General features: G+C 42.5%; 1 protein-coding gene across 1 annotated transcript; it reads left to right on the forward strand.

Moving 5' to 3' along the window:
* Nucleotides 1-4147: 4147 nt before the first annotated feature.
* GRHL2 (grainyhead like transcription factor 2) lies at nucleotides 4148-57219 on the forward strand. The gene is given in 16 exon segments (XM_074145072.1): nucleotides 4148-4215; nucleotides 4217-4412; nucleotides 7417-7484; nucleotides 9062-9446; nucleotides 12617-12669; nucleotides 16194-16350; nucleotides 18857-18968; nucleotides 24468-24562; nucleotides 33400-33558; nucleotides 39337-39424; nucleotides 39515-39651; nucleotides 41738-41769; nucleotides 43233-43327; nucleotides 49657-49742; nucleotides 55827-55891; nucleotides 57105-57219. Coding segments are annotated over 16 exon segments (1911 nt in total).
* Nucleotides 57220-72089: the final 14870 nt, after the last annotated feature.

The raw sequence follows: 72089 nt of genomic DNA on the forward strand, positions 1-72089 counted from the left end.
ATGAATGTGTTAATGGGCACTTCTGGTTCTGTGTAAGCTAATTCACAAATTGCATCGAGTTGGGTGAGAATTTGCCTGTGGTAGGATTTTATAGCCCCAAGTCCTAGCTGTTGAAAGTTCATTATCTCTAATCTGAAGAAGAGCTTGAAAGGCCATCCCTTTCCATTCAGCTAGTTTATTGACATTAAGCACAATGTACTTCTCCAACTTATGTTGTTATACTGCAGTAACTGAAATAAAATGAACATGGTTTTTGACATCTCCATTTATATACTAATACAGGGTTTTATATAATTCCATAATCTTAATTTTAAATAAGTTCAAAAATATCAGTTTACCAGATACAGAAATTACCATAACTGGTATAAATGTGGAAAATGTTTGTATTTTCTTACAAGGAAAGCACACAAATCATGTAAGATGGTACAAACAAGAAAATCTCTACTAAACAGTTGGGGAGGGGAATATTTTGCAAAGTGAAGGCAAAAAAAAAAAAATCTGAAGTTTAGTCTTGACATAAACACTCAAGTATCAGGGCAATCTAGTTCCTGAGCTAGACCATTCCTCAGAAAGTACCTTTCATCCTCGCACACCTATGAATTAAGATACATAACCACCTACTCCTGTTTAACATAAAGCCATGGAAACATTTTGAATTTGTTAGGAGCTTGAAAGGAAACATGTACTTCTTAAGCGCAAAGTATCCTCAATTGTTAAGCTGTATCTGTGGTGAAATTATGGTGTGCATTCAGCTTGTGCAGGCATGTCCTTCCAAGCCCTGTTCTGGTTAGCACTCATCCTGACTACCAGGTAGGGGAGCGGTGGGCTAGCCCGAGTGAAGAATGGGCACAGTCAGGGCTGGGCTTGTTCTCTGCTCCTTGGCAGGCTATTTTAGAAGATGGTGCCTGGGGCTACAGCGGATATTTGCTGATATTGCTGGGCAGGTTGTATGGGAGTCTTCCGCTTGCAATCTTGGTCTATCTTCCTTAAGTTCTCCGTGAATGTGGTCACTGAGGGATTTGCAGCTTTTGATAGTAGTAGCTAATCACAGGCTGCAACTGAGGTCTTTCTCATAGGTGGGGTGTTCAGAGCCGCTCTCTCCAGTAGGAACACTCTTAAGTTTCTTGCAGGTGTCACCCTTTGTCTTCCCCATGGTCCAGGTGCCACCAGAGTCACTCTCTTCCAACCAAATGCCTGCTGTCATCAATTACGCAGCTGAGGGTGCCCCAGCATGGAAGGGTACCTGATGGCACCAGGGGAGCTTACCTGTGCAGAGCCTTGCTCAGGAGGTTGGGTTTTCTTGACATATATTATTAAATAGAAAGTATTTATCTCCTCTGGTTAGGGGGGACTTTGCTACCCCTCTGTCACATTTGGCTGAAATTGGAAGGTTTAGCAGTCGTGGAAAAGGAAAGGGAATGCGTGTGCCCACCCAAGCCTCATTTCTTAAGAGAAACCCTCCCTCCCGTCAAAATGACCTTAATTAATAGAGAAGATTTCTTAAAGCGAGCGCAGTTGTTTTGGCTGGCTGCTTTGGATATAATCTTTGAAATGACTGACTATGTTAAACCATGATAATTAGGTCTGACCATTAACCTCCCACAGAGCTGATTACAGGGATAGGGGTGATGAGGAAGTTTTTTATTTTTCTTAGTGCCATTGTTTCAGTCTGTTTGCAGAGTAAACACAATGAGCGTGTCGGCTGATTTGCTGCAGACCATCTCTCAAGCCAGAGGAGATGGGTATTTAGTTTTTAAACCTGAAAACCTGGGTTTTAGAGAAAAAGTGCTCTGGGGAGGTGTTAGGGAGGCTCTAGGTCTATGCACCTGTGCCTTTCCAGTCATTCCAACTTTCTACTTACTGAGTGGCTGTTCAGAGACCATTTATCCCCTTTACTTTAGCTTCTCCCCAACACAATCGTATACAACACCCCCAAGGGACAGTAATCTCTTCGTTGCGTTAGGATTGTCGTGACTAAGTTAGAGCAGCAGAGAGTGACTCCTCCCCTCCAGCATTTCTGCAGACAAGCACAGCCCAGCTCTTAAAAGGTGTGTTTTGAAAGGGCATCTCACAGTCTGCCCGTAGTGCTCGTAAATCAGTTATGACTATCGCATGGCTGCGAGCGCTCCGAGTAACAAAAGGCAGTTATTGATTGTAAAGGGAGATTGCTACAGGAAGGAGAGCGAGCGGTGATTTGTGCGTTGCAATGGGCAGCCGCCCATGCGGTGGAACAGCCCGGGTTTAGCTGAAGGGGAGCTTTGTTGAGGAAAGGAGAATCCTTGCCTGGAATAATTGCCTCTGAGCCAGGGAGAATTGGCTACTCCAGAGTGGGAACAGGCCCTCAGCTGCCTCTGGCACAAACAGCGGGGCTGTTGCAAATCTGATTTGAGTCGCTAACAATAAGGTATTGAAAAGGCAAGCGGAGCTACCAGTTCTCTTTGTCCCTCCTTGGGCTCCTAATTTATGCTTCAGCTTCACTTGCCGAGGGAAACCTGTAACAACACAAACGTATGTGTGGAAACAAGAAGGACAAAAATCTTTAGAATCTGCAGAAAAAGGCCAGGCAGAAAGGCCCTCGGAAAAGAAAGGAAGCTTCTAAAAACCCAGATATTTTAGATGAAAGGAAAATATAATCTGAACTGTAATTGTTGGCTGTATTTTGTGATACGAAGCTATGAAATGCTCTCTTCCCCCGCAGAGCTCGTAAAACTGTGCTCTGTGTACCAGGTGGATTATTTTGTTTTTTGTTAAATAAAGAAACTTGTAAACAGTGCTTTGTACCATAGAGATGATAATCTCCACCGCCGCCCTCCTCTTCCTTAAACACAGGAGCAGGCACTTTGCAGGTTGGGCTCGGGCAGCCCTCACTGCGGCGTGGGGGCCAGGCAGGACACACACCCGGCGCCCGAGAGCATTTACCACGTGGCTTCGGTTGTGCTTTTATCAAATCCTATTTCTAAAATCAAATAAAAGTCTCAGTTGCACAGTGTTTGAATGCCAGTCTCTGTGCGGCAGCAGGAGGTGGTTGGGTTGGGTCTGCGGAGCTGGCACCGTTGCAGGGAGGGGAGAGCAAAAAGAGGAGGCTGAATAACGAGCAGTTTTTATGTAGAAGACAGCAGGATATATTTTATGAAGGTCACCGGCAATAACTGCTAGTTTCACCAGATAAGTCAGTATATTTAGTTATTTCACCCTGTCTTTGCAGCTTTCAAATTCGTAGGTGTAATGTGTTAAAAGTTCCATCGTGATCCTTGCAACCTAAGCCGCGATTCTTGTCTGTGCTCCTCCAACAGGCACTGAGCAGCAGTAGTGGATCCCTTGCTCCACTATTTCCCTGCCTCATCTCTTTGCCTACTATCTTGTCTGATAGGAATGCAACTTTTTATGTTTATTTTATTTTTATTTGAGTAGTTCTTTTATTCATAACTTTATTGGACATTTTACAAAAGCAGGTACTGTTATCTTCATTTATATTTCCATTATACTGGAAATTTCGGCCTGATGGGGCAGCTTCTCTCGTGATACACGCAGGCACTGGTCAGTTTGTACCACTTTCAGGCTGGAGGAAACTGCTCTGCTGCAATGGTCTTGTGTGTATTGCCATGGGTCTGTAACTAGATGTGGTGAGTGATAAAGTGTGAATTGAGGCCAGATATGTTGACTTCTACTCCATCCACTGGACCCATTGCTCACATCCTGTTACAGAAAACCTCTCTGAAATTACAGACAAATTGCATTCCAAAAGCAGAGAATAGCTCAATTATAAGGTGTACCCAGTTATTAAATACTCAACTGTACTCGGTTTAGGTGAACGCTAGATTAGTATTAGATACCTTTTCTTTTTTTCATTCATGCCTTCTTACTATAACCGTTTTCAATTAAATGTATTTTTCCCTAATCAAGTGTACATCTAGCAAAAATACTGGGGCAAGTTGTTACTTCCTTTTTTTCCAAATAGTTTTAAAATATTTTGATAGCTCTATCTGTATATTAGTAAAAATACATTTGAATTATTATCACAGGATTTGCACACATTTAATTTTTTTCTGGTTAAGCACTGAGGGTACCTGATACTGATAAATATTTATGTCACCGAGTTTAATACAGAGGTACTTGCTTGATGTAATCATATCACTTTCATTGAGCTATGTGATGTTCTTTAACATGCCTTGTGAATAAAGTAACCCCTGCTGGATCACCATTTTATTCTTCCTGTCTGCAGTAACAAGCGACTTGTGGCCTTAGTGCCAACTGACACTTCATTCAACACCAGACGAGCCTACACCAGCGAAGATGAAGCCTGGAAGTCGTATTTGGAGAATCCTCTAACAGCAGCTACCAAGGCTATGATGAGCATAAATGGTGATGAGGACAGTGCTGCTGCTCTTGGCCTATTGTATGACTATTATAAAGTAGGTAACTCCATTGTTATTCCTCCCTGCTGCACTAGCAGGGGACTGCTCTAAGAGGCATCAAAAGAGCCCGTTTCCAAAGACAAGTCACTGCATCTTTTTTTCTCTCTGATACTTGCATCAAGCACCCTTTCCATTTTCAGAAGCCTGTCGGCTGTTTTGATGTGTTTAGTTCTGGAAAGAAAAAACAAAATCATAACTCCCATATTAAATTGCAACCATGATTTCTTTATGAGCATAGCGTTCTTCCTCTTCCCTTGTAAGAGCATTGGATGAACTAACCCCGTTTTTATTTGAGCTCAGATATTTGCAGTATTCTTTAAAAAGTGGAAAAGGGGAGTCCTGTCCATCTGTAGGTTTGTCTGCTTTTCTTGTTCATTCCGCACATGGTTTAGTTTGGTCTTTAACTGGAGTATCTCTCATCTGACAGTTTCCCATGTTATTTTTATTTGTATAATGATTGCAGTAGGCTGTATACAAACACACAGTGAGGTCTAACCCTTGCACTGGAAGTTTGCAGAAGTAGAAAGGTGGAAGACAGAAGTGGAGCTGGATGCAGAGACAGAGATCTAAGTCAATTTACAGGGGAAGCACTGACACACAGTTTCAGTTTATGTCATGTTCTGAGCCCAGGGCTTCTATACCACCTTTTTTTTTTTTTTTTTTTTGTATATTTCATAGTGTTTAACTAGAGCTGTGTTTGAGATTTCTGCTGAAATCAGAGGAGAATCCTACAGGGTGCATCTCTGTGTAATGCAGAAACGTCACTCTGAAAGCCGGGCTGGCCCCTTTGTACTCTGCAAACAGAATCAGTGTTTCCTACCAGGCACTAACGTATGAAATCATTCATTTCACTCGAACTGTCTCAGTACTCCCGAAGCCTGCATTGGACAGATGATCTTCTGTGAAAGACAGCAGAACAATGACAGCTTCCCTTGTCATTCATGAAGAAGTAGCAAGAATGAAAATTTTAAATAAAAAGACGCTTTGGTTTTAGTGTTTGTTAGTATAAATGCTTTTAGAGAATGGGCTGCTCTTTTTAGTCTCTGCTACTATAGTTAAATTAAAGTTTAGGAGACGGGGTTTTAGGAAAGATGCCATATACCAACCTTATGGTTCAATATTGTTTTAATTTCTTTACTGATTGTATTTCAAGAGATGTTCCTTGCTTTTGCATGCTGTTGTCAGTAGAGAAAAGCCTTTCCCAATGAGAAAGAAGAAAGGTCCTTTTCTCTACTTGACAGAGTTACCACAGTGCCAGAGTCTGTGAAGTTAATGCAGATTCGTAAAATTCAGGATGTGTATGGGCATCTGGAGTGTTGGCTTCTGTCTTAGTAGTACCTTTGTATGTAGCAGTTCATTAATCTGCTGGATTTTTTTAAATAAAAACAGAGATCAGCCCTTTTCCTTTTCAAAACTCTGTTCTAAGAGACATGTCTGTTCCTTATTCCAGGCAGTTGCAAAAGACTTGGGGTTCAGATGGAATAAGATGTGTTAATCTCAAAGCCATTTCCAGCATTCAGTCATAACTATATCTTTCTTGAACTGGGAGAAAAGGATAACTTGTTGATGCTCTCAAACAGGAACTTAAAACCTGACTTAAACCTTGGTAATGTAAAGTAGAAGTGTAGAGGAGGACTTCCAGTGCACCAGACTCTCTTGAATTGCCCTTACTTATCATCTGGCTCATTTGTTCTGACATGCTGGGTAATTTTTTTGAAGTACTTTTTCCAGTCAATAGGAATCATTTGAACTTATGTTTTTTTTTTTTTTTTCCTTCTCCTTTTTCTTGTAGTGATATTTACCGAAACATAGATGCTCCTTCAGGGATAAACATGTGATCTTAACAGGGGGAATAAACATATGCAAACTGTGGCTTGGATCCCACTTCTAAAATATATGAATGAGGTTTTTTAACCAGCAGGATGCTTAATGGGGAGAGAGGATGTCCCTAAGAGAAGGAAGGGCTCTGGCTGGCACTTTCTGACTCTGCTGCTGTCTTGCAGATATAGCTGATGTTAACCTTGGCTACTGTAGCACACTGTAGTATTGTTTTTCCTCTAAATTCAGATATTTTCCTGATATTTCTTTAAAGTATTTAAAGATAAAAGACACAGCTTCAGCCCATTCTTAGGTTGGTCTATTCTTGCTCTTTAATCCTGAGTTAACTGCTGTGATGGAGTGGATATACTTTCTTTTGTAAAAGATAGATTAGAAGTTTTAGCTCCGAAATCGCTTGTTCAGCAAGAAAAGAAAAATACGGTCATGGCAGCAACTTTGCCCTTGGTGATTTCATATCTGTGCTGGTGTCAGGAAACCGGTATGTGGGAAGACAAATCTTTTAAGTAACTTGGTGTCAATTCTGAGTCTGTCAAGGGGCCAGATTTGACTGGATTTTTACTTCTTATGCCTGTTGATGCACTCAGCAAAGCAGAAGTCGGTGTTCTCTGATGACATGCCAGCATGCCCTAACCTGTCCCCATGCTAGGAAAGGGAAGGATCCACAAACTTCCCTTTGGTATGAATCTTCCACCCTCAAGACTGCTCCATAACAGGACTTAGCTGGTGCTTGTGGTTTTATTGAAAACCCTTTTTCCTCTGAGCTAAAAGGGTGTCCATGCAGATCTCATCAAAATGACGTGTCTTCTTTCTCATCTTTTATTATTCAGTGAAAAGTGTGTTTGTGTTTGGGAATATACACTTTGATTTTTTGACATAGCTTGACCTAGCTTGATATTCCAAAGATAAGGGCATATAAAAGAGTGCTTTGCTCCCGACTAGTGTGCTCAAGAAGTAAAAAAGAAAACAATCCCTACATTTTTTTGCCTTTGGAAATTATCTTTCTGTTCACAATCAGTCTCCCAAAGAAAAACAGCTCCTGGCATCTGTGAACTAGACAACACTGATACGGTTACATTTTTCTAGTTGTTGCAGTAGAGCAGTCTGAAACTGCAAATACCTGACAGTTGCATTTACCTGACCCCATGCCTGGTGTTGTTCTCAGGTTCCCAGAGATAAAAGGCTGTTGTCTGTTAACAAAGTGAGTGATAATCAAGAAGACCAAGATAAAAGGTACAGTATTATTCAAAATCATACACCCAGCTACTAACAGTGTTGATCAGTTGTGAACTGAAGGAACTATGCTAGCCTGAGGGTTTATGGTTTTCTTCCAGAAGATAAAAGAATGAGGACTATTTTGGGAAGCAAATTTTACTCCTTTTTACTTTTAATTTATTAGAAAAATTGAACAGTATTATTTAACATGCAATTTGCAAAGTAGCAGAAAGTTTCATGATTTGTTTGTATTTCATTTTGTTGTTTTATTGCTGCTGAGATTAGTAAAATCAGATTATATTGACAGTTGGCTATTGGCTGCTTTTCTTTCAATTTTCTTCTTCTAGAGCAAAAAATTAGTATTTGACTTTAGTAACCTGACTTATACAGTTTTATTTAACATAACTTAGGCTCTGTCCGGAAGCAAGTAAAATAGCTCTTTTAAAGTCATTCGCTCAAAATGTTTTTCTCACTCCTCTCACATTTCAGCCTTCCTCTGTAGGCTAAAAGTGAATTGAAGAGTCAGAGGAAGCTGACTTCTGCCTTTATGAAGAATTGTGGACAAGAGAAAGTTTATGTAGAAAGAACTAAGTTTTTAAGTATAGGAAGGTATCTTCATGTAAAATTGTAGTGGAGAGAAGCTACACAAGGTTTATTTCAATGTAGGTAATTCAGGACAGCCACAGATGGTCTCCCCTATCTGTGTGAGGTGGAAGTTTAAATAGGTAGTAGTATAAATTCACTGTTTCAAAACAGAATATGAAACTTTCTTTGAGGGACTGTTTTTCTTCTGTGAACACCAGAGAAATTCCTAAGTTGAGTGTGATTGACAAAACTGGCCTTTGGTGGAAGGCCAAGAGAGAGGAACTGTAATGTCAGAACACATCTCCTGGGTTGAAAACAATGCAGTGTGTTACACCTATTAAAAGTTTTATGAGTTAACAATTTTATGTCAGTGCAATTACTATCAGCAATCAGATTGCTTTCAGCAGCAGCCGCGGGTAGATGTGGGAATGCTGCTGGAGGTTACCTTGCAGCTGCTATAGTTACTGATCTACTCTGATACAATGGGATTCCTGGGCTTGCTCTTTCAGAAAAGCATTTGTACCAGAGCTACATAAACAGTAGTGACCTGTCAACAGCCTGAAAGAGCATGCATCAGCGTATGAATTTTGCTGGTGATATGCTGCCTATTTCACATGCAAATTATATACTGTGAGTAATCCATACCTCGCCTTACTCCTTATGCTAATTTTGTGCCTAAAGGCTGTTGCACTGGTGAATTGATTTTGCACCCAAATTATAAGTCAAGATAAAAGCAACCCCGGATACCTAGAATTTATTGTAACAAGTCATATTGATTATAGGTCAAATCAAAATGTTATTATCTTTCCCTAGTTGTTAAAGAGTTCTGGACCTCTCTGCTTGCCTCACAATGTCTTTTGCCTAGTATTTGTTAATGTACTACTTCTTATGGCAATGGCTTATCAGAGTTGAAAGATCTCCTTCCCTGGCATCCAAGAACATTAAGCTATTTAAGGAGGAGATTTACTCTATCAGGACAGTTCATAACATTTTTTGGTTTTGTCTCACAGAAATTGTCTTAATACCACGGAAGCTCAGAGTAATTTAAGTGGGGGAGAGAACCGTGTGCAAGTCCTGAAGACGGTGCCGGTTAACCTTTCCTTGAACCAAGATCCTTTGGAGTCGTCCAAAAGGGAATACAACACAAACGTGTCTGGGAGCTCAACGCCCATCACAGGGACTGGAGTGACTGTGGTTAAAGCAGAGGAGTTCACCCCTGTTTTTATGACCCCACAAGCACACTATGCAAGGGGAGAAAATGAGGAGCACCGAGGGGTTATCTTTGAACCATATGAAGTGTCCAACATCGCTCCCCATACCAATTATCTCAAAGATGACCAGCGCAGTACTCCTGACAGTACATACAGCGACACCTTCAAAGATGGAGGAACAGAAGTAAGTTTTTCACCTCAAATTAGCATCTAAGAACTCAATAAAAAGCTGTAAACAAGATAAGGAGATTTGAGCTTGTAAACAAGATAAGGTGATTTGAGCTGTCCGCAAGAGCCATTAGAGCAACAGCGATGCTTGTTTCAACAAATTCATCTCTGCCTCTTGCCGTGCTCCTGCCAGTCTGTGCTCAGATTATAGGGGAGCATCATGAGGCATTTCAGAAGACAGTTTTAATGTTGTTTATTGAAAACTCTGAGAATAATAGATACTGATCTTTTGTCTTCTGGGATATTGTGTCAAGTAGAGGATAGTTTCCATTCTGAAAGAAGATTTGTTTTCCGTTAACAAGATCTGCCTTCAGGCCCATTCATAACAGTAAGAAATAGCAGCCACTCTGTAAATGGGAAATTCCTGATGTTCTTCTGGAAGTGCAAATGGGCAGTGTGAGCCTCTGCTGCTAGATAAACCCAAGTAATTTATTCAGAAGCTGTCTGTTGTACTAAGCTCTACTCTACATCATGGGCAAGTGAGAAAAAGTAGTAGAATTAGGTGACTAGAGGGGAATGGAGAAATTAACAGGCAGGGAAGGACTTGGATGCATGTATATATAGGGAATGAGGAGGAAAAGAGGGACAAGGAGCTACCTTTTAAGTATGTTAGAGTTATGCTGAGGCAAAGTAATTATACAGTCAGCTTTAATATGGTGAGTACCCTCTGGCTTCTTTTGCCCGCTGCAGAATAATGCAGACAAGCCAGAAATGTAGAAAGGGAAAAATTATTTAAAGCTAACAGTACCTCTGCAAATAATTAGAGGGTTTAGGTGGTGAAACTCTCCTTGGATTTTTCTTCTCCAAGTCTATAAAATTGTAAATGTAACAAAAGTACAAGGCAAGCTACATTAAGGCTGAGTTACTCTGAATGTGTGAGAAATTTACTGTGTGTTTGTGTATTATAGAAAAGTAAATTGTCTCCACACAAGCATCATAGACCAGGACGTCTGAAGGTGAAATCCATTTTCAGATACAGAACACATTTAGGTCAACTAAATGAATAATTAATGAAGAAATCTAGCTTGCCATTGAAAAATCAGTAAGATCAAACCTGGGATTAGAAACACTGCCCTGCATTATCAAATCACATCATTTCAGCTATTTTTCATTGTTACTGGTAAATGGCTCTTTATGCGAGTCCAGTGGTACCGTACCCAGGGCTTTCCCTGGGGTGCTGTAGCTGAGTGATTCCATTACCATCCCACGGTTTGTTCCGAGACGCGCTGCTGGGAGTGACCCGAACGGCCAGTCTGCGCTGAGCAGACGGCCCTCGAGTCTGCAAAGTTGTTTAACTTGGAGGTAAAAAGGGAATTTACATCTATACCTTGGCCTTGCATCCCATACTCCATGTTATGGTCATTTTTGTTACAGTGGTAATATTTTGCATCCCAAACTCTGTGTTATGGTGATTTTGTTACTATGGGAGTAACTTGTTACACATTTTTTAAAATCATTGGTTAATAACAGGGTATGATACTTGTCACCTGGGATTTCTCTGCAGTCTGTGGAGAAAGAGACAGTTCAAATCCGATTGCCAAAAGTGCATGGAATGGTTTGCCAGGTGCACTCACTCCTCTCCGTCTTCACCTCCCCTGTTAACTGTACGGGGAGACCGAATAACTAACTTTAATTAGGTCCCCATCTGCAGCTGTTGGGTGAGGTGTGTGGCACTCTTAGTGTTCTTCCAGCCCCAAACGCTCACGTGCGTGTGGCACAGGAGCAGGAAGAGCTTTCCCACCCTGCTGCAGCCTCACTCAGCGCTTAGCCTGTCCCTTCGTTCTTGCTCAGCTACCCAAATCCCAGGATGGGCTCCATGGACACTTTGGTCAATCACTTGCTATGTTCTTTGGATACAATTTTAGCAATTATATAAATATACCTTTCTCATCTCTTTCATAGTCTTATTTAGCTGTGGTTAATTTATTAGTCCTTTATAGTATAGACACAATTTTCAAGGATAGGTAAATAAATTGAATGTTTTTGACAATGCCAACCTCCAGCCTTCATGTAAAATGTGGCTGACGTTTTATGGGACCATCTTTAGTGTAATACCCCTCAGGTGTTGGATTTCTTAGAGTATTTAGCTTATCTGTTCTACTGTTTATGGACCCTTGACTTTTGATCTTCAGGAAATATTCCTAACTGTTATATAATACCTTTGCACTTAACTAGTATCTGACTGGATATTTGTTGTGGCACAGTTATACATAAAGTTTTCAAAATTGCTTGACTTGACACTTCTGGATATAAAACAGCTTTTAATTGCTAACTGGTGATCACAAAAGAAATTCTGGAGATTAAATGTAATGATCCATCAGTGAATCAGAGAGACATCAGCAAAAACATGTTTCAGGCAAAAGGCAAGCCAAGAAGCAGCAGCAAAGCTTACATAGTAGAGTACGAATGGGCTTGTTTGCTCAAGAAGACAGAATACAAATCCTTGCTTAGTCTTTTTTTTTTCAGAAGATTTCTTTTTTTTTTTCAGAATTCCACCTCTTGATGTAATTTTCTTTTTTGATAGATGTGTTTTCATTTTTTAAAGAGTGACTGTAGGCCTCCTTTCAGCTGGTAAAGTGTGTGTTTCACTAAAACAGAATCTTTGATTGAAGGTAAAATACTTTCTTGGCCTGCGTCATCGCTCCTATTCAAAACAGACAGTATGGCAATCTAAATTTTTGCCAGTGTTTTACTGTAGGCCTTAAGAACAGCTGACCACACACATTTTTAAACAAAGTAAAACAAAACAAAAAGTGAAGTCTTTAGGAAAACTATTAATTGATTTGAAAATCTACTTGTCTTTGAGATGGGGTACCTTTTTACAGGCTTGTTTTGGAACATATTAATGTGCAGCCGAGGAGTTTAAGAAGGCAGAAGATGTTTTTTAGCTACGTTCCTGTAGCAGTGAGGTTATGAAAAACTCTAAAAGCTTGACATAAATGAATTATCTCTTTCCGTTCTAGCTTGAAGACCATGTAGTCTTCCACTCCAGTTTTTAGGGATTTTGAGTTTTAAATGATTGATGGTTTCTTCTATGGGGTCCTTAAATAAATGTAATTCTACTTTTGTTGGTATTTATATTTTGATTGTATCAAACTATATTTAATTGTTGGTTTTGTTTTTCAGAAGTATCGCAGTGTGTCAGTGGGGGCTGAAGAATATATTTATGAACAAACAAGGTATGGCATAAGCTTTGAAATGTGTTGACTGGCATCACGCAGGAATGTATCGAGGAGAGGCTGCCTCTGCCTACTTCCCTCCCTCCCTTTCATCACCCTGGGACACCTGCAGGGCTCCCTGGACGCTGCCCAGCATCACTCTCCCCTTCTTCTCTGTGCATGTTAGCTTTCATATCTGAGAAGTTTCTGTCTTCATCTATTATCTTCCCTCAGCACTATTTTAAGTTATTGACTCCTCTGAAGCCCCCTGGAGATATGTGAGATTAAAACTGTTAAGAGAGGTCTCCCAGGCAACAGGGCACAGCTTTGGCAGCCAGGTCATGGAAAATCTTCCTCACCTTTCAGGATGGCAGGATGCACAAGTCAGATGTCCAGGATGGTTGAACTGGCTCCACCAACCTTATAGAATTTCCATCTTTATTTTTCCCTTCTGTTTTTTCTAGTTACTTCTAGTAGGTTTTCTGGGAAACCCTCTATCCTTTTATACTGCTTGTTGTGGTACTTCATGTTTACCTATGAAATAATATAAATGAAGTATCTATTACAAACCATGTAAAAAAAACCTAAGAATTCCAAAAAGTTTTTAAAAAAGTTTCAAAAATTGAACTTTGAAAGGAAGTGTCCTCCCTAAGCACAGAAAAATGCATGCGTAGAATGGGCAAACGCTGCAGAGTCACTTTAACTAATAAAGACTGTGATCAGTAAAGTTTATAAGCTGATGCTTCATTTCATGCATGTGAATAGTTCTGTTTACATCCGAGAGATTACTCTCACTTTAGAAACGGGAGCATACCTACGTATTTTTCCTGGAGTAAGCATATGACTGCTTCTGTAGTGGAGGTTCCTTACAGCTTGATTTTTTTTTTTTTTTTTTCTGAGGAATATTAAAATAATCATTAAGTGTAGTGAGCTCAGAACTGAGTCATTATATAGGCAGTACATATGAAACATATTTAGCAGACAGCTCACTTACTACACTGGATATTTATAAAATTGAATCCTGAAGCATTGGCATCGTTACGTTCTCAGACATTAAGTCTTTCATGCTATGGCCCAGGTCCATGTTAGAATGAAACCTCCAAATGTACACTATGAAAAACAAAAAACATCTTTCCTGGGAGTTATCTGGAAGTGATAGGTGCTCAGAAATGAAAGCTTCAGATTGAAAAAAACCAGTGGTGAATATGAAAATAATTAGAAGCCTCATAGAAGATCCCTTAACGACTACACAGGGCTTTAGTTAAGACTCATGGTGAGATTCAGAATAGTATTATAATAATTTGAGTGACTGCAGTAAGTTTTAAGGGTAATAGTAATCCTACTGCTATAGGGCACGCTTTGATTGCCAGCTGGGAACAAGAAGAAAATTCCCAAGTGGTACCACACAGCTACTGCAAAATTGGCCAGGTGCAGTGTGTCTGGGATTTACATTTTTTTGACGACTTTCTGAGACATACAGAACGCCAGGAAACAGACGAGCAGACCGTGGCAGACTGTAGGCAGCTCTTTTAAGACACGATGTGTCTGACTTTGGTTCACCCTAAGCCCTTCTCAGCACACATCCTCGTTAGGCCCTCTGTCTGGTGGGAGGCTTTGAGGTGCGTCTCCCAGGGCACTCGGCGTGCTTTGCTTCGCGTCCAGCAGCAACCTTGAAGCACACAGCCTGCAGTCCCTTTGTGGGACACTAAATCAGAGGGTCTGCCCGCACCGCTAATGGACGGTCAATCCATAGGACAAGCACACGTAACGAGGTGGATGCTGGCTCCCCAGCACCCGTGGTTCTGTGCTTCCAGTCTGCTCAGATGGGGTCGTACTGTTCACCAGTATCCACAGAGCCTCTGTTCCTCTGGCACACGGGACAGAGGGACTGCAGCAGCGCACACCACGGTGGGTGGCAGCGGAGGGGACAGCAGTCCCCGTCATGCTGCCTTTCCACTGTGCGCAAGAGCCTTCGTGTTGGCAGCAGCTGTGTTGTTGGGAAGCGCTGGTACTGCCATCAGTGGGTTGGATAGGTATAGGTTAGTGTTTGCTTTTTTACTTTAGTTTTGCTTTGATTTGTAACTTTTAAGCAACTGGAAAAATGACTGGATTTCCATGTATAAACTAGAGTAATCAGAAACACTTAGAAATTGACTTGACAGTAAACTAAATACTTGATACTGAACTGTCTGAAATGTCTTCCTTTGAATGTAAAGACAGTGGATCAGGTTATTTTTTTTCTTTTAGCTTCTCTACAAGTCGAGATTTAAATGTTACTATTATTCATCCATTTTAGTGATTTTTTTTTTTTTTTTTTTCCATTGAGTAGTTAAAAATGTTTTTGTCTTCACCTTATTTCCATATTGCTATGGCAGTGTTATGATGATCCAGAGTGTTTGCTTGAACTAGAAAGTTAAGGGTGCACTGTGGTTTTGGACCAAGATATTCATCCTTTTGGTTCTACTCCAGCATTGCTTAAATACTTTGCTGAATTAGGACATTTGTGAAAATGCTTCCCCTGTATCTCCCAAGTTGTGAGGACATCCTGCAAGTGACTCCTTGCATTAAGCTTCCTGTGGTGACCAAATGCAGTTTGAAGAGAAGATTTTTTTCTGCAAGGTTAACATTATTTTTCATTTAACAGAATGTGAGGAGCTGCAGGCATCATTTTTATTGGATTATTGTTCAAGCCTGTTATTGGAGGAGGCAGCTGGAAGAGGCTCTGTGAGAACTGTGCTCAGCTAACAGCTCACTAGTTAATGCAGCTTTAACTTTTCATGGTTTGAGAACTGCTTTAAAGGTGGAAAGTTCTCCTGTGAAGGGGGATCTTTTCTAAAATCTGACTTCCAACACAAGGGCAAACTCTGTTTTTCTCCAATTTTTGTCTTTTTCTAAAGGGAGGTTACTTGATTGCAGATACAACTAAATGTAGGTACTTTGTTCTGTCTGGTTAATTTTGAAAAGGCGGCTTGTAGAAACCTTGATTATGTATTGTCTTTAAACAACTGAACCTACTATCCCTTATCCCTTCTGGTTGTGTTCCTTCTCTGCCCTGTGCTGGAAGTAGCAGTCAGACTTTCCATTCTCCGTGTCTATTTATTCTTGTGTGTTTTTTTTTTTTTTTTTTTGATTTCTCTTTCTGTGACACTTCTAAATTTAAATGCCTATGGAGGTAGCTGTTTTCCTACGAACCATACTGAATTCCCTCCTGGTATTTGGCACTCTCACTGTGCGGTGTGTATTCTTGTACTTCATGATGGTTCTTTTCAGAGAAAGTAAAGGTGTAATCTTTGTTCCAAGAGACTTACAGTCCAGATAGTTTTACACTTGATTGCCAGATCAGATGAACTGGAAACAAGAAAATTGCATTTTTAAATATTTATATAATGCATATTTTAAATATCTGTGTGACCTTTTCCTGGAATTTTATTATTAGCTTCTTATGCTCTGCCTATACAATTAATGAAATACGTAATAAATGGGGACAAAGAGAAAAGGAGAAAGTGATATGGATTTTGTTTGTGTTTCTCTCCCTGTCTTTTCAGCAGCACTTTCCAGTATACGCTAGAAGCTACCAAATCTCTGCGTCAAAAGCAAGGGGAGGGGCCCATGACCTACTTGAACAAAGGACAGTTCTATGCCATCACCCTGAGCGAGACTGGAGACAACAAATGTTTCCGGCATCCCATCAGCAAAGTCAGGGTATAGTCCAATTTCTTTTCTAGATGGGAATGGAGCTCTGCAGATAAATGTAGTTGTGGTTGGTTGGTTGGTTTTTATTAATTGTTTTTTCTTCTGGGAGAGGACAGAATAAACTTACTCTTATGCCCAGTGTAAAGGTGGGAGAGTAATACTGATGGTGGTCTCAAATATTTTGGGGTCCATTTTTTTTCAAAACTGTGATCTTATGAGTTAATTATGTACATATCTGCTTCAGTTTATGGTCTGGTAGAATGGCAATTGCACACACAATTACACTTGACATTGATGAACTTGGCATTGCCATGATTAAAGAAAAAAATCAGAGAACTGCTACCATGTAAGTCCATCTTCAGTCACTTGTGCACTTCAGCAGCTGCTTTCCAGTGCATTTAGATAAAATGTGAAGATTTGAAGCCATCCTTTGTGACATAAATTTTAAATCATTTACATTGTGTAAGTGTGAGGTTTCACTTGATATTCACCCAGAAGTGTGACAAAATGGATGATTTTCATCATAGGTTCCGCTGGTAGAACTGTAGCTTGGGTATTCAGCAACATCTACCTGGTGAACAGGCCTCCTAATTTCCCTGGTAATGTTTTTAAGTAAGCAAATTCTAACCTAGTAACCTTGGAATGAACAATGAGCCTCAGAGTTGCTGCCCTGTAAATTTCACCCTGAAGCTGGAAGGGCTGCATATGTATGAGGCTGCAAAAGTGTTTTCATCCAAATAAATGAAGTACCGTAAAAATGTTCTGACTTTAGTTGAAGGAACCAATGAAAGTCAATGTGAGCAGTGAAGCAGACAACAACATCCTATATGTTTCTGTCATACATGAAGTTTAGAGAGACTCTTCCTAAAGAGAGGCAATGATTTGTAAACCTGAATACCAGTTAATTTTTAGCCTGGTTTCCTAAGGACATGAGGCTGATGATGGTGTTTTGTTGTTGGCTGAAGCTGATGTAAGCCACTTGTTCCTTCTCCTTTTGTGATGCCAGCTCTAGCACTTGTACAGCTGGAACTGGAGTCAGGAACTCACTGGTCTGACTGAAAACCAGTCCTCGTAAGTCTCGTTCACTGCACAGCCACATGAGTTTTGAAGCTGTGGCAGCAGAAGGGTGGAAATTGTAAAGGAGAGATGAGACCATTTCTTTTGGAGGATGTACAATTTACAGAAGATTGTGAAACCACACACAACATTCATGATCATGTTCTGTTTGCCAGGCCCCCAGCCAAATGACTGTTGAATTTGTTGCCAATTCCATCCAAACCTGACAGAGGGGCAAGAGGTTTTGAAGGTATGAAACCTCTACAAGTTCCATGTCAGTGGTTCATAGAGGAAAAAGATTAATGCTGTCCTTGGTGGAAAAGCTATGGTCTTCACTGCCAGTGTTAGTGGTTAATGCCTCAGCTGGCCAGGCAGCACATCCCTGGCGGCCATACTGGTGGCCAGCCAGTATGCGTATACGTAACTCAGGACTCATCCACAGCACGTACTGCCTTGTGCCCACACAGTAGCTAGACATGGAAGACATAGTGATGACGTTCGACTTTCACAGGTGGAATGGAGAAGGTCACCGAGCACGTGAGGGGTTATGGTTGTGACTGCGTGGAGGGACATAGATCATGAATCAATCATGATCCAGCTCCTCAGCTTATACCAGATTGATGGTGTTTTTCATGAGCTTGGTGACTCAGGGTTAAAGGAAGAACGGTAACAAAAGAGGATATTTAAAAGTGGATTTTTTTGTTATCTGTGATTTCTTTCCACTTCAGTTTACCTACTATGAGCACTCTTGCATTGTTTTGTGTTTTTTGTTTTACTTGCCTACTGCAGGGCTTTTAAAAAAAGCCTTTATTACTCAGGTGAAATTTTGCATAAAGGTTCAATCTGTTTCCTTTGAATCACAGTTTAACAAAAGGAATTCAGAACCTGAACTGAAAAGCTCAGGAAAGCTCAGTAAATAGTCACACCAAGTTTGTCATTAAATACATGTATGCAAAAGTGCTGCTACCAAGAGGGGTATTTGGATAATGTATGGTAGAACTAAAAATGCCCTGCTTTTAGTTGTTGAGTCTGAGCTCCATAGCAACACATCCCTTTGCAGTGTAATGTCATCTTCCAGAGTGACAAGGAATCTGAAGTCCAACACATGGACTGGACTCAGATCAGAATTGAAATCGGGGATCCTCTGACTTTGAAATGGCCACTTTTCACTTAAGGGAACTTAGACTTCTTAGATCTAAGAATATGATTAAATTTTATTTGGACTATCAAGAACATAATCCTAGGCTCTGCATAATTTTAAAACTACATTTCTCTGCCCTAAGTCTTCAAATGCATTGCAATATTGGACTGGAATAAAACCCAGCAATCTTCTACAACCAAAGTACTGGGGGAGGGCAGTGACTGGATCAGCACTAGAGACATATGGGAGACTTTAATTTTTGTGTTTTTGACTATTAATTATATTAACTAATGCAACTTGTGCTGTTGATTTTCTTAGAGCGTGGTCATGGTTGTTTTCAGTGAGGATAAAAACAGAGACGAACAGCTGAAATATTGGAAATACTGGCATTCTCGGCAGCACACAGCTAAACAGAGGGTCCTCGACATTGGTGAGTGTATAATAAGAGGGTCTCCAGATATTTCAGGAAAAATTTCAAAATGTGGAAAGCTCTGGTACATTGCACAGGGATGCGGTGGGATATATTGGCAATGGCTGCAAGGCTTATACCACAGTTTTTAGCAGCGGCTCATCCCTGCTAGGACTGCGCTATAATGGGGTCTATGAAGCAGGATGGAGACCATGCAGAAGGGAATGGCCCTCGGTAGTCACAAAGAAGAACTGTCCCTTGCATGTGTATTTAATGGTGTTCTACCTTCTGCTGCTGGGAAGTCAAGGTCTGTACCTCTTCAGAAGTGGCAGAGTGTTTGTTTCCTTTAGTTTTTCAAAGGCTGATCCACTCTTTGATCCAGTAACAATAGCAGCCCACGTAACAGTTATGTTAGCTAATCTGGTGTGTGAGTGCAGGCCGAGAGTGAAGATGCCATCATCATGGTGACTGCAAAGGAGTGCACAGGTCTCCAACACCCCCAGTTTTTGAGTCTTGTGTCAGAGAGAAGTGAGGGAGAAGCGAGCTCTGGTGTGCTGTCCTGAGAGACCTGTTTACCATTCATCCCATCTAAGGTATTTACAAGCCCATTTCAGCCACAACTGCCCTATCTGCATGCTTGGGAGATTTTAGCAGAGGAAGAACCAAGTACCTGCTGCCAAGGAGCCTGAAGTTGAAATCTGTGGGAGTGTCTAGACATCAAGCGCGTCTCCCCTCCCACGTGCAGTTTACACACGCAGCCATCTGCAGCGGATTCCAGTCAAAGGAGTCGGCAAGACCAAAGCAGACAAAGTCTATCTTGTTTTGACCGCCTGAGGGAACCAAACCATCGAATGGCAGGAATGAGAGGGGGCAGAGAGGAGGGGGGAATAAAAAGCAGGGTTGCTTGGAGAGAGCACTGCAAGGCTTCAGGAGTGATCGAACACCTCCGGTGCTGGGAATCGGTCCCTAAGTGGTTGTACTCACACAGCGCCTTTCCACTTTCAAATGCTTCAGCCTTCACTGAGGCTGGCATTATTTAAAGTCAAATGTGTTTGGTCAAAGCAGCTCTTCCTGAATCTCCTCTCTTCCTCTTGTCTTATCATGTAGTTCTGGCTGAAGTGTTTCCCTTACTTTTTTATTTTTTTTGTCCTTTGGGGTAGTTAAGGCAGTAAAACCTCCGCCCCCGACCAAACGACTCCTATCATGACACGTTAAAAGAGCAAGTACGCCACGTCACAGCTATTTCTGAAGGCTGCCTGTTTTTTTGTGCTAGTCCCTACAAGCTTGCAGTGCTAATGCTCATACCTTTGAAGGTATGTGCTGAGGAGCTCGTTCCACTGCAGTGCCAACACCCTCCGACTCCACCGCACTCGTGATGTACCGGCACATTTCAGTCCCCTTACCCGAACGAGTCGGCTTATGATGCATACTCTGTAAAACAGCGCTCTGCAAAACAAGTGCTGTACATGAGCCATGTGTTTATATCTGTGTTAAAGTGAATGCCTTTTATGTTTCCATTAGCTTGAGATGAAATAGGTCTGTGCTGACTTTTGAGGCACTCTGGCCTGTATCCTTTATTTGGACTGCAAACATGAGCAAAGCCCGGTGTAGTAATACTTACTGATATAGCACTCCCTGTCAGACCTAAGAACTGTAAGAGCACAGTTCATCTCAACATTTCCAAAAGAAAGGCCCAGGTGTTGCTCAGTAATGTTTTCTTGAGAACAATTGAAATATGGCCTTAGCATATTAGCTCTTACCAAGTACAGTGTTTTTGAAGTACATTTCATTTTCTCCGGGACTTACGTTGTGGATATTGGGCTTATTAGGGCAGAATGGCTCCCAACTACATTTCCCATACAAGCATCAAGCTGCATTTAGCAAAATCTTCCAGTTTTCTCATCAGATGATTTAAGAGAACAACTTCATCCAAAGTTGAAGTTGGCTCTGCTTTGAGTGGGAGTAGGGTAGGGATTGAACCAGAAAACCTCCAGGGGTCCCTTCCAAGCTAAATTATTGTGTGGCTCTATGAAGATTTCCCTTTACATTAAAAATTCTCATTGAAGGGCTCCTGTAAAGGAATACTGAGTTAGTGTCCAGGCCCTGCATAGTTAACAGAGAGAATTAGATGTCTATGAGAGAGATTAGCAAATGCCAGGATACGCCCTGGAGAACCATTTAAACAGGCAGTGAGAGAAGCTTGCAAAGAACAGGGGTGTGTATTAGATTTGTCCCCTCTTCAGGGGATGGTCTGGCGATCTGCTGGTAGCCCCACTTCTCTGTTATTTTGGATTTCTCTCCCAACTATCAATAGTATATAAAGGGTTAATCATATATTAGGCACCTTTAAAGCTATCCGTGAATAGCCATAAATCTATATAACCTGTTCCATAGAGGTTTATTAGAATATTATTTTAACTTAATGTTTGTAGCATATATTTAACATCTGTGAATCCTTTTTTAATTGTTTATGAATGCACTTTTAATCTAGAGTGTGACTTGGTCCTTAGCGGACAGAACATCAAGTGAATTTGGGGTGTTCTATTCTGGGGTCCAGCTATTCAGGCCTCAGATAGGGGTGACGACTGGCACAGGTCAGACTGTCTGCCTTCTGGCCTGGAGGTGTATTCTGGAGGTCAGAGAAAATAGAGTGACTTGTTCCCTCACTCCAGACATGCAGGTGTCACTGCTTTAATTTGTTTTGTGTGCTGGCTGGTGCACCTCCTGGGAGGAAGGATGGTCAAATGGATTAGATGCAAGTACTGGCTCTGAAGATGCATTGAAATTAATAGATAAGCATGTACTTACATGTAAGCAGGTCCTTACTGCTTGAAGAATCAACCCGAGGACTTGACACTTATTAAGCAAGAAGGAAAGGTGTTTTCCAGAATTTAGGCTATATGCCATTTATGGATTTTTTCTGAAGGAGGGAGGCACTTTTACTGTTTTTAGCAGGAGTGAGGAAAAAAAAATAATCTGACTTTTCCACAGTGCTGTGCTGTGACATTGGATTTTTCTTTTAAAATAATGTCAAAGAAGGAATACAATACTAGATTGCAGCAAATATTGATTATTTAGAATCAGTACCATAATTTGATGTACTGGAACAGGTTCAAACATGGACATAAAGGGTGGGTGTGGAAGCTTTAGATTGGAGTTATTTGTGCTCCAGTCTTGACCATTTTTTTCTGCAGGATAGTTTGTATTATTTATGTGCACAATACACAAACCACTACAATGGTATGTACAATGCATGCAAATGATTAGTATTTAATGTTGAAATTTGCCATTGTTTAATATTCAGTTTACCCAAAAAAAGAGGAAATAATTCCCATAGAGATGGTTTTTTGCGTATCGAAGAACCCTGATTTTCTATTTCTGGTAACTCACAGCAGCAGAAAAGGACAAATTGTAGTTAACACTAGCAACTTTCAAATATCCTTGGATATAAATGCTTTCTTAATCTACTGAGGATCCTTCTTTAATTATCTGTAAATTGAGGGGAATAGGATTCACTTCTGCTTTTAAACAGCGTGTCACATAGACACTCCATGAGATTTGTGCATGTCAATTAAGGAAGCGGAGGCATGTGTTGGGGGAAGGGAAGGGTTGGTGGGATGCGAGGTTCTGACAGCCTTTTAGGAGAAGAAAACATGTGTCTTTACAAGACATCTTGTTCATGTCTTTCCAAAGTGCACCTACACAGCACGCCCATATGCAGCAGTCAGTTGCACGAGGCACTTTCTGGTGAATCATAAATTTAAGGGGTGGGTGGATGTGTGCACATGCATATTAAACTACTTATGTGTCTTCTAATTCCTCATTTGCATTCCCACACTGAATTTAGATAGTGAAGCCAATGACTTCATTTAGAAAGGAGATCTGAGTTCACGGTGGGAATGAAAAGCCTGCCCGCCCTCTCAACACCATGTTCACTTGCTGCATCACCACCAAATAGCTTGTGTCGTTCCTGTGGTCAGAACAGTGAATTTTTACTGCATCCAAAATCATTCATGTACCCCAGGCACACAGTTTCACTTGCCCAGTGAAATGCCAGCATCCCTGCATTTCAAATGAGAGAAAAGGTATTTAAAAGGCGCATAGCAGTGGTGCTTAGGGACATGGTTTGGTGGTGGACTTGGCAGTGTTAGGTTTATGGTTGGATTCAACGATCTTAAAGGTCTTTTCCGTGCTAAGCGATTCTATGATTCTATTCTAGGTAATTCTCCTTGCAGCAGTGGCTTTGTTATAAATGATTTTGAAACAGTTACTGCCTAGACATTATTTTTGGGAGATCAACGGTTTATTTTTAGAAGGGCAAAGGAAATGAATATTGAAAACATTTGGGTGTTTCATTTATAGAATACAAAAACATCCTCTTTCTATAAGTGATTACAAAGCTAAGAGTCAGTGTGCCGCTGAAGTGCAGATTTGGGCAAACATTAGATCAAGATTGCGGCATGACATAAGCTCAGCCCTCTGGCACTGAGTCCAATTACAGCCGTTACAACCCTGGAGGGATCCTAGTGTCCCAAAGAGAGTTGAAGCATTTACGTGAAGGATCTGGAAGTTCCTTTAATCAAGCAGATATTACCTCCATACAAACCCGGTCTTCTTCTTAATCTGTCATCAAAAAGAAGAAAGTGTGTTAAACAGACTGGCAAAGGGAGAGAAAAAGGGGTCTTGTTCCTCTTTTTGATTATAAAGAAAACCTGGAAGTTGTTTGTCTTACGTGGTTTTCCGCCCTTATTGTTTTTGGTGGAGGTGGGGGGGTGGGTCATCTTTAACATTTGGACTTTCTCCCTCTTGCTTTGCATTCCTTCTGAAATGCTAGTTTATTGACAATATTAACAGTCAGCCCTTTGGAAGGAAGTGAGAAGAGAGCCTAGATTTTGTAGTCAGACAGTTTAAAAATACTTTGTTTGCTATTTTAGTATCATACACACTTTGGAGAAAGGATCTTTGTGGTTTTGGGGTTTTTTTGGGTTTTGTTTTGTTTTGTTTTTCAAATTGAGATCCAGCATCCAGAGCAGTAATTCCTAGGAAATCTTGAAACAACTGGGCAAGGAATGTACAATGCTGATTATTTCCTCCAATGATTGCTCTTAGCTGTTTAGAAAGCTTCTTTAGGATTTATCATAATGTCATTCATTTATGTCAAGGTTTAAACAGGCTCTTTAAAAGTTTCAGTAGCTTTTAGTTAATTTTCCAATTTTGACCATTCCTTGGCTAAGCTAATGAATGCACCCACTGATTCCCACTACAGTCACACTAATTCCCTTTTGAGAGCAAGCAATATTTTGGAAGAACATTAGCGAGTGGTGTACTATGCATAAGACTCAAGCTGCAGTATATTACCTCTTTGCAATTAAGCTTATTAATAATTCAACATAAACAGTACAAGAGGTAGTTTTGATGTATTAGACATCCCAGCTGAAAAGTGAAGATGTACGACGAATTGTAAAAGAGGAAGTTAAAACTTTTCTCATGAGTCTTCTGTTTGTTTGTTGTTTCTTACAGCTGATTACAAGGAGAGTTTTAATACCATTGGGAATATTGAAGAAATTGCATTCAATGCCGTGTCCTTTACTTGGGATGTCAATGAGGAGGCAAAGGTGAGGAAAAACCATGCAGACGGTATCCCTTTATAAGTACCATCCATCCTTAGTCACTGTTCCACTTCTCTCCTTTTTAACAAATAATAAGAAGGGTAGGTGGAGGTGAGAGAGCTCAGTCTTTGCAAGGCCAGGCAAATTGTGGTCTTTCACTGACCCCAGGGATTCTGGCTATTGTAAAAGGCAAGATGGTATATAATGGCTGTTGGGATGATATTGTGTTCTGAGGAAAACCTGCAGGGCTCTCACAGTGTAGTTTCTACTTGTGGCCTCTCAGTGATTTTCCATTTAAAATATGGCCAGAGAGAAACTGAGAAACTTCTACTGAGAAACAGTAGAACTTTTTTCCTACTTGCAAAGTCAGAGTAGGACACAAAGTGAAGGTTTTCTTTCTCTAAATTATCAACTTCCTTTCTAAACTATTAACCTCTCCAATAATCAATATTCTGTAAGCTAGACTATGCCTTCCCTTGTGTTTGTGCCATTATTTTTACAGACTGTCCTTGCAATTGGGAATGAATGTATTTTTGAGGACTGTTTTTGAAGACTGGTGTATTCTTTCTTTCTTTTTTCTTTTAAATGTTCAAGTACCCTCAGACATGGGGTTTTGCATTCGAGGATGTGACTGCTACAGTGGACCTATAAACCAGGACAGCAGAGCACTTTAACAAGTTTCTTATAGATAAGGTTATCCAAAGGGCTGCAGAGTGTTTCAGCTGTAGGAGAAATGAAAAGCTGCCGGTAATTATAAGAAGAAGTTGGCCCCCAGAAAGTAAACAACAAGGGAAATAGGCTGTGTAAAATGATTGGGGGTAATGCGAGACTCTCGGGGATGTAGAAATAATAAACAGCAAACACTGTTGACCTTAGCAAACTCCTTGATACTGTTTTCGTGTTGAATACAAAATGCCCAGTGTTCAAGTAATGCTAAGGATCTTTCAAATACAGAGACAACTCCATGCAGGACTCCCCCACTGTGTTTCTAACAGAGCATTAGAGAGATTGCGTCAAGCAAGTCCTGTGAGAGATTGCATCAAGCACACGGAGTGGTAGCTTTAACACCCGCTGCCCTGACTTGCTGACTGAAGGTACTGAGGTTTGTAGTAACAGGGATTTTCATCTCTGATGCACATTTGAAAAGAACAGAGCTCTAAAGAAAAGACGTTAGTTCTGAAAACCACCTAGCTCTTTCAAAAGCTGGCCTTGGTAAACGGAGTTGTACTTGGCCCAGTTGCTAATGGTGCTATGTTTGCTCGTGTAATGATTGCATTCTCACCGCTCCAGATAGTCCTCTATTATGTGATTCTATTTCAAAATACAGTGGTATGTTGTCCTCTGCAGTCACAACAAATGACCGTTGCGTGCGTGTGATCGTTATGCAAGCAAATACAGCAAACACAGGTTTGGAATCTCCAGCACGACGGACTTTCCCAAGGACCTTTACAGGAGCCCTCCCAGGGCTAGGACATGGCAGTCTCATCCCACCAGCAACTACCACCCCCATTGTTGGGGCTGGCACGTTGATCTGGGAGCAAGGAAGTCACATCCACTGATGTCAGGTGTTATCCTCGGCCATTTTGTTCTAATCTCACACCGTTCACGTTGCTCCTGCCTTGGGTGCCAGGACATGAAGAACACAACTCTTGCAATCATCACTGGCAATATAACATAGAAAGATTTTAAAATAATGACTCCCTTCTTGTTGCTGGATTAAAAAAGTGTCAGGAGTGAAATTTAAGAAAGCCACTTGTATTCCTTTAGGAAGTAGTCATTAAAGTGCAAATTGGCTTATACATATTTATTTTGGGGGGTAGTTATCAAATATCTGATCTTTTAGGAGCTTGAACTGCAAATGTATTGATAAAAGTAAGAGGATTCGTAACATGCTTTGGTATTGGGCTATCAGGCATAAATCAGGTTGCACCTGAAAGCGTATCACTGTGCATTTAAGTGTTTCCCTCCCCACATACGTGTACAGGTACCCACATGCTTGCTCTTGTTGGAGAGTCTAATAGAATAACCAGTTGCCCTGGGTCTGGGGATTCCCAAAGGATGCCCCTGCAGTGTTTGAAAGCTGTGGACTCTGAGGCACGTCACTGAAGGCTGTTTTTTCTCCAGCAATTACCTCATCCAAGAGAGATGAAGAATTTCAAGGCCTAATTACAGACTCTCCTTTCTTAAGCTTTCTGAATGATGATCTTTAAACGGGCTCCATTGTTTCTGCTCAGTGTTGTTTTCCCTTTTCACCACAATTTCAAGATTAAAACTAACCTCACAGGCACAAAGACCTTTCTCTTCTGAGTCAGACAAAAGCGGCACAGAGCAGTTCTTTCCAGGGCCTCTGAGATGGGATGTGATGAAGCGCTCTACTGGCCCGGGAAGAAATAAAGAAAACATTCTGGTCATTGGAAATGCACAGGGGAGCGGACTTGAAAAATCAAACAGAAGAAGCAGAAATCATCTAACCAAATATCCCTGTCTCTCTGGGGAGACTAAATCCCACATCTAGGAAGATTTATCTGGGGCATCGGATTTTTCACTTTCCTACTCCACCTGGAGGGCAGCTGATTTAAAGCCAGATTTCTCCTCCCACACACAGGCAGAGCAGTCCCCTCCTCCTGGAAGCCCTTCAGGATGAGGGTATAACAGCACGGGTGTGACAGCCAGAATCTGCCTCTTAACAGTGAGTCTGCGAAGGGTTTGCAAGGCAGCATCTTGGATCTTATTTGGAAGAAACAGGCATTTGGAGAGTACAGGCAGAGGCCTCTCCTTACCGCCTCTGTAACCTGAAGGGAACTGGGGGTGTTGGCTCCAACTCCTCGTTGCTCGGTCCCTCTGTCTTCCAACTGCTGCTTGGGAGAATGAGTCGATGGAAGAGGGAATCTTGTACAGCACATGTTGAGCTGTGGAATAATCTTGCCATTCCTTTCCATGGACTAAGGGAACCGCACCACAGTGTTTCCACTGCTGTATCTGGTTGACAACGGCAGTTCCCTTGCCTTCTGGCAGAGCAGAGTTGGGCCCGGCACATCCTTACCTTTTCCTAGAACAACATCCTTTCTGCTGGGGCCGGCCGTTGTCTAGAGGGCACCCTGGGGCTTGTGGTTCAGAGTAGGATACAGGGAAATGAGGGGAAGGGTTTACAGCCATGTCGAACTCTTCCTTATGCTGCCTCGAGGCAAAAATACTGTGCAATAAGAAAGCAGAGATAGGAAGTGAAGAATACTTTTTTGCAGTCCATATTGCTTTCACTCCTGTATTTACTTCTATATATAAATATGCAGCGTTTATGGGCAAGGTGATTTGTTGGCTCCCTGTGGTTGAACTTGAATGCTATGTTTGGTATTTTTAAAGGAGTTCTTTAAAAAAAGGTGAGGAAGCAAACAACAATTAACAAGAACTGGCTGACTTGTTAACAATTTTTTAAAAGCCTTTTTATGATATGCTAGCAGGTAGGTAGTTGCTTTGCTGTTGCCCTGCAGAAGATTTTTCTGCAGCATCTGGCTGGTTGACAAAGTTCTAGTGGAGGCTTTGGAACAGAGAGCTCAGCTTCCTTTTTGATAGACATACATCTGCCTACTTGCAGTCGGATTGCTGACAGAAGTTAGTTTGCCAGGAAGAGAATTAAGAATCAGGACTTTCCTGGTCAAAGGAGAATACCTTTGTCATAAATCATTCCAGATCTTTGAGAGATGCTTTCTCTATGATTAATACTTTGCTAATGGAAAATAGTTAGGATGATGTTACTCTCAAACAACACATTAATTGTATATTTTTATGGAAAGCACTTTTTAACATTAAATTCAAAGGTATGACTTCAGTGAACAGTTGTTAAAGAAAAGTGTCATCTTAAAGCAGATAAAAATACTTTTCAGTGGTACCAAGAAATTACTGATTTCTGCAAAGCGCTGCAACTTGGACATGGGGTAAACAGATATGTTGGCAGAGATGTTATTCAGGCAGGTGCTGGCACATGCTTTTTGGTGTGTACAGTAGTTGTGTGCTGTGTAGTTGTTGTGTATGCTTGCATGCAATCGTTGTCCTGCTATATTTAACTGAAATGTAGATCTTTAATCCAAAGTATGCTGAAGCCTCTGGGAACCATTCCAGTTATTTAATGAGTTTTGGCATAGCCCATACAGTAATAAGCTGTGTTTTCAATGAGTAAGTGATTTGCAGGATTAGGTTCTTATAGCTCACTTCAGCCCACAGTGTCTGATTCCAGCGGGCACAACTGTAAAATCAAGCTGATAGAGCAGCACAGTCTATCAGTGATTTGTATTGTGACAACCTGTATTTCTTTAACATTGCTAGCAATTCTTAGGACAAGCTTTGACTGGTATAAGAATTATTTTGTTCTTAATTATTAATTTCCTTCCTAACATAGATCAAATTTCGTTTCATTAGGGAGGAAATTAATATTTTCTTTACTCTCAAAATTTAAAGGTTGGAGGAAGATACTTTATTTGGGGGAATTAGTACCAGAAATTATGTAGTATTAGACTTGGCAACTGATTTAATAAACCATGTCTGTGCGTGTATGTGTGCATATGTATTTTTTAATATATATATGTCATGCATGCACACACACTTGTGTATATTAAAGAAGAGTTAACCCGTGGTAGCAAATAATGGTGAAATTTCAGTGTATACAAATGGTTCAGTAAGTATGCATCTGGGATTCAAGGCAAATGGCATTTTTATGTAGTTGCCGGGGTGTGGTGTGGGTTGAGGAAGCTTCAAAAGAGTAGTGTAAACATTTGCTGGAGACATTTGTATTGAAATAAAACAAAGGTCTTACCTTTGTATGGGATTTATAAGGTAATGGCTGGCAGGAGAAACTATAAAACCACACTTTCTGTGTATATGAGGAATGATGGGATTGATGCTAGTCATTTAAGAGACAAGTCGTTTAACTCTTTGTTGTTACAGTCTGGAGGGATGAACCCCTTTAAAACTGGATTTTGTAAAGACCTGTCACCAGGGCATAGTTTCTATGTATTGCCAGTATTCAGGAGAGAAATTGCTTTACGTTTCTGATTTTGTGCTGTAACACACTTTTCCCTCCCTTCTGCCTTTGGCTCTTTCTGAGATGGTGGGAGCCAGAAATGTAAATAGTAATAAAAGGCTTATATTAGAGGTTTCGTAACTGTAGACCTTTAAAGTGTATAAACTGAGAGACCGCAGCAGGAGTCATGTTGGCTGGATTAAATGATAAAAGGGGAAATGCATTTCTGGGCCTTGCTTTCTCTTAAGGCGGGTTACTGTGTTTATGTCTTGTACATTACTAATTATGCTGCAGTGTTTAACAAACAGTCAGTAATTCACATAATAACAGCTACAGTGTGGAGGAGCGCCTTCACCGAAAGAGAGTCCTTTTTCTAGGCATGGTCTATAACAAACAGAAGAGTTGTCATTATCCGAGGCCACTTTTGAAACTTACTCAGGCACCAAATGTTTCTCCAGATTAGTTTTTCATTGCCGGTGGCATGCCTGAGCTGGAGACTAGATGGGTGGAACTTTGTCATTAATTACTCAAATCTAAGATATGCTGACATTAAAAAAAAGACATCTCTATAATGACAACCCAAACTTGTTCCTGATAGCAAAACATCGCTAAAATCTAGTTTACAGAGGAAAAAAAAAAAGTTTGTAAATGAATTCCAGTACAGCCATAGTCACATCCATTAAAATAGTTCTAAATCAAATGTAGACAGGGCCCTGGGGGGAAAAAAAAGCAGTGATTTCTACTCCTGCTACTCTCATTTCTGCTTAACTCTACATTTTCTAACCATGTAACTCTACCATGCAATAGACCAGAACAAGGAGACTCTTAAACTGGAGTGTCTTCCAAGAGAGGTAGAACTGGATGTAATCTTCTCATGGCTGCCATTGGCATTGTTTTGCTCCTTGTGTCACTGCGAGTGGGAGTGCCTGCATTATGGACAGGAGCTGCAAAGGAAGGAGAGATGAGGGTTGTAAAGGGCAGAGCAGGCTGTGCTTGGACAGGCAGGTGAAATCAGAGCAGGCACATTCCTTGGCCACTGCCTCAAGGAGGTGAAGGTTTCTGGGCAGGGCTGCGGCGGAGAGAAGAGGACTGTCCAGAGGGTTCCCTGGGTCCCGTTTCACTGCAGCAGCCTGCTGCACCGCGGCGTCGAACCTCTGCAAATCGTCAGTCACGCAAAGAAAAAAAACACCTACAATCAACTCAAGTAACAGAACTTATTCCCCCTCCCTCTGCACCAACCCCCATGTTTTCCAAATCCAAAGTCAGTGTCATGCTTTACAGGAAAGCTAATAGAAGGCTGTGTGGAGACAGAAGATTTTCCCCAAAATAAATGCTCTGTGTTAATTCGAATCCATCTGTCTATCTGCGAGGTGCAAATGATATGACAGAAAGCATAGTACACTTCATGTGCACGAACGTACAGTCATTGCTCCTCAGAGAGATCCTGATGTACTACGGTGTCAGGACAAGGATATTGAATCTTACAGCATCAATCTATTATTCATACTGAATAATCTGTTATTGCTGTATGGGGACTCTTAAAATGATAATGTCTGTCTTCCCAGCCTCTGCTACTCCGCTCGGTTTCTGGAGGCAGCAGAAGAGCTGACACACAGTGTATGTAGTTGATTAAGGTGGGACAAGGTCTTTTTTCACTTCTCAGCTGAGTGTGCAGCAAAGCTGGTAGATACACAAACTACTGGGTAGGTACAAAGCCTTCACATCCCCTCTCACATTTTAATGTACAGTTTGGAAAATTCCTGTGCAGAAATACGGGCTAAAATATAGCAAGACCGGATTCTGTTTTATGCCAGACCTCATTCCGCTGTTCTGTGTTCACATGCACATTGCTCTGACACTGTAAAGGAGTCTGAAAGCAAATAAAAATTCAGGCCGTCGTATTTCAAAGGCATCTGCACCCGTATCCACACTTACCTTTGGAGCTGGAGGAGATCAAGTTGTAATTTGAAACAGAAATAACACTATCAGCTTCAAAATCAGAGTTTCACCTAGGGCCCTTCCCCGCCTCCCTCCTCTCCCCGCAGTTAAAGTTCAACTATTTCATTTGTAAATGCGGCTCTGTGATACAATCAGAAGCAGAAACGCGGAGGTGCCATTAGCTCAGTCGGGCAAACAAGCTGCTCTGGCTCCATCGTAAAAACCTGACTGTAATGTTAACTTCTGCCATTAGGGTAAAGTACCCCCCCACCGGCCCTGCCGGAGCCCTTCTCAGTTCTCAGCTGCCTTTCTCTTAGGGATGTTCAGATTCTGGTCACTCAAACCGTTTTTGGTTTTTTTTTTTTTTTTCCCCTGCTTGTGGGTCGGGGCGGGGTTCCTTCATGCTTTCTCTTCCCGAATCCTCCCAGATCCCAAGGATCTGTTGGCCTCTCCTCTGCCCGGTGAGGCGTGCATCAGGTCCGTTTGAGAGACCCCGCAAACCTCTTCCTTCCCAAGAGCACTCATTCTGCTGGAGCAGGTTTCACATCCTTCTGGTTTGGGAAATACGTACTGGCGGTTTTCTCTGTCCTTTTCTGTAGTTCACAGTTTTGGGGTTTTGTTGTTTTTTAAACTGAGGAAAAGTGAAAAGTAGAATCCGGTCAATTAATAATTGCCCCAAATTACTATGCAATGCACATATTAATCACTGGGAAGAAGAGTTTCATTTCTCAAGGTTCATGCATGCTATCCTGACGGAAGGGTGTCGGTGGTGTTTCAGTTCACAATGCTTGCTTTGCATCAAAGTAGTCCTTGGGAGATGTGGTGATGGGACACCCTTCTTGCCAGGTGCTGTACAAACACATGGCAGAGGAGACACACCTTGCCCCATGGTACCGGGGCAAGAGGTGACTGGTGGCTATCAACAGACATAAGTGGGTGTAGAAGGAAAGCATGAAACAGGTTTCTGATGCAAAGGCAGGCAGGGCTTTTCAGGAACCAAGGGCAGTGGCAAGTTGTGTGGATGCTACATGGCAAAGGGGACTTCTGAGAAGAGGTAGGGAGTAGTTTTATAAATGTTTGAGAAACTCCTTTCCAGTTTGGAAAACAGGATGAGATGCATTTTTGAAGTTGAAGAAAGATAGTGGAGGACCTTTAAAATGAAGATCAAGAGTACCTGTTGATGGGATGGAGGAAGAGAGAGTGTGAAGAAAATTGAGGGTGCTGGGAGGGTAGGACTTTTCTTTGGCCACATGGAATTTAAATTGTGAGCTGTCAGAAGAACAAGCCAGACCAAAATATGGCCAGAAAGGACGATGCAAGATTATCTTCCTATGTCTATATTAACAAATAGTGCAAATATACAGAGCAGATTTGTAGAGTGAAACAAGTCACAGCTAAAGACCTAACATCCACGTGAGACACTTTTTAGTTTAGGACGTTTTAGCTCAGATTATCTTTAGTCAGTTCCCACAGACTGAGCAACCATTAACAGCTGGAGCATGTGTGTTGTGCTCCTTGGACACGTCTTCTGCTCTGGCTCTTCCAAAGAGAATCCAGCTCATGCACTCTGAGCTCTCTGGTGTGAACCAAAGCACGGTAAGTTGGGGCAATCAAATGATTCACCTCAAATGTGGGCTCCTGATCCAAACTGAAGCATCAATACACATCTTAGTAGTTTGTCCTTCTTCCCGGTGTGGGAGCATCTCCGCTAGACTTAGGACAGAAGTGCAAAATATATGTTTATATAAATTGCCAGAGCATGGATCGTAGCTGAATTAAAATCTTTCTTCGGAAGGAGGTATCTGCTTTTATTTTCAAATTTGTTGTCGTGTTTCTAGAAGTTTAATAGTTGTTTGCACTACATTTTAAAAGTAATCTGTCTGGCACACAGATTTTCATCACAGTGAATTGCTTGAGCACAGACTTCTCCTCACAAAAAGGAGTAAAAGGGCTTCCTTTGATGATTCAGATTGATACGTACAGCTACAACAACCGCAGCAATAAACCCATCCACCGAGCCTACTGCCAGATCAAGGTTTTTTGTGACAAGGTAAGCAGAAAGCACAATTACCATGGACAGATGAGGAACCTTGTTAGACAGTTTATTATTGCTGTATTTTAGATCTAATTAATTTTTTTTTTCCTTTCCTAAAGAATTGTGTTTCATGGTAGAATTTGGATGTCAGCTATATCATAAATCTAACAGATTATCATGTAATTATTTTACTGCTTTGCAGCCTTTTTGGCCCTGATTCCTCAGCTTGTGAGCAATAGTTGGACTGTTTAAGGACAGCGTGTTATAGGTAATGATATAAGAATATCAAAAAAGTCATAGAAAGCAGAAAGGTAAAAAGTCTATACTTGGAAGGTCAGTGCTGACCAAAGGCTCACACAAGTGCCATTCTGATGATGCCCTTCTCGCTCTAACAGCCAGGATAGGTAACGTGTAAATTTTGTGGAGAGGTCTCTGACAGAAAAATGCACCTTTTAGAATGGCCTGCTAAGCTATTTTTTATGATGCTGTGGAAAACGTTGAGTCCCAGTGATAAAGCTGATGGGTTTTTTCCCCTCCATTTGATTACATACCATTATTTTGGAAGCTTCAATGTTGCTAGGATTTTTTTATTAAAAGGAAACTTCAAAAATATATTACCCATTCCTATTTTGTAGTTCAGTAACTTTTTTTTTCTCCTTTTTTGCTCACTCCCTCTTTTGCAAAATTTGTTTCTTTTACAATAGGTTTTCTGACTCCTTTGAGGGAATTGGTAAGATTGTTCAGCCCCAAAACATAGATCATGCCTTAATGAGTCTGACAGTGTCATGGTCAGCTGTATATATCACTGAGTAGAAACAGTTGCTCAGAAATATTATCTCAGTGATGATTCTTCAATGTGAGCGTGACCACGTTTCAGTTGTGTTTAACACCTGCCAGCCGATGGCTTTAACTCTGCTGGGAAAGACCTTCCAGGGGGCAGCTGATGCCTGGGTTCAAGTCAAGGTTCAGGGATTCAAGAGCCTACATCTATTTAAGTGACTCAGAAATTTATCCAAATTAGTCTTCCCATCTTACAGATGGGAATAGAAAGGCAAAAGGCCATGCCCCAGGCAATATGTAGCATTAACTTTTTAATGGAAAGGGTAAGAGTTCAACTGTTACAGGTCTCTGTGCTGCTGCTCCTTCCTCCCTTTCAGTTCATTCCCCTGTTGCTGTCTTGACAACGGGATCTTGAGGGCTAATCAGTCAGTTATGTTAGTGGAACACAAACTTTGAAAGTAATGAATGTAAATGTATGCAGTGAGGTCTTCTTGCAGTCAAAATGTTATGCTTTTAATTGTAACTTTGAATGTCAAATATTTGGAGATTTGAAGGTGCAGCTGGATGTTAAAAGCTCAGTAAATATCAAAGTAATAAGTCATTTTTATCTACCTGTTTTTGAAAAGCAATTAGAAAAATCTGAATTATTTAAAAAAGGAAGGAAATTCAGAGCACAAACTCATCAAGGGTGACCTGTAGACACAACTGGTGGAGATTTTGAATAATACATGTTCATTGCATCTGTTGGCTTAATTGATACTTCAAATATTCAGACTAAAAAGCAGGAAATGGATGTTGAGTCTTTTAATCAAAACTGTCTCAAAGTAGAAGAAAAGATCACAGGGGTAGTTAAAGCATTATCAACATCAAAACTATATTGAAAGTGGGAACTGGAAGGCTCAAGGGTATCGATAATGGGATATATATCTGTATAATATAAATGTATACACTCATACATGCATGCAGAGCTTTTTAACTTAATGTAGGGCTGAAAATGAGTTGCGTGAATGAAAATTAATTAAAAATATCAAGGTCAATTCACATGACAGTTTGTGCTAATTGGCATTTGGAAAGAGACTGAGGTCTGCTTCTCCCATCACTTATACTGCTGTATCTTTACCGACATCCATTTGTCACGGTTCTTTTGTGAGTAAATAAACGGTTGGAGAATTTCCACTTGCTGGTGGCACTGGGAGGATTCATCACACTGAGAGGAAGGTTGCTGGTGGGGCTGGGTACCCTCATCTTTCCGAGATGCCAAAATAAAACCTGGCACCGGTTGAGGCAATGCTAAATGGAGGGTCCCCAGCTTGGTCGGTTTTGCTGCCGAGTCTGTGACTCGCCCTCTAGTGACAAAGACAAGGTTTCACAGAATCGCAGATTGACAGAATGGTAGGGGTTGGAACGGACCTTCGGAGGTCATCTGGTCCAATCCCCTGCCAAAGCAGGTTCACCTGGAGCAGGCTGGACAGGAATGCATTCAGGTGGGTTTGAATATCTCCAGAGAAGGAGACTCCACAATCTCTCGGGGCAGTCTGTTCTAGTGCTCTGGCACTCTCAAAGTAAAGAAGTTTTTCCTCATGTTGAGAAGGAACTTCCTGTGTTCCAGTCTGTCCCCCTTGCTCCTTGTCCTGTTGCTGGTCACGACTGAAAAGAGTCTGGCCCCATCCTCTTGACACCCACCCTTTAGATATTTATAAGCATTGATGAGGTCCCCTCTCAGTCTTCTCTTCTCCAGGCTAAACAGACCCAGGTCTCTCAGCCTTTCCTCATGATAGAGGTGCTCCAGTCCCTTGATCATCTTTGTAGCCCTCTGCAGCTGGTTTGCTGCCTGTTGGGGAAAGGTGGTGAGGCTGACACAATTATTGCCCACCTCTTTGTCATGATCAATTAAAAAAGTATTACAGGGTCATTTAAAAAAAAACAGCAAACCTATAATAATTTTTATGCAGTTTAAAAGTGTGAATTGCACCATTATGCCCCAATCTGCCAACCCCAAAGAGAAGCTTTGAGAAAAGTGCCTGATTTATTACAGTTATCTGGATCAGAGGAACTGCACAGTAAATTCCTCCCGCCTAAGTACTGAAATGTGTCTTAGGTTGAAATGTGGAAGAAAAATGTTTCTGTGCCTGACAGTGTTCTAACAAATGGTTTTTCTGCTGTGATGGTGCCTCTTTAGGACCAGTAGATGTGTTTGTATAGCAATTTAGATAAATCACAGGTAAAGGTGTCCAGTTTTTAAGAAAAATATTAGCTGATAAATTAATGTCCTCCAGCTGAAACGCAGCATAGCCGTTGTGGAAAGAGTATCCCTGAAGAAATAAAACTGCATTTAACTAAGTGGTACATATTATACATATTTTAGTATTTACTCAGGCAGTTGCTTAAATTTGGTATTAATTTACATATGAAATAGAGAGCAACACCGACTTGCATCCAATGTGTGCTTTGTGGCATAAATGTATGGAGATAAAGGCTGCAAAGGTTGTAATCATATGCTTGCTCCTTCTTCATTCTCCAGTCTTTTGTCCCTGTTTATTTTCCAGTAGGCAATCTTCAAAGCAACTGTTGCAGTGCGCCACTTGTTTTCTCAGTGCTAATTCTCTCTGCCCTTGCAGTCCCTTTATCATGTGCAGGTCACTGATGCTGCATTATGATAAGAGAATATAATTTTTATTCCTTAAGTAGGTTGTCAGGGAAACTTGCTACCAGGCCTGTTTATATTTATATATTGCAAGATGCTTTAACCACTGTGTATGAAGGAACTGGGGATTCAGAGATATTTTGATTTTCTGGATGTAATTAGCCTTGCTGAAAAGAAGCAGTTGACTTGGCAAATACAGTAACATTGTTCCAAAATCAAATAAATTAATCCTGTTTTTTGTACTCTGAAAAACTACATGTTATTTGGAATATAGGCAGTTACTGCCCTCTTGTCTTCACTATGGATCGTCTTAGGGAAAATGGGTTATCACAGGGTATTAATTGCCTAGTAATCTTCAGCTTTAGAGAGAAGAAGGCTGAAGTCTATGGGCCTGTCCTGCCAGATATGGAATGCTTTGGCCTTGAACTAGAAACAGGTGTACACATGAGCTTCATAGTGGGGATGGCAGTGGTCCTTATGACGGTAAGGGCTTTGCTAGGCTGGAGCTAGAGTGCAAGACATAAGCTTAAATAAGCTGAAGACTTGGACAGAAAATATTTTAAATCAGCTGAAATTCATAGTCTGTGCTTTGCTAACGGTTAGTAGCGAAGTACTAGTTCCATTTATACAAAGTCCAGACATCAATGAAAAAAATGAAAAACTCAGTCATTTGACTGGGCAGAGCCTAATTTATAGTCCCCTCTGACAGGGTTATTTCTTCTTTTGTCCTGAAGAGATATGCAAACTCTGATTTATTAGATATGTGTCAGATGGCTCAGCTGTGAAAACTGTCCAGCAGAAATGCTCTGGTATGCAAAAATCTTATTGCAGTCCACTGTCTCAGGACCGACAAAAATGATGTATATGATGTGGGCTTGGCTGGCCCCTGCACTGTGCCACGTGGGATGCTCCTTGCTCAGGAGGGCTGGTAGGTAGTTTTGTGCCTATTGCTGTTGCCATGTTTGTGGCAGTTTCTGTGTTCCTGAGAGGAAACTCATGCTTGCTGCCGTGTATGAAATGACTTTCAATGTTGGTCCCGCTACCTGTGACAGCAGAGCAGCAGAGCCACTTTGTGCAGCCCAGGCCTCTCAGGGATGTGTCTTCTGCAGGACAGTGGCTGTGAGGCATAGTTTTGCTCCTTTCTGCCAAAGAACAGGAGGTCTTTAAAGATACAAATGAGCCCCTAGAAGCAATGTTGATAGGGGCACAACTCCGAATCCCTTGTCTTCTGTGGTTGAGGTCAGTGACAGCTGGATTGGGACCTGGGTCTGGAGGCAATGTTTCTGTTAGACACCTTCATGTTTTTTAAAAAGCTGTTTCTTTTTCCACTTTTTTCAGCCTCTGGAAATCTATTGATAGACCACATCTTTCCTTGCGTTCTTTTCAAGCTTGTTTCATTGGCTTATGCATGAATTTTGCCATCTTGAGTGGATATTTTTGGCTTTCCTTACCTCCCTCTCCCTCCCCCGTTTCTTTTAAAGAAACTTCTAATTTTAATTTGGAAAAAATCTTTAATTTTGCATGCTGACTGTCTGGGAGCATATGGATCTTTAATACCCTTCACAACATGACTATTCATATTTATAAAGTAAATTAGGAGAACTTCAAAGGAGGTGTTGCTGCTTTTTATGTCAATAACAAGTTTTATTTTCTAAACTTGTTGGGAGCGTATTTACATAACAGAAGCCTGCAACTTCCCCGGAGTTCCTGGGGCCTAATAAGGCAGTGCTACATTGCTTTCCAGTTTCTGGAGGGCTTCTCCCTGTTTGAAATGCCTGTATTTTTCTGTAAGAGCCCTTGCACTGTTGGCAAGCTGTCAGTGTAGCCTTCTTGCACTGGGAAATCTCAGATGCCTCTACAAGCTGGCCTCAGTGGAGTGATGCCACCCCCAGATAAGATGGGAGGAGGAGAGTTTAGGGAAGAGCTTAGCACAAGCATGATCTAAGGTGATAGCAATCCTGCAAGTGTTTTACGTCAGTACATATGCAAGGTATTTGGTCTGAGCGCTCCGTCCATCGCAGAACTGGGCTCAGGATGCCCTTTGCACAAGTTGTGGTGGCAACAGCGCTGCTACAGACTGCACGCTGCCTGAGCCGTCCATCCCGTCTCCCCCATGCCAGCGCGTGGATATGTTCCTCTTGCTGCCTCCAGCCCTGGGGGCTGCTGGATGTGCCAGCCCGAGTTTTGGGCAGAGGTGATAGATCCGGAGCTGGCACATTCCCAACAACTCAGATTTATCTGTAATGGGATAACTGGTCTCTGTTTCAGCATTTCTGATGTGTCCATCGCTGTAGTTCCAGGCATCGCAGGGTGTGGTGCCCACAGTGGCCTCATCTGATAGTATCTGTGGGTTGTCTTTTTTGCATCAGGGAGCAGAAAGGAAAATCCGAGATGAAGAGAGGAAGCAGAACAGGAAGAAAGGCAAAGGCCAGGCGTCCCAAGCCTCATGTAATAATTGTGAGTAAGACAGGCTTTTCTGGTTTGGGGCCAAGTCATGCTTAACGTGCCTTCTCCCATAACCACGTTGCTTTGTGATCCTCCTAACAGCTGAAGGGAAGTTGAGTGCACTCCCTCTGCAAAAAAAGAGCGATATCACCTTCTTCAAAACAATGGCTGACCTGGATTCCCAGCCAGTTCTCTTCATACCAGATGTTCACTTTGGGAACCTACAACGAACTGGACAGGTAGGAAATGATAATGAGATGAGCTGGTGCCCACCTGCCGTCCGGCCACGTGTGTTCCCAGGCAGGTTTTAGGACAACAAATCACAGTTCCTGGGGGCCACTGGTTTCAGCTCTCCTTTTGGTAAATGCCGCTCTTGGTGGGTCACTTAAAAAAGACCTTTCAAGAGACAGGTGCCTTTCAAGGTCTGGGTGCGAAACCGGAGTTAATACATTGTTAATAACTGATTAGTTTGTGTTTGTTATGGTTTTGCCATTCTTTTGCTAGGATTAAAAAATTGAACAAATAGTCAAGAATTTTGAAGTGGGAGGTTGATTTGTGGCTGAAGGAAAGTCTGGTTTTGAATGTGCTATTTGGCTTGATGAATGAAGTGCCACCTTGTGGTAGCAGAGATCCCCTTCCTTGTCACAACTGAAAACAAAGACCAAGCTCTTAAATGTGTCAGGTCAAGAGCAGGCTCACTAAACACCACTCTGCCCATTTTCTATCGGCATCACCTAGAGATCTGGGAATTCCCTGGAAGAAAATATTTTCACTCTACAAAGTAAAAATCTATCAAGCTAATGTTAATATTCAGTATTGTCTTAGTACAGAAGTCATGGAGTCATTATCACCAGTAAGTGTGAGGAAGTCTTTGATCACTTGACTTTTTTAAGACTTACTTTATTGCTTGCTGGGAAATTGAAAACCTGAATTGGAGGGTCAGCTCTGACAATTTTTTGAACATGAACCTGTTATTTTTTAACATCTCAGGGAGTAGAATGAGACCTTTATGCATGTATTTATAAGGACAAATAGTGGAGGAGGAAATTTTGTATGCATCTTGCTGCAAAATATTAAAATAATGAAAATTAAATGACACATAGTGTTGGAATTGTCATATATTCTAAAGCAGTGAGAATTGTGGTAGAGCAAAGCACAAAGAGCACAGACATTGCAGTCACAGCTGTCACTGACTTACTCTCTGAAATTGGAAAGACGCCCACTCACATATCAGTGCTGGGTACCTTCTGTCCTCGTGGCTTTCAAACCATAATGTGGATTTGTCTGGAAACAGGAGAAGGTGGAAGGATTCCTTAGTATATGTATTCCTGTAAATAATTTTCTAGACTAGCTGGAAGATACTCCAGTTTACTAGCTCTTAGGCAATGTTCAGCCCTGCATTTTACTGCTGTATAGGTTGTAGTATCAATATTCTTGCTATCCTGAACTTTTCAATTGTTTTGCCTATTATTTAATGTAAGAATGATTTATTATGACAATAATTTATTATTTATGAATGTTTTATTATGAAAGTGTAGCCACTTTCAGGTCCTGGTCATAGAATAAGTTACAGACCTCAGAACCAGCAGAAGGCAGGGCTCCGGTGCCTTCGCCTAGTGCTTGCACATTAACCCAGCAGCTGGAATGCTGGTACGCTTGTTGGTGCGGACCCATGGTGCAGGCACGTTGTGAGGAATTTGGCTGAGTGTTCTGTAAAGCCTTTGACAACAGTCTGTGATTTTATACCTCCCCTGCTACCGTTAGCCATGTTTGCTGCTGTTGTAAATTTGGTCACAGTGACTATGAGCTGTACTGATTTCCACAAAACAGTGGTCTGGACTTGAGCTTCTGCCCACAGCCTGTGCAAAAAAGTTCAGCTGTACCATTAGTAATTGTATTTCCATTAGGCCTGTAGTTTAATGTTGGTCTTTATAGTTTAATTAGATTTTCAGACAGTATTAAATACAAAAGCTTGTGAGTGTTGTGGCTTAAATCGTATTAGGGGTAATTTAGGTGAATAGTGATCTGATTTAGAGGATTCTAAAATAATTGGGAAAATGATATAAACCAGGAGAGAGGGCAATATCTGTCAAAATGCTTTGATATATTTCCACTAGATGATACTCAACAGCAGTTCTTCTAAGCCACATTTTTTCCAGATCACAATTAAAACTAGAGATGTTTGTGTTTTATAGAAGGAAAAGGCTTTTTTAACAGATGAAAACCCGCAAACCTATTGTTGTCTTTTCTCCCTTTTGAAGTTATTCTGTTAAGCAGGTGTCTGAGTTTTGGGAATAATTGTGGGTTTTTTTTCCACCCTTCTAGGTTTACTATAATACAGATGATGAGAGAGAAGGGTAAGACATTTATTGTTTTGCAACCTTTGCAGTTAGCAGTTCAAACTTATAGAAAGCAGGCACAAAACACGAAACCAGATAAAACTGATCCCCTTTCTCCCCCTTCCCTCATGTTCTCCCATTGCTAACGATAGGCAAATAATATGTAGAACTAACTGGTAGAGGGAGGGTTTTTTTGTGGTAACTTTTTCTTTCATGTGAACTGGCTGCTTTTTATATCTATTTTTTATTACGTTTCCAAGTAAAACAGGTTAAAGAGCCATAAGGTTCCATACAGGATAGGACAATATATTTGATAATAAAGTGCCTTTTATATATACATAAGGGTTCTCAACTAATTTAAAAACCAGAAATTTTTTTAATGAAGCACTGAACTTCACTGCATTCCTGGAAGCTGTTTAGCAGCGCACACGTGTGTATGTGGCAAATACAGGAACTGCAGAGAGAATGCCCAAGCACCAGAAGAGAAAGGCAGAGAGAGAACGGGAGATCCTGGGAAAGGGGGAGGTTGGAAATGGGAACACCCCCTATCTGGCTTTGGAGGGACTGGAATAATTGCAGAAACTCCCTAAAATAGTTAGAGATGTCATGAAATAAGGATTATAGTATGTGTGACTGAAGTCCAGCCCGTATTAACTGTAGTGTGTGCAAGCCCCGTATTTTTATAAAAATTACTTGAATCCAAAGTGAGCACCCTCAAATCTGAGAGTCTGGAGTAAGACAACTGCACTCACACAAGCCTGCAAAAAGTGGCCTGTGGCAGGGAGAGGCCGGGCACCCGCAGCTAACATTGACTTGAAAACATGAGCCTCTCTTTGCTTCTTTTATGAAGCTCGTGTTCTTCATAAGGCTTATGGTGGAATTTGAGAATCAAAGGGGTTTATTGCACCAAGCACATTGGCTTCAGTTCTCTCCTCTAAGAGTAAAAGGAGACACCGAGTCCTGCCAAGGGGAGAGTGTGGCTGTGGTGCCTTCAGCCCTCAGCTTCCCCAGCAGAGCGTGTCGCAGTTTTGGGCTGGATCTGGCCCAGCGTGTTTTTCCTTTTGAACTTGCTGGCTTGTATGGTCTTGGATTTTAGAAATGTTGTTGGTGTTTCCTAGGCTGTCTCCTTGACCCCAAAGAGGAGATGAATCAATGTGCAAATGTGGCTTCCGCTCCTTCCTTACCCCCCTTCCCTCAATATTTAAACAGTTAAGGGCCTTTGGGTTTTCAAAATAGCATGTAACATTGGAGCGTATTTTCCTGTCACCTGTCCCAGCCAGTCAGTCTAGGCAATTTGAGAGGCTTGGAGAGTTCAGATAAGCATCAAAAGCTAAATCCTTGCAGTTTCTGGTGTGGTGCTACTTGAGTAGCTAGTGGGGGTTTTGCCAGAGTACCAAGTGAGTCATGACTGCTGCCGTTGCCTCCTCTCCTGCTGGGAGCAGAGTTTCACTGCAACATGGTCCCTGTTATGCGTCTTCTAGTGGCAGTGTCCTGGTCAAAAGGATGTTCCGGCCTGTGGAGGAGGAGTTTGGTCCATCGCCTTTGAAACAAATGAAAGAAGAAGGCCTGAAAAGAGGTAACAGTCAATTCTTAGCAGTTAAAAATAATGCTGAGGGACTTATGCCCTCAAGGTGGGAAGGGCAGGTGTGCCTCGGACCAAGTTAGTTGTTTTGATGCTAGTGCAGATGTGGGGTGGATGGGAGAAGAGATCATTACACTTGCCAGTATACAAAGAGGCATTTTAACAAATGCTAGTAATGACTTAAAAGCAGAAAAGAAGTACAAAAAAAAAAAAAAGAAAAGACTGTGCTATCTCAAGAAGGGATCAGGACTCAAGTGTATATAAAAAAGCTAGAAAGTTTCTTGATCCTTGGCCAAGGTACATAGTTCATAAATGTTCCAGTAGCAAATCTGTGGTTGTCTATTTTTAACTTTTGCTCATCTTTTCTGCTCTGGCTGGGATCACAAGCAACTATGCAAGATGCACTGGGTCAAACACAGAGACCTTACACAGGCAAGCTCCTGCTGACTGCAGACTTAGATTAGCCTGAATAAAATCTCAGAAATTTCCTACCCAATTAGAAATATATGTCATGGAGAGACATCTTCCAACAGACCTAACTGAATTGTTTAAAAGTTTGTTTCCCTTAATATTCCCTTCTTCCTGAGTGAATATTATTACAGTCACATTTCATATGCTATACCAGTCCAACTCCTGCTTTCCAGTCTACTCGGTGAAGCTTGAGTAACACTGAAGCAATGGTTTAGGTAGAGCTGTTAAACTTTGCACTGAAGGTAAGGATGAGGAGATGGTGGGTTTGTCCACAAAATCTGCTTTATGTACAGTCACTTCCCGTGCAGTGCTATAGGTGATAACTTCCTGCATTGCCACAGTTAGGTAATATTTGCCGTTCCTTCAGTCTCATGAGTTCTGTCATGTAAGTTTATTGCAGGCTCAAACTTGCAAATGTTTTGAGGTTCACCCATCCGTTTATGAGACAACAAAGCAACAAGGTACAGACGTGAGCTCAACTGCTCTTAGTTGCACCATTCGTAAGTCTCATTTGAGCTTTATAGAAACAACTTCCCATGAGCCTGCATTTGCAAGGTTTCTCTGTTGATTAGAATGGTGTGCTTGAACCAGGGGAAGCATACACGATTACAGGATAGAGACTGATATCTTTCTGGAATAAATGTGAACATATTCTTCTTTTAATTAAATCTTCAACTGATTACGTGAGGTCAGCACTGACCACAGACTTGCACCTGGTTGACTCAAGGCCCTGACCAAATCCACATTATCAGGGCTTCATCAAGTAGAAGGGGACAGACACAAGGGCTACATAAAGAACTGTAATTTCCTGCAATTTCACCCGGGTTTCCCAGCTGGAAGCCAGGAGAATTGTCTGCAAGGACGTATTGGTTTCCTTTGACTGTTCCTGTCCTTTGCTATGGTAAGTAGTTTTAGTATTGTCCAGGACTTGCAATCATTTCAAAGGGAGGATTTGAAAGAAAAAAAATATGCTGTTCAACTGGTGGCAAAACTATGTTAAATAATTAAATCCAGGAGAGACACGGAACCAGCGAAGCTGGAGGATGCTCTCTTCACATCCCCTTCCTGTTCACTGTTTCTTGCAACCTGGACTGTGCCGGCTGGAGGCCAAGCCCCTTCCAGCGTGGCCTCTGCTCTGGTGAACTTGCAGCCCTCAGGAATCCTGCATCTGGGATTGTGCCAATGGGGCGCAGTTCAGCTGAATTTGCCTGTTTGACAATACTGTCTGTGCCACAGGATTCACCGGGTATTAAAATGTTCTGCTGTTTTCCCCAGGCTTAGCTGGACTGGAAGTTTTTTTTCTCCCAGATTTATTTGGTACAGCAGAACCAATAATTCCTAGAGAGCAAGTATAGATGGGGCACTGGTGTAATGTTTGAGAGAGAGCATGTGAAAATATGCATTAAAAGCAATGTAATCCCAAGATGGCTCATTATCAGAGCAGTGCAGGTAAGTAGAACCCAGTGAGGGTCAAAGCCCAGCTGAAGAACTGAAGTGACAGTGTGTGGCATCACCGCTGCCTGATGGACCTAGCTAATTGTAATACTGTCCAGTGGAAGAAAAAGTATTAAGGATCAGCCTTCAAGAGAACAGGTCTGAAGGGGTTTACAAACCACTGGTAAAACAAGGTTCATATTCTCACACAGGTAGCTGTGTCTGTGAATTATTCTTTCATGTCTTTGACCTCTAAGGGAGTTACAAGTGCCCAACACAGAAATGTAAAGTATGTTAATCTGTACCAAGTGTGCAGTGCAGCTAGTTACTTGGCTAGACTTGTGGCCTTTTCCTGTTTTGAGTTCTCAGTAAGAGTTTTCAAATCACTTTCCCTTTCAGATTTCATAGGGAGTTTCCCGTTAATTATAAATCCCGCAGCTGTGTCACAGATCAGGGAGATTTCCAGCCCTCTAGTTCTCAGCTTGAAGAAAGTAATCTTTTTGTCTAGCTTTTGTCTCTCAGGAAAGTTGTGTTAAACTACTTTAAAACATTTTGGATTCATAACAATCAGGGGTTTGTGAAACATCCCTGTGGAGACAGCATTCACTCTGCCACCTAGGGAATTTGTACCTGGACAATTAGTGAAAACTCCAAATGTGGGAAAGGAAAGCCAGGTCACAGCTACCAGTCCTACTTTCCTTGACTAAAATGTGCCACATCTCCATCCAGAGACCACTTTACAAAGACTGTAGTTGTCTACTGCAGTTGGCACCTCATAGGGTGTCAGTTGGAGCATCGGTAATGCCTGGGCTCAGATCTTTGTAGTAGCCCAAGTCTTACTGTCCCATCATGTCCATAGTTGTCTTCTGCCTTGGCAGATTTGGCAATGGAGAACCAAGCTATTAAAAATTTTAAAAGAGATATCTGACACTGTTCTTCTGAATTCACTTAAATCCTCAGTTCAGTGGCCTGGCTTCCAAAAATCTCCCAAGTGCAACAACCTCCCTTGCCTTCAGCAATGGCTGGTTGCCACTCCACAATTTTGTGAATCAGGACTATTTCTTAAGTAACTAAAGGTACATTTATCACCCTCATCTTTTGCAATTCTTTTTAACATCTAGAGGGCATTAGGAATTACAGTGGGTTTCAATGCTCAGTTCAATGGGGCCAGGTAGCATAGAGATCAGACAAATTTGAATTTATCTTTCAGTCAAAAATAGTTCATTGCTTGATACAAGATTTACACTCCACCCCCCACCCCCCAAATAATATTGCAATCTGTGCTATTAAAGTGAGCCCATCTAGATGCCATGAACATGGTGACAGTAGGGTCAGAGGGCGTAATGGCGAGTTGTGTCCCATCATCACAGTCATGGTGCGGCATTCCCTGGCCAAGCTGCTGAGCCCAATGGAGCCTTTTCAGCCCCATTCCCTCCACCCCGGCTGTGCCTCCTGCTGTGGGCCAGCCGCCTTCTCTATGCCAGCACCAAGGCCTGTGGGGGCTGCGTTGTATGCTGAAGCAGGGACCTGATCTGTCTGAAGAACAACTCAGAAAAATCAGTTGTTTTTTCACCCACATCTGCTGTTTGAGAGAGTTCATCATCCAGGAAAACTCACTGAGATGGGCCAGAGTCACAGAGCATAAGGGCAGGGATGAGACAGGGGCTCCTTAAGGCATCACTGTTACCAGAAGTCAGTTATGGAAAAGTGCCCTGGTGAATCCAAGCCAGGATTTTCACACCTGTTGGGGAAAAGAAAAAAGCACCAACCCCTCATATGTTTACTAACGCTGGCTCTCTGTGTGTATAATAGTGATTCAAGTTCCCTGTTATCCTTGTAACGGATCCTTCATTCAGCATAACGTTGCCTGACATGCCAAGCACAACAGAGAGATTTAAAGCTCAGCACTTGGATTGTATAATGTCCCTGGTGTTAACCTCGGACCGAGTGATTTTTTCTCCTTTCAGATACATTTGTAATTATTAAGGCTGGAAGAGGTCCAGGTTTTTGAAAAGCCAGGAGTTACAGGACAGCCCTCTAGTCACAATAAAAGAATTAATGAATTAATAAAAGCGTTAGTACAGGTAAAATTAACACTTTGAGTGAGTGCTTCCTCATGCAAGTAAACATACCAGACCCAATAAAATTTAACTACTGCTGTGGATGTTTTTTGTTCTGTTATTTTCTGAGAGTTATTTAGGGTTGTGACTGAAAGTTATCTCAGCTTCTGAATTCTTTAAAAGGAGACTCTCAGGCAGGTCCCAAAGAATTACCAAAACATGGGTGAAAAGGATGTGTTTCTGTGTGCCTGTGGTAGCAGTTCTGCAGCTCATAATTCTGAACTGGAGATGCAAAAAACCATCATTGTCCTGCACATCTGGTTTGTAGACCAAGACAGAGGACTGATCTGCCAATGTTTTAAATCTTCTTGCAACCATTTCAAAAACGGGGCAAAGAAGCTACAATTCTTCTCAAATGGGCCTGGGTCCACCTTGCTGCAGTCCCGACCCGAGAATTAGCTTCCGAACGATTGGTTCTTTATGAAAAATGCCATCATCTTTGTTGGTTCATCTGCAAGCCATCTGTTGAGTCACCTGGTGAAGATATCTTTTGGGCCACAAGGATTAGCAGTTTCAAAATATACCTTTTTCTGTCTACAAAATAAAATAATAATAATAAAAAAAAGATTACCAATGCATTTTGTCACACAGACATTGAATACCTAACATTACATGTGTATTTGTACATATTGTGCAGCACTGCTGTTTGAAAAGGCGGCTCATTTAGGGAAAAAAACCTGTGGAACATTGTATTTAACCTGTTACTTTATCAGTCATGTGAGATTATGCCTACAACACTTCTCTGGTGTTTACGTTTATTCGCTTTGTAGCTGTCTGCTTTGCTTTTGCCATATAATGGTGTCCTGGTTTAGGCCAAATCGGCCAATGACGGGTGACAGATGCTCTCACCCCCACCTGGCTCTAAGGAGAAGAGGAGGAGGGATAAAGAGATTTATGAGTTTAGAAGGAACTAAACTACTTTAATGAAATATTAAAAATAAAAAGGAAATAATGAAATAGATACAGTATATACAAAACCGTTTCAAGCTCCCAGGATGACAGTCACGTCACCTGCAGGCACTGGGGAAGTCCCAGACTGGAATCAGTGACAGAAGGGAACTGGATTCCAGCTCTGGAGCCAGGAACACATGGATCAGGATCAAAGGCAGACGAATAGACAGGGTCCTCCTTGGCCGTCGGCCGTTGAAGAAAGAGGGCTGACCTTTTGATCCCTCAGCTTTTATACTGAGCATGATGCTGATGGGATGGAACACCCCTGTTGGTCAGCTTTGGGTCACCTGTCCTGTCCACTCCTCCCTGCAGGTGGGACCCCTCTACGCTTTTCCGGTTCCAACCCTCCAATGGGGCAAATAATGAAAATTGGCTGACCTTGGTTGTTACAGCAATAAATATAAGCAAGAGCCTCTCTGCGAACCATTCCTTGGCATTAGTTATAAGCACAGGTCTTATCACTCAGAGAACGAACAGTTTTCTGCACAATATGCTGTTAATTTCAGAGTTAGAAGAAGCTTAGCTAAGAAGTAAAATTACTGAACAGAAAGTTGGCTCTGTTTTACCTCAAACCAGGGCAAACAGCAAGTTTCCCCCTTTTACCTGAACAAGTCAGAGAGGGGAGAATAGGAGCCAGAGAGGGCAGGTCACCACGCCTGTGAAGCACTGAGACCCAGCAGGACATCTGAGGGAGGAAGAGGAGATTTTTGGGAGTGCAAATGGCGTTTGGGTACCTGAGCAGGTAAATGCCTGCCCGCCAGCTGTGCTTGTGGATGTCTCCCCTGTGAAGTCTCAAATGACTTTGGACTTCTTTTTTCCAGTGTTTATTTTCAGACTGACCAGGCCCATTTGCAGTCATTCACATGGTAATGTCTTTTCCTTTCCATTGATATTGGATCTCAAAGGCTCAGCTAAAGGCAAGCCAGACTTGCCTTTTCTGAATCTTCTTTCCCATCCTTTTGGATGAAGCCTGGACAGGTGGCAAGCCAAGACACGGGTTTAGAAAGACCTAGCTTTTGTATTTTGTCCTATGACCCAGGGACAGGGCCTCGGTTTTTAGCTTCTCTTATTTCAGTAGATGGAGGTTTAAATTCTTGAAGATATAGATTCTTCACATTAAATTAAGTTTACTGGATTTTCTTTGTAAGTTTTCAAAGCAACTGTGACGTGTCTTCTATGTTTAGATCACTGATGATGTAAGAGTACATTTTTTTTAAAAGTGCGAACCATCTTCAGCACTTCATTTTATCTGTCATGGATTAATATTTGGTTTTCTACTCAGTGTGGGGTGTTTCGTCTGTTCAATTGACTGAACCTACTCCAAGTTTGACTTTTTTTCTGTTTCAGTGCTTTTGTATGTGAGGAAGGAGACAGATGAGGTGTTTGATGCTTTGATGCTGAAATCACCCACGGTAAAGGGGCTAATGGAAGCGGTAAGTATCCGATGTCCTCACGTTGTTTGTCTTTCTTGGCAAGAAAGTCTTAAGGCTTTCAGTATATTATTGAAAAAAAAAACAAACATAAAGAGGAAGTTATTCTCAAATGCATTTAAAGCATTTCTTAAAGGCTTTCTGGGGCACGCCTCTGAAATGCTGGCATGTTCTGAATTCAGTGCTGTCAGCAGGTTGCTGGGATTAAATAGTGTTGCAGAGCCGATTTATCAGAGACCTGAGCCTTGAGGAATGGCGGTGATTATCCGGTGTCAGGGAAGCAGAGAGGTGCAGGCTCCATTTCCTGAAATGCTTCTTTCTGAACTGGTGATTCAGAGCCTGTCGAATCTTCTCCTATAATGTCCATCGGTGTGTTCACAGCCACCTTTTAAAGATGAGGCCCAAGGATGCACTGTTTCTGTGTGAATTCAATATGCTTTTGTACAATTGCTCTTACAGAGTGTAGAGGCAGTTGCTGAGCCTATGCAGACTACCCATATCTCCTGTCACATCTCCTGTCTCAAATTTCTTCTCTCGTCCTCAATCCCAGAGTGACCTGCCTACCAGCCTGCCTCTTGCTGCTGCTTTGACTTGAGTTTTTGCTTGTTACCCGTTAGCCATGATCATGAGTGGCTATTACCACATTTTGTCCTGTTTATATGAGCTGATGGCTAGTAGATGTGAAATTTGAGGAGGGAAGAGTTAAAAAAGCAACTGTGTGTCTCACTGCTTCGGTGAGGGTACTGATGTGAGACCGACATGTGGGACATTGAGTTGATTTCCAGCCTTGGTTACACGTAGGAGAGAAGATGGGAATGGATGAAAGGGTCCCTGGAGAGCTCAGCTGAGCGCTAAAGGATGTATATTCATACTCTCATAAAACTGTCACAGTGTCTTGTTGCATGTACCGGACACATCAAATGCAGTAAAGATTGACTTATTCGGTCAATATTTGGCCAGTAGCAGAAGGCAAAAAGATCTGTGGGTTAGTGAAGTGGTTTAAAGCACCTATTCAGATCAGGGTGTCTCCGAGGAGAGTCAACTGCATTCTCAGGATGTCCTAATTGTGCTTTTGTGATACTGTTTGTTAGCCGTGAGTGCAGCTCAGTCGTTAGGCAGAACCCTCATGTATAATAAAAGCCAGGCTTCACTTGAAGAGGCTGCAGTCTGATTCATGATAAGCTGTAACACGATTTCATCTTGTCTTTGTATGGAAGTTAAAAGTATGTTATAATCCTTCTATAACCCTTCAAGCTAACATGAATATTTTACCTCCAGTAATCTGTGCCTCTCCATGCCTGTTCTCCAGCCACTGTGTAACATAAAAACAAAGCTGGTGCAGAAGCAGGAAAGGTTTCTGCATACCTCTGTCAGCACAGCTGCTGACTCAGTGGCATGTTTTCCGCACCAGAGAAATCTGATCTGTTGTAAAACGTCCCGGTTCACTGGAAGGAACATATTCAGAAAATTTTAATTCTCTTTAGTAGGATATTGTGGATAAATCATTGCCAAAAAGCTGTCAAACTGCATATTCTGAAATACTCTCTATACAGTCATTTCAGCAAATCATTTAATTTTGTAATTGTGCACGTCCTAAATGCTCAATTCTAAACTCAGAACTTAGAAACGGAGGCTCTAAATATTATAGAGCCCCAGATGTGAAAGACAGCACCAGTGATCCTGAATCATACCTTCCTTCTCTGGTTATGGATTTTATGGATTTTACTTTTTTTGTGTGTGTGTGTTAATCACTATTCCTGGTCTATGGCTTTCTCCTAATTTTCCATGATTAATGATACTGTTTTTTCAGATACTATGTTTATTTTATTCTCTCGTATACCCCCATTCCAAATGAACGATTAGATTCCTTCTCAGATTTCTTTCTTCTGGCAAATATCTAGAGGTCTCAGGTTTCAGAGGATACAGTACATCTCAGAAAGTGATGCAAATGTTTGGTTTTTAAGATGTTTGCATCCTACACTAGTCAGTCTTGGTAAACAGAAAATAGTGAAGCTGTTGCCCATTGCAAAACATCACATATATGTGGTGACTGACCAGTTCTAAATCCTGCTCATCCTGATCCAGATGTTAACTCTGTGGATCTCAGTACGTACCCAGTCTTACATCGTGCAGAATCACATATTTATTCAAATTCCAGAAGGCGATCTAAATCGGGAAATTGAAATATCTCCCAAAGTCTTTCTAAAATTAAAAGCTAACAGCTGAGCTCAATAGACTTTGCTTAGGTACCTGTCTATGTATGTGTCCTTCCAACCAATGTAGGGCAGCAGACTGGACCTTTCCATAGAAATAAGTTGGCAAAAATATTTTCTACATGCCTCAACCGGCCCAGATGTTACTCCTTCTGTCTTCCTGACTCCAGCAGAGACAGCATTTCTGGTGGCTTGTGGAATCAGATGTGTGCTGCAGACAAACTTGCCGTGCCAGGGGACTGCAGCCCAGAGGGACACCCATGCTTTTATTTCAGTGCTGCTCTGGAGGCTGTCCCACTGCTTCATGCCTCCTAAGGGAAGGAAAGAATTCTCTGCTTAGAAGACTGAAAAATAGACAATGGAGATGATAAAAGAAAATATTCATCCAAATAAAGATATCTTTTTAAAATTTATTATAGCCTCTTTGGTGTCAGGTGAGAAATCCAGTTGTTTTATATGGAAGTTGGCAGCAGTGGAGTTCCCCCTGAGCTGGCAACAAACGTGTTTCAGAAGAGGGCGTTAAGTGAGATGCCCTAGCAGATGCTAGCTCTCTGCTTTCTCAGATTCTGCAGCAGGACTTAGCACATTTGCACTGGAGACTTGTTTTCGGAGCCCGAGAGGGGGAGGCTCTTTCATATCCCCACTTCGAGCCTTGCTTCCGCGGCTCTCTGTTTGGTATAATTGGTTGAATCCTTAGGGTTCCTGAGAAATGTGCTTATTCAGTCAGCTGTCAGTCTTTCGCAAAGCTCACTAATCCCTGCATGTTATATAAATCCCACACCTGTCGCAGACAGTGTGACAGGCAAGGCTTTCTCAGCCCTACCTCTCCTAGCTTATGTACGAAATGGTGTCCCAGAGTCCCAAACCACTTTGAGCAACATTTGGAATGCGTTGAGTGTTAGGTATCCTAAATATCCTAGAGAAGTTTTATGCTGGAATGTGCAGAACACTATATTAGCTGCTGTTAAAGCCCCTTGGCACAGGACTGTTTCCCCCTGCGTGTTTATTTGCATGGACTCAGTGAAAAGTGTTTTCAAGTACCGATCTTTACAATATCACTAGGCTTCAGAGTTAACAACCCAGAGAGTTGTTTCCTCATGTTCACACAGTCGTGACATTTTCTGCAGTTTCGCGTTGCAGTTTTTCCATGATGCCTGTTACAAAGGATTTTTTCAACAATCTGATGAAATGGAGCCATTTTTGTTATTGCTTTACATGAAAGCTTAAATTTAAGGGTACAACAAAGCCACAGATAAAAAAGTTCAGCACCAGATTGCTTATCTGATGTCATTCTATTCATTGTAAGCAAAGCTAGAGGGTAAGAAAGAATAAAAGGAGAACATGAAAGTTTCTCTGAGAACTTCTCCAAGACAGTAAGGATTTGCCCTCACAGTGTGGCACCTGGGTACCCCAGAGGAGTCACCAGCCTCGGGTCAGGCAGGATGAGGCATCGAAGGAAGGGAGTCTTGGAAAGATGGTGGTAGAGTGCGAGCGAGGGACGAAGTGTGGGTACCTACACAAGTGCTTCTGGCCAGAGGTAGGTGATTCCTTCTACTGGGAATCCTGGCCACGGATCCTCCCTTGGATTTATGTGCATAGGTTAGGTCTGGTGTTCACGAAGGCTAGGTGGGGCAGCCTGTCATGTGCTGGAGAGTAGCTGGAATAGGTTAGGACATCCCACATGGGGACATGGCAAACCCCGTGTTCGAATCACCGTTGTTCTGCTCTGTTTGGAGCAAAGACTTTGACTTTCTCCAGATAAGCTGAGTATGTTATGGTGGAACTTCTTTGTAGGATGCATTTCCACCCTGTGCACATGGTTACATAGCTTTTCTGTAGGCTACACAGAGCCTTTTTGAATAGGCTACATATAGCTCAGAGTGAAAAAGATTGGTTTTATAGTCCCATAGTGAGGATGTTGGTGTGATACGTGACAAGTGGGGTGAAGCCTCTCTTCTCATAAATGTACAAAGTGGACCACTTCCCACAGCAGGGAGAGTGTGACCCTACAGCACATGAGCTTGCACAGCCTTGCTGCTGAATTAGCCCCCTCCCAAAGAACCAGGACTTCCATCAGTATCTCCAGAACCTTATACAAAAGGGCAGTGAAACATGCTGGTGCGAGTAAAACTGAAGTAGCAAATACAACCCACAATTTAATTTGTATTTTTTTTCTCTGCTAGGTGCAAAACTAGGGCTTAGTGTACCTTATCAGTTACGCCTTATCTACACCCTCCCCTTTCTGTTAGCCGCAGACGTACACTGTCAACAGAGGAAACTGCAGTGTAAAAGAAGTTTTATTGGTTCTTCAGAATCTTGGAGTTACACTGTACTTTTTAAGTACAAAATTGTATCTTAGGTAAGATGGCAATTGTACAAGTAGAGGTGATGTAGGCAAGTATAGGCTAGTTAATTCTCTGTCTCAGAGAATCCTGGCTCTCTGGCTGGGAGCCATGGTTGGGGTTCAGCCTGTGGCTGTTTGAATCTGTCCTTGGTGTGATGAGTTTATCCATTCCTTTCCTTCAGTTTTCTATTTCATGATAATTGCTTTAGTTTACTTCTCTAAAATATCACTTTTTCTCAACGGGAGTCTGAATGCAAACGCAAAGAAAAGATTTTACAGTGACTGATGTTTGGCAGTCTTTAAATGGATTTTTAATTGTGCATTTCAGTTCTCTGATGCAGAAGATAAATAGTCAGCTATTTAGCTGCAACTTCATTTCACCTAGGAAAGGCAGGAAACTTACTTTGGTTGGCAGTAGAGTACCACAGAACATTAATCACTGACAAAAAATAATTTTTCCATAATTATTTTGTCTTTTGGGACAATCCTCTTCTAAAGTATGAGCTGTGAGACCTGTTCCCTCAAAGAAAGGTCATAATTTGGAAAGTAAACCTGGATCAGACAGGGGGCTCAGGGACACCCTCTCCATGGGCACATCACAGACTCACTGCAGAATGGACGTCCAAAAAAGTTACTAATACACTGCTGCAAAGCAATGCCAAATCATCCCAGTGAAGTGCTCGTTAGTGTTGGTAATTTGTCAGCTTAAGTAGTAATTCCTTCAAAACTTTTCCTGTTTTCTGCTTTATCATTTGAGCAGCTGGCAAGAGTTTTATTTTAGAGGTCCTATACCTTGTTAACACACTTCTCTGCGGCATCTCATCTTGTTATCTGTACACTCAGATGATGTTTTGTGAGCCAGATAGTGTTCTTATTTTGCTACCCTAGTAACTAGACTGAGTCACTTCCCCAACAGTACAGAAGCTTTTGAATCCTGTGTGTAGCATGTTTGCAGCCCTCCCACAATAAATGGTTCTTTGAAGATACTTTTCAGACAAAAGACCCATGGGGGGTCCCGTTAGCTTACAAACCTTGAAATGCCATCGAGAAAGAGAAATGTGCACATTGTTCTTTGTTGATCCATCAATCTGTCAGGTCCTGTTGTGTTGCTGCTCGTCTGCCTTCTGCCTGGTGGAAGAAGCCATTACTTCCACCAGCCCAGAAAATCAGAATAAGAAATGGCAGGAAGGCAGCTGATTAGATTGAAATTCCCTGGCAAAATCTGAAGCTGGGAAAAGTGTTGGCTCCTTGAGCAGAGCAGTAGGATTGATGATTCACACCCTATGAAAACTAGTCTTCAAGTTTCTGGGTGGAAGTGATTGTGTTTCTTTTGATCAAGATGTTTAGGATTATTCCTCCCTAAATCATCCTTAAATGAGGATATGGAAGGGTTGTGAATGACTTTTCTGTATAGCTACCCTGTCAAAGTTTGCAGAGATAGTGTTTTAATGCTTTATGTAAAGTAAGACATGATAATTCCCTATTTCTCACTAGTGTTTAATGATGTTTCTTTTATTTTTATGACTTCAGATCTCTGAGAAATATGGGCTGCCAGTTGAAAAGATTGCAAAGCTTTATAAGAAGAGCAAAAAGGGGTAAGTAACTAACTAGGGGCTATTGCAGGATCCTTTAGAAGTACGCAGAGATCCCAATGATGCTGGGGCCTCATGATGCTGGGCAATTTAAGCACTTCTAGGACACCTGTCCATACGCTTGAAATCTTAATGTCTATGGAGACAACAAGGGGTGGCAGAGGAGGAAATATGAATCTCCAGTCTGTGTCTGAGCACTGTTCATAGGCTTACTGTGAAAAAACATAGTCTGTGTTTGGAAAATGTTTTTGGATAAAGTCTGTAGACTATATGCTTAATAACATCGTGGAGCACTAGCATGGGAGAGGTGCAGTCTTTGCTGTGAATGCTGTGTGGAGTTTCCCTGCACTGTCCGAACCTGAAAGGCAGGCAGGCACGTTTGCTGCAGGGGTTTCAGCTGAGTAAATTTAGAGCATCACAGCTGTGATTTTAGAATAGCTAAGCTACTATGCCTTGCCATAAATCTAAATCTCACCACTTTAACTTTTTTTTTTTTTTTACTTCTAAATAACGATATCATAGGGATATAATTTTAAATCAATCATTTATTTTCAGCTGTAACTCTAGCTTAGGGCATTGTTTTGTCTGGCGATTTCTTCAGCTTTTGAGAAGACAGGTGAAACTTCTCATGTTTTGCTTCTTTCTAACACTGTTGCCGAGTGATAAGTTTCTTGGAAGAAACCCTTTACGCTAAAGAGTAAGGAAAAGACTCATATACACTTCTAATAGTTGTTGATATTTTTTTTTTCACATCCAAGCTGAGTTCTAGGCCTGTGTGCCTTGTGCAGAGCACAAATTTCACTGTTTTCCCGTGTCAGTGACTCACACCAGAGGTGCAGCAGCTCACATGGCATGACTGACGATTAGCACAGACGTGTGCCTGGGGGAGCCAACACCAGGCATAGGAAACACCAGCTAGCTGGGTCTGCTGGGGATCTGGAATGCAGCTCACCTTGTAGGCAGCTAAAGTGGGTTACCATCCCAGCACTGGCACACCTCTAACCTTTACTGCTTTGGCAAGGAGCAGCCTCTAATGCAAAGCCTAATATGGACTATGGGGCAGATCTAAATGGTGATTCCTACTATTGTCCCTGTACTGGCATGTGCTGGAGTCTGGTTTTGCATTGTAGTGAAGCGAGCACGTGCAGTGGAGTGCATGGCTTTCCCTTTTGGTGTTCTGGTACATAAAAATATTGATTTTTGCCTTTGTCACCAGTATCTTGGTAAACATGGATGACAACATTATTGAGCACTACTCCAATGAGGACACGTTCATCCTGCACATGGAGAGCATGGTCGAAGGCTTCAAGATCACACTGACAGAGATCTAGCCTCAGGCAGAGCCTTTTTGTAAGGAACCACAGCATTTCATCCTTCTTGGAAAGCAGAAGATTCCCCAGGAACTTGACAAGACATTGATCAGAGAAACTGTTACAAGACTGCTTTGAAAATACTGTCCATTCTGCACGTGTGCACCCACTGCACAAGGGTTTGTCAAGCACAAGGCCACTCATATTAACCTGGTCCCTTATTTATTGTTCCTCACTCTCTAGTGTACAAACAGTTATCAGCCCCCAGATTTGTAACCAGATGACCCACTGCAAATGTGAAATGCAGCATTTTAATCCGTGCTTTAGTGTGGATAAGCTCATTCTAAAACATTTTAAGGAACCATGCTGGTCTAGTTTCAGAAATCTGGTGTAAATCACTTCACCAGTAGTTCTCTCTGTCATTGCTAAAAAACTGGTGCAGTGCTAAAGATGGGGAAAGTGGCTGAGAGTTCACTCGCTCAGACTGATCCATGGATATCTCTCTATAGTGTATAGTTTTGCCAAATACCTCTGGTAGTTCTCAGCACGTAGCAATGAGGACTTGTAAGTAAGGCATTCAGCTACAAATGTCACTTGTAAGTAAATGGTAAGGAAACCATTTTAACCTTGTATATAATGTTTATAATATGCAATAATATATTTTAACTACTGTATGTGGGCATGTTTACTGCCATTATGTTTTTATATGTATTGGGTTTAGGGTTTAACAGAATCTTTCCTAGAGGATTAGATTGCTGCAATCTGTTAAGGAGTGTGTGCTGAGAAGTTGATAACTGCATCTGCACATCATATGCTCCACCCTTGCCCACCCAGTTTTATAATGAAATATTGGAGCAAACTGTGCTACAGGGCCTGGAGTGCTCTGGCACAATGGGACCCACCTTAGGTGCCCAAGTCCCAGCTGCAGATACCCGAGTGTCCCATCCAGCTGTCACCAAATCCATGAGGCACCATGTGTCTGCTGCCTGGTGTGCCTAGAGGTACAGAAGGGACTTATGCCTGTTCTGTCAATGAAGTGGAGGTGGCCTTTTTTTCTCAAAGTGGCCTTTTCTCTGTGTAGGGAAAGGTGCATTCCACAGCAGCCTGCTCATTAAAGCATTCTTCTAGACTGTAAGAAACAGGTTTTCAAGCCCTTCTTCTTATGGGTACTTGCTCTTGTATCTCCATCAAATGATTCTGTTTTGATTCCTAGGACAGCTGGGTATAAACCTGGGCTCGATGTAAATATTTTCTTGAAACTGGAACAATTTTACCAGTGGAGACTGAGTATCCCACAACTGAGATGTGGAGATAGGTCTCCTTCACAAGGGCTGGTTCTGAACCGAAGTTGAACTCCAAGGTTATCCCATCAAATTCCACCCGTCTCATGAATTCTATGAAGAGAGAACGTTGCAGGCTAAAATCATACCAGGAAAGGGGTTCAAGGCCTGAATGTCCTTAACGCATCCAAACCCAGAACCTCTCTTGCTCCTTTATAGCTCGTCTGGCTGTCGTAGAGAGCTCCTCACTCAGCATACCATCCTCGGAGTTTTAACTGCAAGCACTTCATTCTCCATGCACTGTATGTGGTTCTCATGGGACAGACAGAAATGTGGGTCCTTTCCTACATGAAGCCTTTAGAGTTTCTTTGCTTTTTTTTTTTTTCTTCTGAAATCTTTTTTTCATTTAGTCACAGAATCTGTTTTTATTAGGTGGTTATTGGCATAAAGAAACACTGCCTAGTTTAACAGGGCTCTTTTTTGAGCTGTGTGGAGCTATTTATATATAAAGCAAAGTAGCTGGGATAGCTGACTAGTCTGATTTGGTCATGGTTTTGCATTAATTGTCCTGCAAGCTCTTGCAGACTTATCTTAACTTCATTAGCAATAGCATCCCATTAAAATCTGTACTTCAAATAGAAGTGTTAGGTACCTGCCAAAGTTTCTATGGGACCAGAAACTATAAAAGGTTCAGGCCGTTAGCATTAGGGCTAGTACACCCAGAATCCAAATATGTCTGCAAAGTGTCTGTTCTGTCTTCCTCCCTCCCTTCATCCTTCTCTCTTCCTTTGTCAGGTGCTTTTTCTCCTTCTGATGAAGAGTTTTGTACTAATTCCATTATTTTTTTATAAAGAGGTACTCCAGCAAAGATGCGCTCGCTACCCTGCTCAAGAGAAGACATCCTGGAAATACAGGGGATTAATGGTGGTTCAGTTTGTTTCTGCTTAGCTCAGACTCAGATAAAAAGTCTCTGCTGACTTAGCCCAGATGATAAAAAAAGACAAGAGTTTTAGCAGGTGGCATTAGGAACTAGGACCAGCACAGAAGACTGGCGAGCAGTGGTGTTAGTTCTTTTATTCCTCTGTTGTTTGATGGTGTTTGGGATCCTAAGGATATCAGGTGGGACCTCTCGATCACGATGTCTGGGCGGAAGCTGCAGATGAAGCACAGGAGTAAATGTACACAGGAGCTGAGCCCTTGTTCTGCCCCCAGCAAACCTGCCATCCCAGCTCTCTTCCTTACAGGGGATGCCTGTGGTGCCTGGGGCTGGCCCAGGCTGGGATGTGCTGCGTTAAGGGAGGACAGCAAGAATTTGGGGGTCACAGAGAAGGACAGGGCTGTCCTTGCAGCACCAGCACCCAGATTAATGGGACATTCTTGTCTCACACACGGGTGGATCTGTTGGATGCCACAGCATCCTGCACTGAGGAGCAGTGTAGGGTCAGCAAGAAGTGCAACGTTCCAAGAAACACTGGGGCTTAAGAAACTATCTTTCCATTGCCATTTTAGGAGCTTTTGGTCAGAGAAGGAAAGTTGCTTCCAAGGTTAACTGGGAGCTTTTCTAAATACATCTTAAAGTGTGCAAATTCCTGATACATGAGGGCTGATGCTCCTGCCTTTAGTTCCTTCTTACAGTCTCAATGAAGGTAGCAGGGTTGAGGAAGATGAGTAGGATTTACCCTCTTCATAAGATTATTTTAAAACAACAACTAGAGCTAGTTAAGGATGATCTTGCTTAACTTTATCTACCACGGTTTGAGGGCTTTGTTTCTCTGCTCCAGATGAATCACAAGTACCTAAGACATTACCAGTCTTCAGTTGTAGTTACAGCATCAGCTGCTGGAGGAGCAGTGAACCTTGGATGCTGGTTGTGGCAAGCTAGGAACTCTCAGGCTCCACCTTACTGGTCAAAAACAGGCTATCAAAGTGATGGGGAAGGGCCAGTACGAGTAATGCAAACTTGTGAAGCAGTGGCCCGCCTCACACCCTGCTTGATTCAGAGGTCTTTAGGAGTACAAAATGCTCGCATGTATATTGTTTAAAATATACATGTTGCTATTGTTTAATGAAAAATATTGATTAATGCTGGATCTTCCAAATGGAAGTAAGATTTGGCTCCTGTTCAGTGGGGGACAGGAATATCTGCCTTGCCTCCTTTTGTCTCTCTGTGGCACTCCTGTGGTTGTTTATTTAAAGGAACAAAACTCTCATTTCCTTTCCTTCTTGAAGACAGCGGTCTTGAATCTTCACTAGTGCAGCCTGAAGGGTAGCTTGCTGCTCAACTCATTTTCCCTATGAAGAATTAGAGCAGTGCAATGTCTGTAGATGGTGTGTTTCGAAAGAGTCTGATAGAAATGTGCAAAAGGAGAATAGTCTTCTAAGCTCTAATTTTCGTTCCCGCTGCATATTTGGCACTGTGTCCGTCCATTTGATGCTTTATTATGAAAGCCCCAAATTTCAAATTTTAGTTTCTTTCTAGACAGTCAGGTGCTGATTCCCCAAAATAAAGTGCATCCTTGCAGTAAAGCTTTGTTGATATACAGTGATATCCCCATCAAGACATTTTGGAGGATTTTTACCACTGAATGTAAACTACAAAGATAACTTTTTTTTTCATGTGTCCTCTCTTATGAAGTTTTTCGGAGTTCAGAGATCAAGTATCTTTCTTGTATATTTTCCTCTTTCAGTCTATGGATTGTTTAAATGTTGTATAATAATTCAAACAATTAGTAAAAAAGAAACTCTCTAGCTGTCAGAGATGCTGTACATTGATTGATATGGAACTGGAAAGGAGTATCTTATGCCTTTTAAAATGTAAAGCTTATGAAATGAAACATTATGAAATGTTTATTTGCTCTTCCATTTCCTATGAATTGAGACAAGATACAAACACAAATGTTTGTGCCAAAGTTTGTGACAAGCCCTCTTTCTGGCAAACAAGGAAACTTTATGTATAAATAGTGTGCTTTTATATTAAGAAAATAGCTCATGTAACTTAATAGTGTTGCAACTGGGAGAGGGGTTTGATAAACTGTAAATACAGTTATTTTATTTTTTGTACATTTTTAAGAAGGAAAAAAATAAATATTCCTATGTATGAGATAATATGTCTGTTGCTATGATGTGTATTACTAGATACTGGGGATTGAGTTCCCACGTCTGAGCCCAGAAAATTCTTCAAAAAGAAGAAAATAGAAGTTCATTCTAGCGAGAAGACAAGAACAGAGACTGAAAAACATAATCACCAAAGCATGGGCTCAAAGACTGGGCTGTGTTAGTCAAAGCATTGCCAGCAGGCTGAGGGAGGTGGTCATTATTCAGTGCTGGTGAAGCCACACCTGGAGTCTGTGTCCAGTTCTGGGATCCCCAGTACAAGAGAGACATGGACCTACAGGAGAGAGTCCAACAAAGGGCCACTAACCTAATGAAGGAATGGGAGCCCCTCTCCTGTGGGGCCAGGCTGAGAGATCTGGGACTGTTCAGCCTGGAGAAGGCTCTAGAGATATTATCAGTGTGTACAAATACCTGAAGGGAGGGTGCAAAGAGGATGGAGCCAGGCTCTTCTCAGTGGTGCCCACTGCCAGGACCAGAGGCAATGGGCACAAACTGAAACACAAGAGATTCTCTCTGAACATTAGCAAACACTTTTTTACTGTGAGAGTAACCAAGCACCGGCACAGGTTGCCCAGAGAGGCTGTGGAGTCTACGTTCTTGGAGATACTTAGAAGCTGACTGGACATGGTGCTGGACAACCGGTTGTAAGTGGCTCTGCTTGAGTTGGACCAGGTGGTGTCCAGACGTCCCTTCCAATCTCAACCATTCTGTGATTCTGTGACACATTGGAGTGTCTTGGGAACCTGGCTGGAAGCGCTGGCACTAGCATCTGTGTGAGTCCAGTGCAGCTGGGATGAGATCCTTACCCTCATCTGCTTCTGCTGTGGTCTGTGTGCCCAAAGCAGTGACACATATTTGGCCGTGCATCTTGCGGTAAAACATTTTCATCAACCGTTTTATTCTGCACCAGTTGTCTTTGTCTTTTCAAAAAAGAATCCAGGAGGTGAGAACATCTAAGTAAGTGGGAAATTGCTTGGGAAAGCATTTGCCTCAGCAAAGGGAGGCTGCCCAAGCAGTGGGCAGCCCTGTCTTACCATGGGGTGGAGAGGTTCAGTGCTCCTGCTGAGGGTAAGTCCTGAGTGGGACAAGCTGCCATGCCAGCCCCTGAGATCTCCTCTCTCGTGTCAGGCAGAGACCACACTTGGGCAATGAGGAAAGAAGTTAATTTGCCTGAAATGTCTTGGCCAGCAGAGATGTCTTGTTGGCTCCAAGATCTCAGCTTCCTCCAGCCCTTCCCCATCCCCATCCAAGCAAAACTCATCCATATGTGTCCAGCTCCAAGAGCTTTTTCACAGCCACCAAAGGTTTTCAAAAAAAGGCTTTCCCTGTGTGCTTGGCATTTTCTAATAATTTTGAGAAGTATTTGTCAGCTGTTTGTTAGTGATACACGAGGAGAGCTAGGCACTGATCTCTGTAGCTTGGTGAGTATGACGGACTCACCAGGAGCAGAAGAGGTCTTCCCAGGTGCACCGGAAACCACAGAGACCCGTTCCCCTCCCACCACATGCTCTTTGCCCTGATGATGGTCTCCAGTGCAGCCCGTGTTCCCCCACCAGCCCGTCTGCAGTCGGCACCTGAGCTACAGCAGAAACCAAAAACCATATGTATATAATAGTGTATGTGTATGTATATAGATATATATATATATGATGACAGCTGTGGGCCTGCCTGCAGTTTGCTGGTGCTGGGATGAGGTTGCAGCCCAAGGTGCTGCCCCTGCCACTATGGCTCCTTGGTCCAGCAGGTTTTGGGGAGTTTCTTGGGGGCTTTGCCAGGCCCCAGGGACACTATCTGGATGAGCAGTGGGGGTTAAGCTCCCGTGAGGCTCTTTGAAGTAATCACGTTTCCTGGGCACTGCCTGCAATAGATGTTTAATTGTGTTTTATAGGAAGTCATTTTACTGAGTGGCTCTTGAAATGCGAATGCTTTACCAGCTGAGTGGCTGGAAGTGCTCCGTCTGGGAGGCCGTGGAGCAGCCAGGAGAAATGTGTCGGCTGATGGGAACCGCTGCACCCACCGCGTGCTCGAAGGCCAGGCTGTTTCTGGTGTGGCTGAGCGAGGGTTTGGCAAGGTGACTCACAATGTTTTTAAGAAAAACTGACCCTCTCCTAGGAGATGAGAGCAGAAGGCCCCTCTTCTAGCTCTTGATCCAATCCTTAGGGCACTCAATGGGGCAGCAAAGCCATGTTTCCCAAGCCACTTTCCCAAGCTCTTGGGTCGATTGGTGCTGCTGAAAACAGTGATTGACTCCAGAGTGTGCTGTTTCCCAGATGGCACCAGATCCAGGGCTCACAAGCGGATGAGCTGCAGGGTCTTGGGTCCCCTCCTCCCCGAGGCAGTGGGAGGGACAGTCCCGGGCTACCAGGGTGCAACATGTGCTGGAGTGCCTGGTGGTGGCCACCACTTGAAGCCAGGCTCTGAGCTGGGAGCCCGTCTGCATCCCTGTCCTGGGACAGAAGCCGTGGGTGTTGCACAGCAAGATGCACGGGCCAGCAGAGGTGGTAAGTGGGGGGTTTTAGCGTCCCTATGCAGACAAACACCTCCTTACACTCCTGCCTTTTTAACGCCTTGATACTAAATCGTATTATGGCTCTAGTAGGAGGGTTTGGAGAACGTGTATCGCAGGGAGGCTGGCACACTGGAAGCTCATGTAATAGAGCCGGTTTGAAGGTGCCTTGAGCACAGAGGGTACCTGGGTGATGTAACTGATGTTCCACCCAGGCTCCAGCCTCTTTCAAGCCCATATTAATGTGCAGTTCCACAAATAGGCTTGCTTTGCTTTTTTTATATATTTTTTTTAATCTCAAGAGGAAATAGGCACTGGTTTCAGTTACCTTCCAGAGGGACTTAAACTACTTTTAGCACCCTGGTGCTAATCCCAGCTCCAAATTTAACCTAGGTAAAAGTTTGAGGAGCTTAACAAGCATGCACAGGAGCCAGCCCCCTCCGGAGCCAGCTGAGGCTGGCAGGAGCCCCATGAGCCACGTCTCAGAGCGACTAACCACAGCTACCACCCTACCAACCCGTCGTCCCTCCCCACATCCTGCCCCTCTGAGGGTGAGCTAGACATTCAGGGGATAAAAACATGCCCTGATCCCAGAGAAGGATTTCTCTCTGGCAGGGCAAGCTTCCATCAGCCAAGTAAGCTGAGGACCGGAGCTCTCAGCCTTGTGCTGCCTTTTGCTTTTATAAACCACTCCGTGTTATCTCACCCCGTGCCCGGCTTTAGCTTCTGAAGGCAAAACTATGTTAGCAACGGGCCGGCACAGCGCCCGTGCACGGCTTAAGCCCTCGCTAAGCCCTCCAAATTGGCTTGCCTGGCTGCTGCCCCTTTGCCCGCGGTGGTGAAGGGTCCGGGGGCCGTGAGGGCAGCAGGCAAAGGCTTCTCCGAGGTTTGCTCACCAAACCGTGGGGCTCGAAGGCTCCGGTGCGCGGGGAGTAACAGCACATGGAACATCATAGTTAGCTGCAGCAGGATATTTATTAGTAGGAAAGAACATTTAGGGGATTTCAGTAGGAGAATTTGTTTGAACTGTCGTTATCCACCATACATTGGTTTTCATCAAGGTTGTTCAAGGTTACATATTTATATAAGAAAACAAAATAATTCATATTTAGGTGCAATCAGTAATTCCAGTATGAAAAAGCACCATGTCACAAAACAGTTTACAATACAAAAGTCTTCAAAATCTAACATTTAAAAACAATATTTGTTCAACAGTAATAACAGTACAGTAAAAAAATTCTTATTTCCCTTCAAACAATACTGCTTATATATTTTGGCACTGAAAAAGAAACTATCACAAATGCGCCTTTTTAACCACACAATGCTGTTTTGTGAGTGTCTATATAAGATGGAAAAACATGCTTTGAAGTCAGTCATTTTGCCAGGTGCAGTTTGAACTGCTTTCTCCATTAAAAAGAAAAATTTAAAAAAAAAAAAAAAAGAAAACACCTCCTAAGCTGCAGCATGTCTTGTCTTTTGGCCCAGGACACGATCTGGAGAAGCGTCTCTCTCAGACTCAATCCACCAAATCAGTCCTGCCTGAAAGGCTGGATCTGAGCTCCTCTTCCCTCTCCAAACCCGACAAGAGATGTAACCCCCCACAAAATGGTCCCGTCATTTAGGGACTGATCTCAAGTTCTCACTGTATTAAGCGCCAATCAGACTCTGACCTCAAGGTTGTCACTCAGGCTCTTCTTTTCCTTAATTGCTTAATTTCCCAGAATTTTAGTTAATTCATTTTAAAGTCACTTGCACAAACGGTCTTAAAATGTGAACCCATTGTTTTTGTCCTGGTACAGCCAGCAGTCTCATGGAAAACTGAGCGTGTGCAGGGGTGAGCTAAGGGATAAGGAACCCGAGGCTGGGGCCAGTGGGGTGCTGCCAGGGGGACCCCCTGGCTGGGTCTCCTCCTGGGGCCGGGACTGGCATACAGCGCGGGAGGGGGAAGCTTGAGTCTGAGAGAGGGAAAGACAGAAAACTAGACTTTTCAGCAAGAATTAAGTTTCCGCTCAAAACTGACCCCTATTAAAACAAGAGCACGGGTACAATGCTCTGGGTGAAACACCGGCGCCTGTGTGCAGCTACAACGGCCCTTGAAAAAGGGTGATTCTAGTGAACATGCAGTCCTTGGTGCTATCTCTAAAAGCTGAACAATAACAAAAAAAAAAAGTCATTTTAAATAGTTTTTACATCTTACATCAAAGATGCCACTACGAGAACACAATAGTATCACACATTAATTAGTACAGTCTTAAAAATGCAAACCAACGCTGGTAGGACTCCCATACATTCTGCATATCATATGTACAGAAGAGAACAGCTTCTCGAGAGGAGAGGACAGTCATAGAGAGATAATCTTCCGGGGTTTTTTTTCTGAGTATGTTGCATAATACAAATACATTATCAGCATGAGAAAACTTTACTCCGACACTAAGAGTTCAAGAAAAGCCCTAACTGGAAGTTAATAGCAGGGGGAACAGTGTGGGTGCTGCGGGGCACAAAACACATACACAACCCTCCGCCAAATTCTCCGTCTCCTCCCATGGCCTGATCACCCACTTCCACATTTCCGGGTAGGTTTAATGTTCCCGAAGCGTCCAACAGCACCGGTACAAATCCCGAGAGCTGCCCTCAGCCTTCCTGAAGGCAGCGCACCTCCAGATGTCCTTTCCGTGGGCTTTGCCTGGCTGAGAACTGGCTGGAGACTCAGAATATCACCAGATGAGCTTACAACAGAATTGGGGGTAAAAATTAACACATCACAATAGCTATAGGCAACTACACGCAGGACACTAGCAATTCTAGACAGCCATAAGAAAACTGTGCGGACCAAATTCATTTAGTTCATAGTTGTCCCTCCTTTCTGAGTTGTAAAAGTCTTCCTTAGGATATGTAGGTTTGCTTACAAAGCATTCATCTAGAGAGGTATCTAATTTTGCCAAGACACAGGATATGCTGAACTCCATGCTGCTGCAGTTAGTCTGCCTGTGGTAGCTTATTTAAAGTTAGATTTGGTATCTCTACTCTGTGCTGCAACGTGAAATAGCCTGAGGGAACAGAGATGGGAAATCTCTCCCTGTGGAATGGTCATGGACTTGATTGGGAGCTGTACACTTGGATCCATTCAGCTTTTGGCCATGGTTTATCTCAATTTATTATTCTCTACAGCATCAAAAATATCTGCCCAAATTTACACAAATAAATATATAACTATTTACTTTTGCATTCATCGTGTCATTCACCCGACAATATTTAAAAATCAAAAGGTATCAAGTACTTTCATTAGAAGAGGCCAATATTTGTCACCTCGGGTTCAAGAGTGAAATAGAACTGAATATACAAACATAAACTACAAGACTGCTTGGACGGAATTGAAGTGAGCAAGTGGAAGAGATAAGCATATTGAAATGAAATGCGGCTCAATCTGTCTTCTTGCAACAAATGTGCAGACAAAAATAACCCCTAACGTAATTAAGCACTTCATTTTTACTAGGCACAGTGAGCCCACCTTGCTAGTAATTGCTCAGGCAGCTCTGCTCTTGGGATAATTGAGACTTTTGTTAGCATATGAGCTAAACGACCGGCAGGGCTGTATCTAAGAGGATCCAAAATAAATAAATAAATAAATCATGAACACAACTGAAACACGAATCAGGAAATCAACCAGAAAATACCAGAGAAACATGATCTTGTAGAGCATTCATATGACTAACATGGAGCACAATGTCTTCAGTAAGTTTCCTTAGATCCTTATCAGATCGAAACTCTGGTTTTGTTTTTTTCTTTTTCTCCCGGTTAGTAATAAAAAATATTTGGTTGCCCTGGAAATGGGAATAAGCTAGTGACAGGAAATAAAATAGTGGTGGTGGCAAGGAACTGTGAGTTCCCCCCAAACAACCGCGTAGGACCCATTAATCATCCCTCTGACTGCAGCCAATTAACAGCACAAACGAGGATTAGAATTTAAGAGGATTTTCTCAGGTGGGTTTACTAATCACTATCATCCCATTTGGTGGGGGAACGTGAGGCCAACCCTGAATACCAGTGAACCCCCTGTCCCCAGGGAGGAGAAAACCAGAGGTCACACCCTTGACACGTGTTTTTGACATGGTAGGAAGAGTTTCTGCCTGACGTTACTGTGCCAAAATTATCTCTTGGTTGACAGCACCTGGGTGCTCCAGGCAGCATCGGGGCACCGAGCACTGAATGGTGATGCATAGGAAGATAGTGCTGCTGCCTGGAAGAAGTCAGCTCTCCAAGGAATAAACCATGGGAGCAGAGAGCAAGCACCGGTCAGGTTCAGTCTGCAGTGCATCAGCCGACACGTACATGATAATGAAAACCACATTGTTCCACAGGTTCGGCGTGTTCTTGAAATATTTAATACTACCATTACTTAATAACAGGAAATAAATAGTGTGGTTGGCAAGGTATACAAGAGGACCAAAGGCTGGGAACCAAACCAGAAGGTGTTCCATCTAAGTGCATCAAGCCTGGCTCCTCCAGATGTCAAGGGCTGGTGTTTGTTATTCATTTACAGAGAGGGTAGGGATGGCAACCAGGAGGTGGGCGCAAAGCCTCAGAGAGCCAGACACCCTGAGCCCCTGCCCTGGGAAGGTGAGAACATCTTTGGTATAAGATCAGAGCAAGAGGGGAAAAGCTAAGACATGTCCCAGCTCCACAGCAAGAGAACACAACGGAGAGGGTGGCCATCATGTACTTTGGGATCTGGGAAGCACTCAGCAGGCTGAAGAAGCTCAGATAACCATCCCTGTGGCAGGACCCAGAGTCCCTAGCCTCAGCACACGGTGACATGGGGACAAAGCAGCCACAGACCGGGCTGTCGCAGAGGAGCTATTCTGTGCCGACTGTTGCTAAGGAGGGAGTTTCACCTTGTGAATTCAGACCCTGGTCTAAAGGCAGGGATATCTCTTACAGTTTTTCATTTCTCTAGTCTTTTCACATTGTTCACTACAACTCAAGCTCTTTTTGCCTTGTTTATTGTGCATTAGCCAGCATTTTACATGTGATAGCTTAATCCCAACTATACATATTAAAATAACACTTACGACCTGTGGGAGCAATGAGGAAATCAAATCTGTACATTGCAAGAAGCCCCTCACATCTGGCCTTTCCAGCTGTTATTGTTAAGGTATGGACAGTATATCTGAAAAGCTTTATATCTTATCCTGTGAAAACCCCCTCCCCGAAACAACTTCTCAGTGTGGCTGATTTGGAAGCAGGCTGGAATAAGGGGTGTTGCTAACCGAGACACCCATGGTAGACAGGTATGGTTTCTGCAAGGGACAAGGGGATTGACTTTGAACCCACAGATCCACATTTGCATCCGACCGATCGTTCTACTGCTCCGAATGCAGAGGCACCTGAACGGCTTCTGCAGTCCTTCAATGATGGTCCCGATTTCTAAATTCTAAACTTTACAAACCCTGCTGCTTTTTCCCTCTGCGTGCTTAAAACATAGCTGGTGTTCTCGCCTTCCCCAGGCTGCAGGATGGCACCTGGGCTTTAAGAGCTGGATGGAGCTTTTCCTTCTTGTCTACCACGACCGGGAAGAAAGCTCCTGCAGGCAACGTTTTGCCCTCGGTTACACTTAAGAAATGCCACATGTTCTTCCCGGGAACTGTTTGTTCGGCTTCTAACCAGGGCACAGCGAACAGCTCTGTTACTCGTATGTGAGAAAGAACAAGAGTTATTCTACTTCTGCAGCTGCATGTTCATGCTAAAGGTGTTTAAAAGCGTATTTTGTCAGCGCCGCTGACTGAGTACACAGCAGACAGAGCTGCTCAGCTAGAAGGTGCCATTTCTGGTCTAGCCCTATCTCGGAGCGCATCACACCACGAGTCTGACATATCACTGCTCTGTATCTTATCTGTCTGCTGCACAGTCAATGGAAAACTCCGCACGTGGCTCCCAGCGTTGCTCGGCTCTCTGGCACTTGCCAGGTTTCTCTGCATTTCTAAGCACAAGTTCTGCCCGCGATACCAAGGAAACCGCCTTCCCCCACTGTAAGACTCCTACGTGAGAACCCGCTCAGTAAGACACAGAGCAAGGAGTGCATCCCAACGCTTGTGCAAAGGGCAGGTAAAATACTCTTCTCCACTGGTATCGCACCGGTTGCCTGACACCTAACTCCTGAGCCCCAGGCCCATCTCGCCACAGGACAGCGAGGGAGCACCGTGGGAAAGACAAGAGGAGGTGTTGGCGTAGTGGGTGTTGAGGAGAGGTCTTGGCCAGCCCACCCCTCCGCTTGTTTTGCTTGGTGCTCATACGCTAGGCTTCAAAAGGAAACTCTTTTGAAGGATGCCTCCTTTACCCTGACCGTGCTATATTGCTATCATGCTGCATCTTCACCTGTGTTGCTAAAAAAAAGACACAAAAGAGAGAGTTTTAAAACCAGGGAGACAGCTGAGCTCAGGGCATTCGTTCCGAGGCAAGGGATTCCCTCCCCACCGCCACGTGTCCCAAGAGACCTGCCAGTTGTCACCGTGTTCCCTGGTTCACATGTACCGAGAGACGTATGGCCATGGCCATGTTCTCACTCGGCTTAGGCTGCAGATTAGGGCTCAACGTCAAGTTACCACAGTTCACCAAGTTTCCATGAGTCAGCTGAGCTGAGGCTTCTGCCCATGTGTGTGCTTCTAGCACACAGCAAATGCGACTTAGCCTGGTCTGCAGTGAAAGAAAATTAAGCTAAGCCGCATTATTGCACATTTGCCATCGGTGAAGAGAGCACATGCTGAACACAGGGGCTCAGACCCCGGGGGCAGCTATTAAACTGTAGGGACTTGGTCCTGTGTGAACATGTTTTGTGCCAGCACGCAGTACTTCTGCATGTAGACCTCGTCCAGCTACAGAAGTTACACACTTCTGGCTTACTGTTTTAAGCCGTAGTGTCTAGAAAATGTGGAGGTCGTGCTTTAAAACAGAAAACAACAAAGGGCAAAATGCCCCAACAATAAGGTAAAAATCCTACAAGCTCCTGAGAACAACAAGAGGAAGAGCACAGTTCCATGTACCTCGGGAACATCCACTGCTGTGTACTCACAAGGCTTCAAATAATGTTGAAACATTGATCTTCAGTCCCTCTCAAACCGTAAGTACTCACAAAACCACACGTATGCTGGTTTTACAAGGGTTATGTTCCTGTTTCCCTTCCCAAAGCACCCTAAAACAAGGACAGGCTGCTGCAGACCACACAAGCCATAGTCCTCACTTCCCGTCTTCTGGCCCAGAGTTTGGCAAGCCGACTGGGAATGCAGCATAAACGGGACTGGTATTTTCCATAGATTCAGTCTACATGTGGGATGCACTCATTAATTCATTTGGACAATACGTGAGTGAAGGTGACCTCTTTCACATGCAACTAACACTGCAGAATGCATCTACAAAACTGAGAGGTGATGTGAAATAGCACGTGCTGTCTGCCATCCTTCCTCTACAGAAATACTGCTAATGGAGCGCTTCACAAGTGTCTAACTTGCTGTGCTATTTTATACAGGAGAGGTAATTTTGTCTCCAAAAGGTTTATGAAGGCAGTTAGGATTGCAAATGTGAATGGCAGCAAAGCAGAAAATTCCAATCCGAGGCGCAGCACACCACTGCTGTCCTGCTGATCTGGGGTCTGCAGATGCTCCTACCACAACACCAGCTAGGTCTCACTTTCACAGTACATGCGGAGGCAGAGAGAGAAAGGGATAGTTAATAATTTAAAACAATACCAATTGTCAGTGGTAGTCAGGTAAAAGAATAACCTTGTTTCACTCTGTAAATGTTTATACATTAGTCTTATCTCCGGCTACGTCCTCTGCAGCTGTAGGCTAGTTCTTATTCTTCCAGATTTTGTGAACTGTGGAAAGAATTACATCTCCGCTGGCCCGGGGTCATATCACAAGTTCTGTTTTCAAACACGTGTTGAACAGTATTGACACGTGAAGCAAGCCTGGCCCTAAAACTACTGAGCAAAAACAAAC

Source organism: Numenius arquata, chromosome 3 (assembly GCF_964106895.1).
Source record: "Numenius arquata chromosome 3, bNumArq3.hap1.1, whole genome shotgun sequence".
NCBI lineage: Eukaryota > Metazoa > Chordata > Aves > Charadriiformes > Scolopacidae > Numenius > Numenius arquata.